At 44.3% G+C, this 65,717-nt stretch overlaps 2 protein-coding genes across 7 annotated transcripts; one reads left to right on the forward strand and one right to left on the reverse strand.

Moving 5' to 3' along the window:
- Window positions 1-1,330: 1,330 nt before the first annotated feature.
- On the reverse strand, window positions 1,331-23,004 carry synpo2lb (synaptopodin 2-like b). The gene is made up of 4 exons (XM_061232620.1): window positions 22,675-23,004; window positions 16,920-17,071; window positions 15,594-16,258; window positions 1,331-8,018 (listed from the first exon to the last, which is right to left on the reverse strand). Exons 1-4 carry the CDS (start codon window positions 22,774-22,776, stop codon window positions 4,696-4,698), a joined length of 4,242 nt encoding a protein of 1,413 aa, XP_061088604.1. The 5' UTR covers window positions 22,777-23,004; the 3' UTR covers window positions 1,331-4,695.
- A 3,308-nt stretch (window positions 23,005-26,312) lies between these two features.
- sec24c (SEC24 homolog C, COPII coat complex component) lies at window positions 26,313-57,164 on the forward strand. Of its 6 annotated transcripts, none has more exons than XM_061231649.1 (25): window positions 26,313-26,560; window positions 28,326-28,519; window positions 29,206-29,298; window positions 30,068-30,188; window positions 30,647-30,804; window positions 32,032-32,358; window positions 32,796-32,950; window positions 33,575-33,643; window positions 35,990-36,101; window positions 36,935-37,062; window positions 42,734-42,872; window positions 43,998-44,113; window positions 44,511-44,635; window positions 44,993-45,184; window positions 46,474-46,567; window positions 47,289-47,405; window positions 47,809-47,979; window positions 48,510-48,606; window positions 49,141-49,286; window positions 49,710-49,848; window positions 50,587-50,705; window positions 51,651-51,830; window positions 53,226-53,417; window positions 53,981-54,070; window positions 56,035-57,164. In XM_061231649.1, the coding sequence occupies exons 2-25, from the start codon at window positions 28,345-28,347 to the stop codon at window positions 56,173-56,175; spliced, it is 3,396 nt and encodes a 1,131-aa protein (XP_061087633.1). In that variant the 5' UTR covers window positions 26,313-26,560; window positions 28,326-28,344; the 3' UTR covers window positions 56,176-57,164. The 6 variants fall into 6 exon arrangements, with proteins under 6 accessions (XP_061087633.1, XP_061087637.1, XP_061087635.1 ...); XM_061231653.1 differs by having other exon boundaries at window positions 53,229-53,417; XM_061231651.1 differs by having other exon boundaries at window positions 28,332-28,519.
- Window positions 57,165-65,717: the final 8,553 nt, after the last annotated feature.

The following is a 65,717-nucleotide window of genomic DNA, read 5'->3' on the forward strand; positions in this document are numbered from 1 at the left end:
ATAGTAAACAATAGCTACACCTTGTGGCAAATAGAGGGAACTGGCTGAAGAACTGTCACTCCAATGAAATGCCGCTGCTACACAGAGAAATGGACAATAAGTTTAATCTTTCCTAAATCACAATAACGCATTCTTATATCAAGCATGGAGGCTTAATTTAGCTTGCTGTACATTATTATTAGCTGTCAGACCCTTTTTATCATGGGATGGAACTAGTCAATGTGTATACAGTATCACCTTTTTTTTCCTTTTTTTTTTGTCATAACGTCACCAGTGTAGATCACTGTAGTTATTTATTGTGAGCAGATGATTCCACAAGCCCCTGGCCTGACACCACCCAAATTGTTCAGCCCCACCATACTTCACATATTGTGTGCCAGCTTGCTTCATGGTCTGGTTATGCACCCAGAACAGTGCTTTCCTCCATGTTTACCATTATTTGTACTGCATCATCATATGTGTACTCCTCTGTTGCCCAGTGCATGAGGTTTTTGTGTGAATCTGCCAATAAAGGCAGTCCTCTGTGTTTGTCCAGATAAACATATCTCTTTTTTTTTGCCTTTCTATTCTGTGTATATTATTGATGTCTCTTATGCATGCAGTTGAGATCAGACCCCCAAGGGGGGGTGGAAATTCATTAATTAAAAAAATGATGTTCAATGCAAATGTTTCAATTAATGAATTACATTTCAATTAATTTGCTGAATTGAGTTGAGATTAAAATGGAATTGCCTTTGACCACAGAAAAACAAACACACACACACTCACGCACGTGCATAAACAGAAATACACTCAGACTTATTGGTGTTCTGCTGTTGTAGCCTATCCACTTAGAGGTTTGACGTGGTGTGTGTTCAGAGACGCTCTTCTGCATACCACTGTTGTAATGTGTGGTTATTTGCGTTACTGTCATCTTCCTGTCAGCTTCAACCAGTCTGACCCTTCTCCTCTGACCTTTCCCATTAACAACGCATTTTTGCCCGGATAACTATGGCTCACTGGATATTTTTTGTTTTTCCCACCATTCTGTGCAGACCCTAGAGAAAATCATAGGAGATCACCCGTTTCTGAGATACTCAAACTACCCTGTCTGGTACCAACAACCATTCCATGGTCAAAGTTACTTAGATCACATTTTTTCCCCATTCTGACATTTGGTCTGAACAACAGCTGACCACATCTGAATGCTTATAAATATTTGCACTAGCAAGCTGATGTACAGGTCTACCTCATAAATTGCTCACTGGGTGTAGATGCAAATGCACTCACACACAAACACATACACAGGAAAGGAATGAGCCATGGTGACAGAGAAGAGAACCACAGACAATGGTTTCAAGTCTATTTTTATTCCTTCATATCATTCTCCACTAAATTCTCATGTCTTTTAGCCAATCAAATACCTGCTGCCCTCTTACATCTCACATCAATTCATCAGTCAGCATTTTTTACTTGCAGCGTGTGCTGCCAATCCCATCTCAGGTCCTACCCATCATGTCCACTGATGTTTCTGTTGTGATAAGAAGCATGCTGTACCACAAGAAAGACAGACAAAACACAGAAAGAGAACTTTCCTGTTGTTTTTAAGAAAAAACAGAAGCATTGTATATAAAAACGGAAATGTTCATTATTGGATAATGAGACATTATCCAAGAAAATATTTCTGTGTTTATTTTTCCTACATACAGTACAAACTTTAAAGTTCTCAGAGTTCAGCCTTTGCCTACTGGATACAGACTCTTCGTACAACAGAAACTTCTGAAACTATTTCTTTCTTTCCCATTCTTTTTAAATCCAACTTGAGACCATTTTCCAAGACCCTTTTTTTCTAATCAGAAGCACAAATACAAATACATCCAGTGCAGAGAATGAAGGCGTTCCACCTCAAGGAGATGTGAGCCCGCTATTTTAATGATAAAATAAGAAAAAAACAAACAACCAAACGTGGTAACACTTAATGACACTTAACTGACACTTTTCATACACAGTGAGCCATTCCCGGGGTGTGAATTCTCTGCCCGTTTGTCTACATGCTGACTCTGTCCTTTCACACAAGGTCTTAAAACACTGCCTCCCCTGATCACTTACTACATGTCTCAATAGGTTGGGTGTATGTGTGGTTTGGGGGGGGGGGGGTTATATCTCACAAATGTAATGCAGTTAGAGCTACTCAAGAGGCACACAAGACACCCACGCCTCTCCTCTTTGAAAAAATGGTACGATCCACATATTTTGCTGGACACTTACAGTAGACCCAATAATCATGTAACCAAGCCACTGTCTCGGAACAAACCAGGCTATGCGACATTCTTCAATAATACAAAACATGTTTTCAGAATAAAAAAGAGCTTCTTTTTTTCTAGTCTTATGCAATGGCACAGCGATTTGCCAAATGGATGTTGAAGAAATCCATAAGATAAAAGAACAGAATGTGTGGGTGCATGTGTGTGTGTTTGTGAGAGAAAGGGAGAAAGAGGGTCTTATTAATAAAAGATACATGTAGAAGATAAGTGTAAATGAGGTGTTTACCAATGACAGTCAGTGCTTCTCATCTCGCTGAAGAGATTCTGAAGTTGGGTAATGCACAGAAATATTGGGTACCCATTGACAGCAGTGCAACACAGAGGGGGGAGCGTGTGCCCTGAGCGCAGCATTAGGGGCAGGCTTATGAACCGTACCATCTCCCCAAAAAGAAGACTCAATTTCTTCCCTTCTTTCCTCTCTCAAAGGCGGTCACACATCTCCAGGTGCACCTTGCACTACCTGTCTTGTCATGGCATCTGTCACGGCTTCACTAACCCCACAATCATGCAAACTGCCTCCCTCTTCTTACCCTTAACAATGTCTCACTGGTGACTATGCTTCTTCTTGTCCTTAAGTTGCTCAAGTTGTCCTCGCAAATTGGTTTAGTTCAGTAGACATAAAGCACAATAAACATCCAGACACTAAACTGGAGTGATTTAGCTAAAATGTAAAAGCCCTCAGTGCCAAGCCACAATGGTTCAGTCACACACCTGCTCACATTGGGCTCTCGGGAGCCTTTATTTAACTCTGCAAAAAAGTGTCTTGAGTACTTTAGTCTTGGAATGAGACCAAAAAAAAATCTTATTTTTTTCTCTCAAGTAGAAAATATTTGTTTCTTTATGTTACTTTTTGCTTGACAAATGAAATTGTCTTGCCAAATTGAGAAATCTTATTTAGCAAAAAAGTAATAGAAATAAGATTTTAAGTCTAAATATAAGATTAAAGTACTTGCTAAGATTGACTTATTTTTTGTTTTTTGCAGTGAACACACAATATATGCCAGAGCAAGACACACACACCACATTTAACACACACATCATCATTGTGCATAGTTTTTATCTATGTCATATTAATATGATTATTCTAATGCTGTTTTTGCCATTGCACATAAAACAGAAAAGCTAAAACTAATGCGAACACACATTAGACATACATTTGAGTTTTATCCTCCCTCTGCTGTGGCCCCAAAACGTGTCTGGAACAGAAATGAGCACCTGGCTTTCACAGCAGGTGAAAGGCGTGACTCCTGACTAACTTAGAAGCAGTCAGAGAGGGCAACCCAATGTGAGCAGATGATCACCCAAGGCTAAACCCCTCGCCTAGCCCCAAGTTCTTCACTCAGTCCAAACGGATTCCAACCACAGTTGCACCATGGTCTGGTTTTGCGTGTGCATTCCTCATTTGTTCCAACGTAGTTTGCTTCCTTTCGACGATGGTGGCTCACTGGTGATTCTGTGGTGATAGCCCAAACCTACAGATCCCAGCCTGCCTGAAACACCTATTTCTACAATGCTACGCAACGCATTAAATGTTGAAAGCATACACCAATTCTGCACCATTTCTGTAAGAATGAAAGTGCCCGAAAATTTTACAGAAAAGTCTTAATCGCAAAATTTCCTACAAAATACAAGTTAAAATTTCTTAGAAATGTATGTGTTATGCTAGTAAAGTAGTAAAATGTATATAACAGATCATTGATGATATCTGGCTTTAATATACATTGAAACTAAGTAGTTACCTCTGCACACCATACACTTTGTCTCCTGCAAGGTTTCAGGTGTACTGCACAAGTGTTTGCAACACTATCATTATCAACAGAGCATGTGGTGACTTAAAGATTTACTGGATAAGGCCACACTAGGATCCCTGCCATGCCCAGGAAGCAATCTGTACTCCAGCCAACAAGCACATAAGGATTTACATTATATGCCAATTTTAATATCTGCTTCAACTTGTATCTGATGCTGTCAGTTTAAAACAGAAAAAGGAACCCACAATTGTTCTGTTCTGTCATAAGGAAAAACAGTTCTGATGTTATGTACAGTTAAAATATTTTTCTTCCAGTGTACATAATGCCCTAAATATTGTTTGTTGGGATGGTGGAGAAGTGGGAATCCCCATCTGTTAATATCACTGCGACCAAGCAGACTATATAATGTAATGGTATGGACAACAGATGTTTGCAGATGTTCAGCAAAACCCTACCACAGACAGGAGTGAAATGCTGATACAGCAGGGCCGGGAAGAGAAGGCAAAGTAGGGCTGGGCATGAGTTGAGCAGGGAGGGCAGGCAGGGTGGGGCAGATGTTGGGCGAAGCCCTACGGTTAAGGGTGAAGCAGAACAGGGTGAGGCAGGGAGTGGCAGAACTGCCATTGCAAGGCGTGGCCACCTCAATAGTGCACAGAGCCAGGCCTCCACACTTTGGGCTGGATACCCATGCTGGAGGTGCTAAAGCGGGGCCTCGGCACCCTCATGGAGAGCGAGCTGCCTGACACTGCTGAGGACAGGGGGCTCAGCTCCGGGGCGCTCTTAAACCACTGCCTGGCACTGCCGGGGGCAGGGCCGGGGACTGGGTTGGGGATGGGGGCCGTGTAGATCTTGGGTAGCTCTGGCAGAGCTCCCGTAGGGGCGGGAGGAGGCGAGAGGGGGGTAGGGGGAGGCGACACCAAATCGGGGCGCCACATGGGCTCCCCGAGCGTGGTGGCGGAGCGTGGTGCGATCACGGAGGGGCTCAGGGATGCGGGTGCAGACATCGGTGTGGGCGTGGAGAAGCGCTTGATGTTGTAGACGCGGGCAGCCTTGATGGGGATCTGCTTGGGAGCGGTCAGGGAGATGCTCTGCGATTGCTGGTAGGCCGGTGCAGGTGTTGCGCTGCCTCCGTAGGCGAACATGGCGGAATTTAGCTGGTAGGGCTGACGGCTCATGACGTCCAGGGGCTTGATAGGTTGCTTCTGCACGACAGGCTTCTTGGCGACCTTGGCAGTCTGGGATGCCTTCCCGCTACGCTGAGCCCCCGGAGGGCAGGAAGGTGACAGCAGGGGGTTGTAACTGATGGGAGGGGGGGCACGAATGTTCGGGGAGTATTTCCAATGATTCGGGAGGGAGGGGGTGGGTGATGGAAGGCGGGGTTGCCCCTGTTGCGGGGCGACGGGAGCCGTTCTGTCCACCACGTACCTGTCCATGCGACTTTGCCGCCGTGCAAACAGCTCTGCCCCCTTGCCTCCCATCTGGGGGAACTGGGGTCCCTCGGGGGCCGCGTGGGGCTTGGGGGCCACCGGCGGCGGCAACCTACATTTGTGGGCCTGCATGAAGTTACAGGCCTCGGCGCCAAGGTTTAGGAAGTCCTCCTCAGGGCCGGACTCAAACCCAGGCTCTGTCCCACCTCTAGGCTTCTCATCCAGGTTCTGCACCATTGACAGCAGCGCAGGGTTAGGGGAGTTGTGCTTCTTCTCCTCGGGGGCACTGAACATCGGCTTCTTGCTTCCACGGCGACGTGCCTCCTGCAGGATGCCGGTACGAGAGGCGGGCACGGAGATCCTCTGCTCACGGGACGCCAGGCCCTCAGGGGAGTTGGCAGCGGCAGGGTACTGCATGGAGACGGGAGTGGGAGCAGGAGTAGCCGAGACGGGGGGTGAGGGAGTGGTGGTAGCCACGGTGACATACGGGTTGAAAGACACTTTTGGCGTTGTTGGGGGAGGGATTGTTACGGTGCAGGGCTGGCGGGAAGGGGGGGAGAGGGCTGGGGGAGAGAGGGGGCCAACAGGGGTTGAAGATGGAGGAAAGGGCGTGGTTGATGTGGGAGTGGGACAGGTAGTGGGTGGTGCAGGAGGTGGGGAGAAGGGCATGGCTTGTGCTGGAGCCAAGTTGAGAGAAGCGACTTGAACAGGAGGTGGAGAGAAGGGCATAGCTTGTGCAGGAGGTTGAGAAACAGGAGTAGCTTGTGCAGGAGGTGAATAGTAAGATGTGGTATGTGCAGGAGGTGGGGAGAAGGGCATAGCTTGCGCAGGAGGTTGAGAAACAGGAGTAGCTTGTGCAGGAGGTGAATAGTAAGATGTGGTATGTGCAGGAGGTGGGGAGAAGGGCATAGCTTGTGCAGGAGGTTGAGAAACAGGAGTAGCTTGTGCAGGAGGTGAATAGTAAGATGTGGTATGTGCAGGAGGTGGGGAGAAGGGCATAGCTTGCGCAGGAGGTTGAGAAACAGGAGTAGCTTGTGCAGGAGGTGAATAGTAAGATGTGGCATGTGCAGGAGGTGGGGAGAAGGGCATAGCTTGTGCAGGAGGTTGGGAAACAGGAGTAGCTTGTGCAGGAGGTGAATAGTGAGATGTGGCATGTGCAGGGGGTGGAGAAAAGGGTTTAGATTGGGCAGGAGGAAGATAGACAGATGTGGCTTGTGTAGCAGGTGGAGAAAGAGGTTTGGCTTGGGCAGGGGGTGGAGAATAGGGAGTAGCTTGGGCAGGAGGAGGACAGCCAGATGTGGCTTGTGTAGCAGGTGGAGAAATGGGTTTGGCTTGACGAGGAGGAGGATAGAAGGATGCAGCTTGGGCAGGAGGTGGAGAAAAGGGTGTTGCTTGACCTGGAGGAGGATAGAAGGATGTGGCTTGTAAGGGAGGTGGAGAAAAGGGCATGGCTTGTGCAGGAGGGTTACACAAGGGTCGGGCAGGCACAGTTGGCTGAGAGAAGGGTATTGCTGGGGTAGAAGAAGGAGAGAATGGAGAGAAGGGAGCAGCAGACACAGAGGAAGGAGGAGATAACATAGACGGTGGGGCATTCCTGGGGGCAGGTCTGGGTGGGATGTAGAGGGACGTGGTGGACACGGCTCGCTTCACCTCAGGGGAAGGGGGGAAGAAGGACATGGGCGTGGCCTGAGCGGGTGCTCCGGGCTGCGGGGGACTCTTCTTGGGCACATTGGGACGGAAGACCACAGGTGTGGTGGCGGCTCTGTGGCTGACAAACCCAGCGGCGAATGGCTGGGCGGTCCTGTTCAGCACGGAGCCGGCAGGCCCCACCCCTCCACCGTTCACCATGGGTGGTGACATTACCAAGCTGGCTCGGCTCACAACAGTACAGTCTCCATTCATCATACTGTAGTTCATGGTTGTGGTGGGTGCGGCGGCCATGTTGGGCATGGCGACCATGTTGGGTGTGGCAGCCATGGTGGGTGTGGCAGACATAGTGTGTGTGGCAGCCATAGCAGGTGTGTCGGGTGTGTCCAGTGCAATGGGAGGCGGACCCTGCACGGGTATTGCCTCTGTGTATGTCGTGACGGGCGTGGCCCCAGCGGCGTGTTCCTCCTGCCTCTTCCTCTGCTGTTCAAAAAGCTGGGCGCCCTTCCCAGAGGTGGCGTTTAGCCCCGGGCTCTGGGGCTCCTCAAAACCCGCCGTGGGGGTCTTCCCCTCCAGAATGTCCAGGTAGTCACTGTCCCAGGCGGACTCGGGGGCCGAGGTGAAGCCATCCTCGTCCAGCTCCGACTCGCTGCCGGGGAAGATGCCCTCCTCGTCGTCTTCTTCCTCAGTCGTCTCGTCCTGGCTCGCTCCCTCCACACTGCCAAAGCAGGTCAGCGTGTACTTCTTGGCGCGCTGCCTGCGCTTCTTAAACATGAGCACGCCCTTGGAGTGGGGGTTGGGTGAGTCGGTCAGCAGGGCGGCGATACTGCGACACTTAGTCCGAGCCTCTTTCACCTGCTTCTCCTGCACGCTCTCACCGCGGTGTAGTTCTACAGGAAATGGAGAGACCAAAAAAATTGGTCACCCAGGTAGCCCACAGTGACCCCTTATCCCATTTAAACCTGATTTAATCGTTCACAATAATACAAAGAGAAACATTCCAATCCTCAAGGAGTGTAAGGGATGTTATGTAAGAGAGTTAAAGGTTCAAAGGTTTGCCATAATATTAAGTGCCACTAAAACTTTACAGCTTAACAATATTACCAGCTGATTTAAAGGGCGTTTAAAAAATGTCATGGCATTTTAAGGTCATCAGCTAAAGGAAATTAGAGTAGCTTTTTAATGTCAATACAAACTGGGTGAGGTTTTAATCGTTTTGGATCCATGCATGTGTATGTAAGTGTGAGTGTGAAAATATAAAATTAACATCAGAGTGTAAGAGTATTGTACAGATTCTTTCATTAAATAAATCATAATACATTAATAGGACAGACTACACTTTACAAACCCCTTTCAAATTAAAAAACAACAACAGACTTAAGCGTTTATAAATCACGCAGTGATTAAATATTATGCATTATAAAACAACGTTTTTTTTTCATTCCAACATAATAACATCATGTCCTTAACAATGTCAGGCAAGACATGATGTTTGGCTTTAGTTTAGTTTAGTTTAGTTTAGTTTAGTTTAGTGAAAGGACAGAATGGCAGCAAAGGCTCAAAAAGCAATAAAGAAAATTTCCAACGTGAGCTGCTGTTTACATGATACTGGGACGATCACGGTAAGCTGATCATTTTTTTAATCACTTACAAACAACCATTTCTGACCTTTACACAGAGAACCCTATGAGATCAGGCAGCCAAAACAGGCTGCAGATGGACTAAAACCAAACCCACCTGCCTCTCTATATCAAACACTAAACCTCAAGCACAGCTGGAAAATGAAGGTGTTCCTCTTGCTTATGCTGTATAATGTCCCTGCATAGCTATTCTCAGATTATTTACTGGGTAGTTGGACAGGTGTCGGATATGTTGACTGGTGAACAGAGACACTGATAAATCGCAAAGCTCATCCCCTATAAATAACGTTGCACATTCTACACTTGGAGAGAATGACCCTCAGGGTCATATCGAAAGATTTATTTAGACTACGGAGCTCAATAGGGAACATTTTTGAACGCGTTCCTGCTAACTTCTAGAATAGCATCCAGTACATCCAAAGAGCAGTTCTCTAACAAACACTGGTCATCTGTGCGCCCTGTCACCCCCCACAATGAGCAAATGAGCAAAGATGGGATAAACATTCACCCTATGTCTTCGTAGGGTGATGGGGGTACTGTGCTGGAGGAGGTACTATCCTTGAGACGAGATATCAAACCAACAGCAGGTGAAAGAATCAAGGACTGTCACTTTCACAAAAGCATTTAGTGCACTACAGTTAAGAAAGCAGCGTCATAATACGCAATGTATAGACAGAAATTATATTAGAAACTACACTACACACATGTATTCTTTCTCTTTTATCGGACATATATGAGATACAATTTTTCACATACCCCATTATACTCACTCCAAATTCAGTGGTGTCAATTTTCAGTCATAACAGGGAAGTTCCTCAAAATCGGTTCACATGAAGTGATTGACCAAACAAAAACCACGGCCCACACCTGCCTGCCACTACTGTAAACACATCTACCTGAACACTGCAATGCATTTCATCAGCTCAGCAAACAGACAGCTTCTTCTGATTAGCATTCACCAGTCAGCTCTGCAAATATTTTCCATATTCTCGCAGATATCCAGCACTTCTCTTCCTCGAGTAAGGTTTGCTCCAGTGCACTCACATACAGTGCATCAATGGTGCTGAGCCATCCCAGGCATCACTCACGGTACGCAGACTGCTGACAGACCAGGAGATTCTCGTCAAGATCCTTGTCGGCTTGTTTCCTGCATGTCCCCTCTCTCTCTCTCTTTCTCTCTCTCTTTGCTGAAAGAGTCACCCAGGCTGAGCCGGCCCACAGATGGCAGGGGATGGTCGGAGAGTTACCTGTGTACACGGGGTCTCTGTCACAGTCCGCCTTCGTTGAGGGAGTGAGACCCGGCATGTCTTTAACCCCGAGAGGGGCGGGCCCCACGCGGCCCCGTGCGTCCCCCGCTTTCGGGAATGCTGTGGCAGAGGTGATGGAGCCCAGCCAGGCAGAACCGGCAGCCAGGCAAAGCCCTGTGTCCTCCACACTACACCCGCGTCGGACCTTTTAAAGCCCTTTTGTCTAACCGCAGGATTCCGCTGGCCCAAAGTAACGCCTTATGTCATTTTGGGCTATTCTTAACGGCGACGTGACCGACAGATGCTGTCCACCTGTCTGCCTCAACGCAGACCAGCCCCCCCTCCCCATTAACAAGCAGGAAAAAATGCCCCCTCTACTCAACCTCCCTTTCGCTTCTGCTTCCCATTAGGACCCAGACTGCTGTCACTCATCTCTGAACCGTGTGAGTCAGCACGCAGATATTTCACTTTGGGGGCTTTGCACCCTGCCACCTCGCACCTGACAGCAGCAGAGCCTCGCAGTTAAGCGCATCATCCAACAGGGCCCACGCAGAGTGCTGGGGATTGGCTTAGGAGGCGAAACAGGGAGAGAGTGACATGCCTCTGTGCTTCTGTCAGCTGTGACACTACGGCAGGACTGTCATCCCTTTGACTGCCTTAGTTGTGATTCCAGGTGGTTCATGTTCCATTATTGGCCTCGGTGTTAAGGTTAAAGTGTTCGATTGGCAAGTGCCACGGAAAATACCTCATGAATGGCAAAAAGTAAATGAATGAATTCAGTTTGTCCCTGCTGCACATTTGTTCCAAATTTTTTTCAGAAGAGATATGAATCACAATTAATCACAACTGTAATAACTATTTCAAATAAACTTCAACAAAATACCACTTGATGACCGCAAAACAAAGACCAGGCAAGCCCAGTTTAGCTGGACCCTGATGTAGCAGGGAGAGTATGTGCGCTAGAAACTACATGGGATGACCCGTGCCAGTGCAGAAGTAAAACAGGACCCTACACTTACTTCCTTTATTGAAGCATTTTCATCTCAGTAGGTAACTGGTATTACTACATAATGTTGTTTTGTGGCTGTAAGAGCATTGTATTGCGGTTTTGGTTGTGATAGGGCACTAGCAACCATTTTGTGTGAGTCAGGGGGAGATTAAGGCATAGAACTGGTTGCCGCTACATAACATGGTGGAGATTGCTACTTCCCAGATTGAACAATTATTTGTTGACAAATATCACCTATGTTGTTGGAAGCAGAAGTACAATTTCTCACAGGTTCTTTCTCTTCAAAGCTGGTTCTTAATTATCCTTCCCAAGCAGAGTGGATGGCACTGATAGTGAATTAATTTAATTCCACCACTATTAAACCCCTCTCTGTCTGTCTGGGCACTGCACAAACCACCCACCCTTGACCCTGTCTCTAGGTAACAGATGACAGGTGAGAGGTGACATGCCCTATCTGCTTACGAAGCTGATATCTATTCGTCCTGTCATCCCACTATTGCATCTCCTATGATAGCAAAGAAGGTGGCTCAGATGGGGATCACAGGCACATCCATTGCCTCTTTCCACCCTCCTGCCAGTTACCCACTATTCACTACTATGCTGATACCTTCCCCACCACACACATACACACATGCACACACATTGATACACATACTACATACACAAAAACACTATTATTATTATTATTATTATTATTATTATCTTATTATTATTATAACTATTATTATTATTATTATTATTATTATTATTATCTTATTATTATTATTATTATTATTATTATTATTATTATTATTATTATTATTATTCACCAAATTTAGACATAGAGTATGCTTGGAGTAACCCCAATAAATGTTAACACTTTTGTGATGTTGCAAACTGTTTGTCAATGTCAATCAATTGTTGTGGATGTGGCCATTTTTTCTAAAACAGCTGTAACTCATGAATCCTATGTCTGATCCTCACCAAACTCCTACACATGTGTAGGCTATGATTCTGTGGACACGGTCCAATTTTGGCACCTCTCGGCCAAAGGGTGGTGCTATAAGAAGCAAAGCAGTGCATCCAGCGGTTAGCAGAGTTGCCATTGGTCCTGGGTTTGAATCCAGGCAGGGCCCTTTCAGTGTGAACTTTGCATGTTTCACAGGTGCCTTCATTGCATTACATGGTCTTAAGAAGAATCATCTTGAAATTTGGTCCCTGTGTACTCCTGGTCATTGTGTACTAACTTGAAATTATATTGCATATGTATATTGCCTCCTGAGACCAAGCAACTTCAAACCATTATTCAGAAATGTGATACATACCAATATGGCTGAATAAACCTGATCCCTATGGATTGCCCAATTCATAAATTGACTGCCATTTTCAATGGCTAATTTTTCCATTTTTCTTTTGCCATAGACAAAACTCCATGCTAGCATGGTGGTCCAGTGGTTCGGACAGTTGCCTTCCTGCAACTGGGTCCTGGGTTCAAATCCCTTTCTGTGTGCCTGTTCTTTGGTGCCTCTGTCGGTTCCTTTTCATCAAAAAATTTGGTCCATGTATACTGCTGCTTCATCAAAGCCTCTGTGCTTGCCAACTGCTATGCTGCTGGGACCCCGTCAATTGCTGCTTGCAGCTATATTTATTATTATTATTATTATTATTATTATTATTATTATTACATATTGGAATCTGTCTATTATTTAAACTAATAAAATCTCAAGAACAATGTACAGTACCACCTTCTGCACATAATTCCATGTATAGTCCACCCTCCCTCCCCCCCCCCCCCCCCCCCACACACACACACAGACATACATACATGCACTCAAGAGCACGTGACCTGAAGGGGATGAACAATCTACCCACAGGACACAGAACATTCCGTTATGACATTTGTCTTCATGTACCCTGCGTTGGTTAACTGACACTGGGGCAGCTTATCTTGTAGTTTTTGAAGGAGCGGTCTAAGAATAGCAGCTTGGGAGCACACACACACTTATAGAGGAGGTGCTGGGGAGGGCGATGTGTCTTTGGTCTACACCTCTGCTCTATGGTACTTTGTCTGCAGTACCTACTGTAATTCTGTCATGTGTAACACTACAGTATATCACATTAGCTATGCTAAGCTATCACACCCTGGCCCCTTTAATCCCAGTCAGTAGCTGTATGATTGTATGTGTAATGTGTATGAGTGCCTCTATGATAGTGTTCATATTGCTATCATACTGCCCCTCTCAGGAAAGGTGTCTTAACAACTTCTTTGAGAAAATAGGGGTGATGGCATGGTGCATTGTTAACACCGTATTTGTTAACCAGGCATTTTAGTGGTGATTTTGACATTCATTGTGGGTAATGACACGGTTGCTTCAGGCACCCCCCTCCCCATCTAAATCAAGCCAATCAAATAATTCATTCAATGAACAAATTATTTCTATTCCCATTTGACACACCTTATTCATACCCTGTTCTTGCTCTTTTCTGTCTTTACAGGGTCTACAGATATATCACCTGTAAATATGCAGACGGTCAGAGACCTGTATGCTGCTCATTGCTGCTGGAGAGAGAATGACTGACATGCCAAAACACCTTACGCAGCTGTGAGAATCCCTGATCTTTCTGAGCAGTAAATCAGCTGCTAGTTCCACGTATCAGAATGACTGGCATACAACTAATGGCTGCTATCAATAGCGCGGAAACTAATACCAGCACAGCACTGTGTATGTGTGTTTGTGCGCGAGCGTGTGTGTGTGTGTGTGTGTGTGTGTGTGTGCGCATGCATGAGTGTGTGTGCATGTGTTTTTGTGTGTGTATCCATTGTGTGTGTGTGTGTGTGTATGCATGAGAGAATGAGAGAATGAGTGAGAGAGAGAGAGAAAGAGAAAGGGAGAGAGAGACTAAGCCTTTGACAGCAGACAGCAGCTGGAAGTCTCTTAGCCTTGTGGCATAGGACTCATGTTATCTGACTGAGTCACAGGGCAAATATAGCCCAGGGCTCCAACTCCAGGTCTTTCCAGTGCCCCCGTCCACCCCTTCACCCCTCCACAGCTCGCCCCCTCCAGCTCAGGAGCCCACGCGTGGGGTGGTTGTGTGCCACTCACAAGCACTCTTAACAACAGCAAGCTAGTTACCTGTTACTCAACCATACTGCCATGGTGGCATTACAGCTGCCACCATGTTTCCTACATGACTCTTACACTCTCTGGAATAAAGGTATGAAAAGTGCCTAAAAATTCGTGACACGGTACCCTATAGGTGCATAAAGCCAGCAATATTTCTTGGAAAACATACTCATTTGTACCTTTCAGGGTACATTTGGGAAATTTGATCATTGAAGAACAAAAATGTACCACAGTCACTTTATTTCTGAGAGTCTATCCATGGCTAAATATGTTACATTCATTCCATTCAGTCTCTATTTGTTATATATTTTTCCCAACCAATTAGCAGGGGACTGCATTCTGTTTAATGAATTGATACACATATCAAATGTGTTTAAGATACAGGACTGTGCTAAAGTCTTAGTCACCATCGATTTGTTTTTAATTAAAAAAATCTTAGATGCTCATTTTTGGTCATTGTCATACATCCATTTCCCAAAACCTAAATGTTACAAATGATTGTATGTTATTTTAGTATTTTGTTAAATTAAGTAGCATATTACATAATAGATAAAAACTTAACAGAGCCTGTCTGGGAGTGCTAGAAGCAAGCAAGACACCTAAAGTCTGCAGAAGACCTGTAGCAAGTTCTTCAATATGTTTGGAATAACCAACCAACCAATTTTCTCATAAAACTGCAGGACAGTGCACCTAAGATAATTGATGCTGATGGAGAAGGTTGGTCACAACCAATATTGATTTAGTTTTTAACAGTTTACTGCACTTTGTAGAAGTTTTTTGATATTTAGACACTATTTTTGGAAGCATCTTAGCTTAATTTGTGCCTTAGACTTCGGCACGGTACTGTACATTTAAACTCTTTACCAGTTAATTGGGAGGGGGATGATTAAAAGGTTTTAATCTTTCTGTTTGATTTAATTTAAACGGAAATAAAAAAAAACGTGACAAAAGCCTTATTCATTGGTGTCCACAGTTCTAAATTTGCTGCAAAGTCAAAGCAGAAAAGTCAGTCGCCACCACGTATTAATGAAAATGAGCTCCACCTGCTGGACATTGTGCCCTGAATTCAGTCATGCCCTAAAAATAGAAGTGACATAAATGTAGCTCATCATGTAATCTCGAATGCAGATGTTCAGTCTCATTGGACAAGGAAGGCAAATCATAACGTGAATACTGCTTTGCTGTTTCATAGAAACTAAGCATATTATAGTGACTATATTATGTCTTACATCGTAATTGTGCTCAAGGAGTTATTTTCTCTTAATATATCAAATATTTAATTGTGCTGTGAATTCATATAAAAAAGAAAATAGATTAACTTTCCCATTAGTCTTTACATAATAATTTTTTGCTTCTCTGTCAGCTGTATCCATCAAAAGACTAGGCCCCAATTACAAAGCACACTCCCCTGACCTCCACAGCGATTTGCACTGCAGAAATGGGCGGGGGGGGATGAGATACTCACTGGCTTGTTTGGCTTTGTCCATGTAGGTGACGGTCAGCTCCTCGGCCACAGGGTTGTCCACAGGCCCCACCATGGGTACCAGCTGCCCGCGGGACGCCAAGAGAAGGGCTTCCTTGGCCCGGTCCGGCGAGACCAGCGGGGGCAGGCTGGGGGGCTCCTGGAACCCGCTGTCCACCTCGTTGGGTCCCGGACCCTCCACGGGGCTCTGGTCGTCCATGCTGGAGGAAGAGTTCTCAGGCGAGTTTTCGGGGTTGGGGGGCTGGTAGATGACCTCCCTGCGGGCGACGCCAGGAGGGCTGCCCTGTTGGGGCGGCGAGGAGTTACGGTAGACCTGGGTGTCGGGGGCGCTCTCGTAGCCGCTCATCTCCGAGGTCTCCTCCGGTGATGATGTCTTCCCAATTTTAGCGGGCGAGCTGTTGGGGCTCCGGCGCTTCTGCCGACGCTGTCGCTCGTGCACCGTGTCGGCGTCGCTGTCCGTCTCGCCGTAGTAGGCCTCGCTGTCCGGCGGCGAGGTCACGGACTCGCGCCTGGGGGTCTCGTCCCTGCCTGTCGGGGACATGAGCGTCCCCCGGCGGACCTCTCTCACCGCCGAGCGGTACTCTTTGTCGATTCGGGGCGAGGGGGATCGGGTCAGCAGCACCACAGACTGGAAGCCTGATGGAGCCCTACAGAAACCCAAACAGCATTTATCGCCATGGTGAGACAGAAACCACTTCTCCTAGACACAACAATAAAAAAAGTTTACAAAATAAAGGCATGCCAGCAATAATATTTTGGTGCAATGTAGATTCATGGGAGGTGCATGTACAGAATATAAGTTCATCGGGTCATCTCGGCCTTTCTTTTTTTGAACACCCTCACTCACATCTCAGGAATGTGTTTCATATTTCAGTGTCTCAGGTTCTCATAAATACTGTTAACACTTGAAACACCACAGACATTTGTGACAGGTACAGGTTATAGTGTTAAAGACCCCATGCAATGACATTTTCTTACATTTAAATGTTCAGTAAACCACAGAACAAGTATATATATACCTTTTTCCAATAGACTATTATAGTCAGGAAAATAATATCGGCATCAAAATGTCTGTTAGATGTATTAAATCGGCAGACGATTGCATAAGTGCTTGCAAAAGTAAAATTGACAGTGTCAGAAAAAGGTTGTACACAACTTGCATGGTGTTTCAGACAAAATACCATCCAAATGACCAATAGCAAATCTTCCTGTAGTGGACACTATATTTCTGAATAAAGTAGTTAATTTCACAGTATTTGTTTTCTTTATTTTCTTTCTTTCATTGCGTAGGACGTGGGTTGTCCTGACCTCTTCACGCGTATATGCAGTGTTCCTGGACCTCCGTCAATCAGGTTCATGGCCTGGGCATGGGACAGGCCTCCACACACTTTATCGTTGATGGACAGCAGCTCGTCCGACTCACGGAGCCCCGCCCGGCATGCCTTGCTCCGCCGCCGCACCTGTACCACAAGGGGGAGACATAAACACCACAACTGCAGTAAGGAGAACTCCTCTCCGGCCTTCATAATGAAAAAAAAGGTTTCTTTAACCGCTTATACACTCAGCGAAAACTTAATGAGGTATTTATTAGATTTTTTTGGGGGGTAGCCTATCCACTTAACAGGTTTGACGCATTGTGTGTTCAGAGATGCATACCACTCCATACCACTATTGTAATGTGTGCGTTACTGTCACCTTCCTGTCAGCTTTCAGCAGTCTGGCCCTTCTCTACTGACCTCTCTCAACACTCATTCCATGATTACATTTCTTCCCATTTCTGACATTTGGTTTGAAAAACTGAACCTCTTGACCTTGTCTGCATGCTTTTATGCATTGAATTGCTGCCACATGATTGGTTGATAAAATTTTTGCATTAACAACTTGGTGTACAGGTCTACCTAATAAAGTGCTCGGTGAGTATATATCATGTGCTATGAATAAGTTGGCAGGACTGTACCAGCATATCAGCTGTTTCAGACCTATTTTAAGGCAGAATTATGTCTACTATGTAAGGAAGCCATTTGATGTTATACGTAATGAGGGTGTCATTTCACGACCATCACTGAATGAATGCTTATATGCTGACCTGCCAACCCCCATTGAACAGCTATACATGGATGATCTCATCGATACAGCCGTCATCGATCTCCTAAAGCACTGAAACAAGTACTGCTAATGGCTAATACAAGTGAAAGAGTTCAGATGGTGCTCAGAGTTTATCCTCTCACTGCTCTCCTCATCAAAATAAGAACCCCAAGTCAGGGCAGACCATGGAAGGAATTCATAATTCTTCAGCTTGAAAGGGGGAACAATGGATGATTCTCCCTCCTACACACTTCCTTGAATAGATGTAATTGTTACTACGACCTTTGGTATGCACTTATTGTATGTCACTTTGGATAAAAGAATCTGCTAAATAAATGTAATGTGGTCATATATTCCCCCCATAACTCTTAGACTTGTCAGCTAAGCGGTGCAGGCCTGAATACCATTGTAGCAAGGTGCTTAACCTGAACTACTAGGAAATATAAAGGTGAATGCCGAACACATAAGCTATATACTTTAAACAATAATTGTGCCTGTCTGGCAGGGTGACATCAACCAAGAAGAGCAAAGTAGCTTGACGCTCAAGTAAATTTTGGCTCCCTGAACCCAAGCCCTGCTCTCCACAACATTGATAACTTCACCCATGTCCCTCAGTCGTAGCCCAGATAAGCCCTAAACATTGATATTTTTTCATTAAGCTATTTTTCAGAGGTGTGCTCTCACAGAAGAAAGAAGTATTCTCATATACGGTAGGCTCCAGAATTATTGGCACCCTTGATAAATATGCGGAAACAATGCTGTAAACTAATGAATAATAGTTATTTACATTAGCTTTTTTTCCAAGCAGTGTGCTTTACACATGTTAATGATTCAATGGTATCAACCAAAGTCTTACATTTTTCAAATAAGAAAATATTTCACCAAAATAGTTATTGGTTCCACAGTTATTGGCACCCCTGGTTTAATACTTTGTGCAAACACCCCTGGCAAAGATTAATTTGAGAACATTTAGAGGGATCTTTGATCATTCCTCCATGCAGAACATTTCAGAATCATTGATATCCTTGGGATGCCCCCTCTTCAGTTCAGACCACAGGTTTTTCATAGGATTTAGGTCTGGACATTAAATCCTTGGTTTTGTTTATTGTGCTCGGCCATTCTTTCAAAGAGTTTGTCTCTATGGAAGTGCCATTTTATGTTTGTTTTTTGGTAACCCCAAGACACAACCAATCTCTGCTATTGTTAAACTGCGATCCTTGGGTTACTTATGGCCTTCCTCACCATCTTCCTTACCGTCTGTGGGGATAATATGCTCTTGCATCCTCTTCCTGGCAAATTTGCAACCATTCCATATGTTTTACACCTTTTCATTATTGTGCTAAGTGGTATGTTTAACCATTTATGTATTTTTTCGTACCCATTCTTGTGATGTTCAATTACCATCTGTGTCTTCTGAATTGACAGGTCTTTGGCTTTTCCCATACTGATAGTTGACAAGGGGATCTTGCATGTTTGTTACCTAATTTTTATTCTCTAGTGAAACAGGAATGATGGAATGACACAATATATTCTTTAGACTTAGATTAACTATAATAAAGTAATATTTTGCTCTGTTTGATTTTATTTAAAATAATTGTCAAGGATACCAATAATTATGGAGCCCACTGTACTGTAAGTAAAGGTATTTAAAAACAAATCTTAACTACATTGAGCCACTGACCACAGCCAACCAGAAACAATGGATTCACTCAGATGTCAAACAGTCTCATAGCTTGAGCTCTACTGAGTGGGAACAAGCACATCCATTTGGAAAGGCTTTCAAGACAAATTAACACCCCCTGGACAGTTGTAACGACTGGCAGGAATCCGTTATGAGAAGCAAAGGTTAAACAGTTTGGGAACACCCATTTGTCTGTCAAGTTGTGACACACAGCTCCTGGCTGTTGCTGGGGCAACAATGCAAACATTGTGTAAATTCATTTGAGGAAAGACTGCTGGGCGAAGAGTATTTTTAAATCGACTGGCAATCCAAATGTCTTTCCTCCAGATATTAGTTTATTCACCAAATGAAAATAATAAAGACTGATAAGGATTGACTTTTTGGGAGGGGAAGGTGTCAGTGTTGCATATCTTAACATTTCACTATAATTGGCCGACACTATGCACCAATCACATGCCAGCTTATGGTAGATGCGTTGCATATCTTAACATTTCACTGTAATTGGCCGACGATATGCACCAATCACATGCCAGCTTATGGTAGACACAAGCTAAACTGAACCAAAATGTTTACATATGCCTGTACACCTGCGATATGTAAAAGAACCAGCAGGTGGCAGTCTGGCATCATTCTCCTGTCCTCAGGGCTACTCGGTGAATGGTGCATGTGGTTACATAGGGTCCCTCTGAGTCAGGCCTGCCCAACCCTGTCCCAGGAGATATACCGACCTGTAGGTTTTCACTCCAACCATAACAAGGCAAACCTCATTTCACAGATAGAAATTTGCTTGCACTAGTGATTACTAGAATCAGGTGAGCCAAATTTAAAATGGAAACCTGCAGGACAGTAGATCTCCAGGAACAGGATTCGGCAGGCCTGCTGAAAGCATATTGTGATTTCAAGGGATTTCACCCTTTTCCGGGAAATATCAACGTTACGGGGTAACAGGCAACCAAATGAAAAAGCAGGCGGCCTGGCCTTAATTGTCATACACAGTGTATTACTCTGTAAGGTGAAATCATTGTCATCCTCAAGGTGGGTCAGACCTTATATCATGAAGGTGTTACTTACATTTCCAGTATTCATTTATGGTTGCATAATATTTTTTTGAAATTGTGGCTGTGGAAACACAAAACGGTGTTCTAGTCTTGCCACCATAAAACTGTTACATTGACATGACCTTTTCAACAAGTCTCCCCCCTTCATTCTACAGCCCCCTACTTTACCCCTCATATTCATATCAGTAGGTACTGGAGTAGGGTGGTGATGGTGTGCACGCTATTAGGCAGATCCCAAATACCTTCCGCTGGTCAGGGGTCACCTCGTTTTAAAATAGCCACAACAGACTATTATGCGCAGCGGGAGAACTTGGATTACAACTCTGAAGAGTCTGGAGGTCTTCATTCACAGAAGACCACACAGGAGAACTGCAATGTAATGTTGTGGAGTTAAAGACGTCATAACTGATATTTTGTTTTGTGTGTGTTTGTATGCAGACACTGAAGCAGCCGGACATGATAGCGCAGGCCAGTGTTGGGTGGAGGTCCTGACTCGTCACATTTACCAGGCTATCGGAGCGGCTTGAGGATGGGAATAGCACATCTAAGAGCTGCCACTTGACGGGAAAGGCCACACTCCAAAAGGAGATCCTGGGAAAGTGACCTTGCGGGAACGACAGGACAAAAACACGCTTGGCGGTTTTGGACACGGACCAGTGGCTGTGGGGATCCTACGACAGGTCTAAAACATTCCGTTAAACTTTTTAACACAGGGTGGGAAGAAAAAATTAGAACCTTTCTTGACCTTAAGCCCGATCCCATCAGCCGTTGCATCTGTGAGAACCAGCCACCCAGAATAGTCCTTTGATCAGAGGAAGCGCATTTTGCACAGTCAAACAGACACCAACTGCGGCGCATGTATATATACCCGCGTAACTCTATTCTGTGCCTGAGCTGGGCTATGGGCAGATGGTGCTTAGGGAGGAATCTTCAGGAATATTTTGGTAATGAGGGAAGCTAAATGACTGGCAAAGTGCAAATGCCACAAACAGGGTGCTCTCTCTTTCTCCCCAGTCCTAGAAATTGCTCTCCCCTGGATGTTATGGAAACCACAGCACCCAGTCTCACCACAAATCACCAAACCACTCCCCTCAACAAAAAGAAAAGTTTTACTTGATAACTGAATGATAACCATTGTACATTCCACAACTTTCCCAGTACAGTGTATTTCCTATGTATTGATCATAAAAGAGATTGAGAAAATAGTTGTTTCTGGAATGGTTTGCACAGACTTGCAGGTATAAGCTCATTTGGGGAAAAAATGAACATTCCCAGATCCAATATAACCATAAATTGGACATACCACCATTGAACTTACACAAAACCTATTTCCATTAGAACAACATTCTCCCTATATAGAGAACTAAATAATTTCAAATGATTGATGCTTCATATCATTCCTGGGTTTCACAGCTTTCCTCTTTCAACATTTTGATTGAAGCATTCATAGAATTCCCCGTTTACAGTAGGGCTCAGGGTGGACTCTGTGGACTGTATATTTAAGTCATTGGGGTGGATGAACCTCATTCGAGACAGTGACCTCAACAGTATAATGTTGTGTTCCCTGGAGTTAACACATCTTTACAGCATTCTGTGCTGACACTGTGCAAACTAACAAATCTTGCAAATACAAATCTGTCCCTCAGAAGAAGACAGCCTGGCTTTGCACTCCAGCTCTCACAGTAAATCATTTTGAGACCTGGCTGTAGCCTACTATAATAGGCTACTCATAAACTTCTATTCCAGGAATGTTATATAATTGGTGGATATATTCCATGACTAGGTATAGAAAAACTTTTAATTAACTTTTAATTTAAAACTTCAATTTTCTGTTACCATGTGTTGTGAAGTACAACACACAACTTATTGATATAATACAGAATATTTTTGAACAAAAGAATGATGTGCTCAATCATTTCTGCTCAAAGTTCAAAGTTTACAGGTCAAAAGAACTTCGGAGACCAAAGCTAGCTGAGTACATGACTCATGAGTCCTGCATCTCCGGTCTTTCAAGTGACATTAAATTATTCATTTTTGGAGCTAAGAGAAAATGCTGTGGTCTGTGATATCAATCACCAAGAAGGCCATTAGGTTTCCAGAATTAATGAAAAAATGAGAAAATTGAAATATATAACCATTATGTGAATAATCAGAGTTGTAAAGTCCTAAGCCATTCAGGGCCTGCCACAAGCATATCGCCTTCTCATACTCTCCCCTGTCGCACTCCCCAGAACCTTACCTTAGCTACTTGTAGGGGTTTCTTATGTTCAGCGCCACCCTGTAGTCGAAAACCCCAAGGTGCACCCCCAGACAGGGTAACCTCAATCTCTTCAGCCACCATTGTTCCTTATCACTGCTCCCTCTCCACAGGTATATGCGTCTCTCTTCCTCCGTGTGTCTGTCTGTCTGTGGGGACCCCTGTCAGTGCTGGGCCATGTCTGACGGTGTGCTGCCAATGCCCCGGCTTCCTCTCGTGACACTGTAATGTCTAGCACTGGCCTCCTTCCCCTCAATCCTCGGCACCTGGGTCGAGACAGGGACGCACGCATGCACCCACCCGGATGGTAAGGCTGGGGGGAATGGAAAGAGAGAGACAGAGACAGAGAGAGAGAGGAGGGGGGGTGAGGGGGTGACTTCAACCCTCCCCATCTGCCACACTTGTCCTGTCACTCCAGCCCCCTGCTCAGAGATGGATGCTGACAGCCCCTCTGTAAATAGCACAGTCTTTCCAGAGCTTTTGTCTCCAAATGCCGACTAATGTGCTGCTAGGGGACATGGGGACTATTTTAGGAACATGATTCTAGTGAACTCTGCTACATGCACAAAAGTAGGGTGCATGAAGGAATTAGGTGGGGGGGCTTGGTGTGGAATTTACAAAAAAAAAAGGGCTAGACACATGGCCATGATAAAGTAAGTGTAACCAGAACATGCTAAAAAAAAAAATAGGCAGGCTACAGGCAGTAAAATTATCTTAATATTATTATTATTATTATTATTATTATTATTAATATTATTATATTTTTCCATTACTTTATGAATAATGATACAGTATGAGACCAGTCCAACCACGTTTTTCTCAGTACTGATATAGGGCTACTTCTAGTTATAGGGTACATCAGTTTTGTCACATTTTTGCCAAAAACTGTTGGCTATTGACTATTATATAAGTGAATATATAAACAAAGCAAGTATAAAGCTCTTTGAAAAAAGGGATTATAAACTGAATGAATGAAGGGGTTCATTTCTTTTCCAAACTTGTTCTTCAACTTTGGGTAACCCTGTCTGGACTTGCCTGTTTTCTCTTTTGTAATTGACTGTGCCTTTACTTAATTTTAAAACCTTTTTAATTTACGTGTTTGCTTCAGTTTTGTGTTTTTGTTTCCTTTGAGGGTTGGAGAAAGCTCTGGTGGCAGTGCAGACACTGCAGATACAGAACCAGCAGGTGACTTTGCAGCTGAATGTTCTAGAATTTGGAGGAGGGAGAATTATGTTTGGATTTTCCAACTGAAGCAGTTTTTAATGTTTCTAGAATGGAAAGGGTTGGCAACATTTTTTCTTTACTGTCTTTTATCTTTTAATGTTTTAGTAAAAGTTATTCCTAATTTAACTAACTGTTTGTTATATTGTATGTGAACGGGGTCTCGTCAATTGTTTTTATACCTCTATTTATCAGGCTATCACCATATCATCATTTAGCTAGCTAATATCACCATCTACATTGCTGGTCCAGGTCCTTAGATTTGAGTTATATAGGAAGTAGTTTGGATGTTGCTGTCTCAGCTCACTATCCAGGCCAGAATGAAATGTAATACTAAAATGTATTATTTCCTCTGGTGGCTCAGAGTCCCATTGAGAAGTAATGCTTTAGCTTTCATTCAAAAGGCTGTCCATTTGTGCTGATAATACAATTATTGTGGCAAAGTGAATAAAAAAATATTTAAATTCAGGTCCTCCATCAGTGATTTGTATTTGAAAATGAATTCCGAAGCAACATAATTCTGAGCAGAATGAACTATGTCCATAGTCATCAGAAGAATTACACAACCAATAGAAAGCCCCTCAGTTTTACTGGAAAGGGGAAACCTAGACCAAACGATTCAAAGTACAGTACAAGCTAGCCATAATTAATTAATTAATGGGGAGACACTATCTACTAAAGTGAGCCAATACGGAACTTGTGATAGTTTAGTTTAAATACAAAACAAAAAACTGCAGTAGTTAAGTGATAATTATGAAGGCTTTTTTATATATTTATGAAGTTTATGTTCATAAGTTTATAAGAATTGAATATTCCTTTTTTAAATTTTATTTAGTAATAGGTATAGGAGGGACAGACTTTCTGTAACCGGATATTAATCACACTTGCCAATTATTCCTAGGAATGGTCTGTGACAGAAATGGAAAGCCTAAACTTTCTATTCACTTTAATGTAGTGTAACCCTATCTGTGTTAATGGGTGTGCAGGGCAGCGCCACTTCTGCAATTTCATAAACATAATGCCATTTCAACCTGGTTGCCAGTCACTGACTGGAAAGCTGGCGTTCATCCGCCAGTTAGAGAGGTCAATTTATTTCAGACTTGTAATTGCGAAATATATATAACACCCATAAATACTATGGTGACTGTTTTTCCATTTCATATACGCCTAGGCTATAACTTCCCACAACAATCCATATGCGACCTAATAAAAAGCAATAGTGAAAAACATAATCAATATTGACAGTGTGAAGAGAATCTGTAACGTAGAAAAAATAATTTATGGACTAGGTGGCACAATGCTGTAGCAACGCTGTAAATGATTATCACACTTGTTACTGTAAAGGCAAAGCTTGCCTAGCATGTCGATCGTAACCTGAAGTTATGCCAGGCACACACTGTGCGGCTCGTTCTGTGAAGTCACTGTTCCAGTGTGTAGATGGGCTCCACAGTATGGTATTGAATCCGGACTTAGTGCTTACTATGGAAGCAGCCCGGCAAAGCGATAGATAATTGCCGTTCTCTGCATCCGGGGAGGGAGAGATCATTCAGACGGGATAACCGTGGACGGGTGGTCGGGATATGCGAGGTTGTTGTATGGACTTTCAACTCGGAGGTTATAAGTTCAGTTCCTAGATGGGCCCTGCCTTTGTTCATTTGAGCAAGAGACTTAACCTGAATTCCTTCAGAAAATATCTATAACAAACATAATCTATGCAAGTTCCTCCAGATAAGAGTGCCTGATAAATTAAAACAATTTAGTAAATAGCCTTCTTACTTTCTTATAAATGACATCAGTACATTGCTAACGACATTGCAATTTCAGTGTTATAAATCACTTCATACTGGTTATTTTACATGTGATTATACAGTTAGTCAATATAACTAGACTAGCTATATAAATAAATACATGACAGCTAGAGCTACAGCCACGTGTATGTTCTTTGAACAACAGGAATGGAAGTTAGCAAACTAGGTCACGTTGACGCTTATTTACTTGCTAACGTTACTCCTATTCGTGGTAAGCACATTATAAATAACACTCTTGCCTGCTGGGAAAAAAACAGCTCAAGCTAGGTTTTGAAACAATTGGTAGCTGGTCATTTCAAGCTGGTCATAGCTGGATTTTCCACCAGGGTTATTAGCCAAGCAAATCCTAAGTACCTACGACACCGTGATGGGAAAGTTAGCCAACTTTAGAAAATATGGCCTATTTTTCTAATTAAAGTTAACTTTCTTTTTTTAAACGTATAAGTAATGAAGCATCCTTGCTCCTCGTGAGAGCAGTTACTGTTCTCTGAATAACATACAATGCAATATAGTGTATTATATTATATTACGCGTACAAATAGACCAAGCTATATAAACAACTAAACGCTTAGCAAAAAATGTGCGAAACTAACCACCGACACCGGGGTATTCACGCCGGTTAACAACCGGATGCGGACGTGGCCATACAGCCACTATGCTTCCGGTATGCGTATCCGCGAACGGTGAGAGCAAGGAAGGGATTAACGGAGGCATCTCTCCGGGGCAAGAGACCTGAGACATAACAGAGGAAAGTACTCGGACTCGCTGCGGGCAACCTAAACTGAACCAGAACCCGGTAAAAACGGGCGTACTCATCACGATACTGAACCCAATTTCAGGTGGGTTGCTCGGGAGCTACGGAATAAGCGGCTGTAGCTACACGAAATTTCTTAAATCACTAACGTTAGCTGGCTAAATTATGAGAGTAGGTATCAAGCTAAGTCTTTAGCAGGCTAGTGCCTGTTCCACTTCCCGGTGTGTATTTGGAAGTTAGCTACAACTGAAGCCGGTGTTATTAGGCCCAGAGCATGAACTAGAAGATAAAGATGAGTTTTCACTCCCGCGATTAATGTTCTAGGTAATCCTACTGGACCGTTATGAACCTCACCATGCAGAATTTTGAAAACTGCGACGTTAACGGTACCTTGCAATGTAAACGTGACTATTATTGTGATGTTTGGTTTGATGGATAGAACTGGGAAGGTGTTTGAAAGCCAGTTCTTTGTAAAAAGCCAGTCTCAACTAGTCTGTTGCTCGTTAGAGTATTTTACTGTGTTCATGGGCTTGTAACGTTAGCTCCGTTACATTCATCCATCTATGCTCTTGAGAAACACCAAAGTTATCAACAGTCGTAGGCATGACCGCCGTTATAGCTAGCTAGAGAGACATTAAAAATCAGTAAAAGTAAGCCATATGCTTCATTAACTGTAGTTTCTTTCACAGTTGGAAAATCGTTTTCTAATATTTCACAAGAAAACCTGTAGCTGTCACCCGCATAGTGAAGTGGCTGACCAGTGTATGCATCAAACTTGACTAGCTAGCGTTACTGCAGCCCAGTTTCGTAGTGCAGTGATGCGCCTTTTTACTACTACTGCTGCTGCTGCTGCTGCTGTTAATAATAATAATCATAATCGTCATAATAATAATAATCATAATAAATTATTATTGTTACTATTGATAATGACACTACTAACGTCAATACTACTATAAATTGTTGTTAATGTATTATTTATGCTGGTGCTGACTATATAAATGTTATATGAACCATTATTTTTACTTAACGTTTTCATATTTAATACATGTATTATATTTTGCCATAGTAATTTATCTATGATCTAACGATCATTAAATTAGTGTGTTCACAGGCTAAAATGTTTTTTTTTTTTTTTCAAACTAGGTAAATAATCACACCCACTGCTACCTCAGACATTTTACGTCTATGGAGTGGACAGGCATTATTTGAATTTTAACCCAAACTCTGTCACACCTCATAGTCACCTCATCACACACATGGTGTAAATGCTTGACTCGGAAATAATGGCAGTAACTGACATAGAACCATCAAGAGGTGGAGTGCCATTCAGTAGGCTTTAAAACATCCTCACTGTAAATGCCATAGGACTGAAGAAGATTGATTGTCAAGGCTAGGTGCTTTGCACTCAGCTGCCTGCGCTGCTAGCATGGTTACTTGTATAGGTATTGTTGTTTTTATTGGCTGTTGTATTGTTGTATTCTAGCTGCCAACTGTGGTATGCTAGTCTGAAAGTTGATTGTACTCTTCAAGGGTTCTGAATTCTGTATGTTTACACTAGGACTCTACTGTACTGTCCTCTCAGGTCTACTTTTGCACTTGTTCTTGTGTTTGATTCGCACTTTGTTGTACGTTGCTCTGGATAAGAGCGTCTGCTAAATGCCATGTAATGTAATGTAATGGTGATTATGTTGTTTATTCTGTGAGCCAGCCTTGCATTATAGTAGCCCTCTGGTAACTGGTGCTAATGGACCTAGGATCTCTTCACCACGGGGGCAATGCCATTATAGCATTCTGCCTTAATTGATATTGACCTTATTTTTTATCTGATTTTTTGTGTCATTACCTGCCAGATTTAGGGATGAACTCAGAATGAATGTCAACCAGCAACCGCACATGGCCTCCCCGTATGGACAGCTTCCACCTGGGTACCAGGGATATCCCCAGCCAGGCTATGGGGGACAGCATGTGGCAGGTGGCTACCCCACCCAGTATGCGCCTTATAACGGTCCCACCTCCACGTACCAGCCTGGAGCTCCGCCCTCAGGTAACACCAGTGAAGGCTGGCCATGTTGGATTCCTGGAGCTCTTTCTGTCAGAAGTACAAAATGTGGTCGGCTGTAGATGTTGTTGCAGAAACGCATGTCCTAGGTTTTTGTTTTCTATTTACCTCTCATTTGGATGGAGGTGTCTTCTTCAAGTCCTTGAATGATAGAATTGTTCTATTTTGTAAGTGTCATCTGTTATGCATGTGCTTATGCATAAGGATGTGTGTATATGGATACACAGTGCAGTCAGTAAGTGTTTGGATTGTGACATATCAGCTTATTGGATTTTTAATGAATGTGAAATTAACATGCAGTCAGTCAGCTTACATTTGTGGATATTTACATCCATATCAGGTGAACAATGTAAGAATTGCAGCCCTTTTTAGACACAGCCCCTCCATTTTGGGGGACCAACGGTAATTATATAAAATTGATGATAACCCACAGAAACTTTCCTCCCGCATTGTGTACAGTTGATGTTCCAGCTTGCGCATTTCAGTTGCAGCTAGCACTTGACTTAAAATAAAATCCAAAATTATTCATCCAGAGAGGTCTGGAGACTCATACCTGCCACTGGTCTTGTTTGCGAGAGTGCAATTTCATTTTCCTTTCTTGAAAATCTGACAATAAGCTTTTTCTGCCTTCTGTTTCACTGCGCTCTGTCATTGTTTTCTTCTGTTTTCAGGATACTCTCCTTTTTCAAGCTTTCCCTCTAAGTCTCTCCCTGCAAATGTAGCTACTGACCTGTCCTCTTCTCATCCTCCTCTTCTCACCTTAGGTAACGTTTTCCCATCTGTGCTTTGCAAACCTTACCCCTTCCAGCCCACTAAATCTGCAGTGATCTGTCTGCCATTTTTTGAGATTGTGTGAAGGGCAAAATAATAGTAAGTGTAGATTCTTAGACATCATAGAACTGTTACTCTGTTAATTAAATTATTTTACTAATTAGTAAATTAGGAAGGGGAGTTCTGAATAAGGTGGTGGAGATATAAATATGTTTCAGTAGGGGGCTTTTTAATGTTGTCTCATTTTTAAGGCTGTTGTTGAACTTCCAGGCAAGTTGATTCAATGAGTCGAGAGTGCTTAAGTGCTAGCTTCTTCATCACAAAGTGATTGATAAGGGCTCTTGGGTTACACTTCTGAAGCACTTTCCATCAAGGCAGTGACGTGACTCACAAGCCTGAAGAGTTTAGATTTGCCACTAGTTTCGATGAAAGAATGAGGCTCCGTATTACGGACTTACTATGTTATTGCTAATTGCTGGTTTTTGCTGATTGTGAATTGAGCCAATCATTTTGTTCTGCAGTGGAAAACAAAATCATTTGATTTGTTCTAACAAGGCAGTGATTGACTGCTCACTGTAGCTCCACCCATTCTGGGATTGATGAAACCTCACTCTCCCATCACTGGCAATGAGGCCGTTCAGATTGGGAAATAAAGCAACTGGTACAAAGTTATCCAGAATTATTTTCAAAGTGTGATATCTAGCCTGCCATACTGGTAAAAACAAAATCAAATAAAAAGCATTCCTTATCTCTATGCACCAGGTACAGTTCAAGCACCCCTTGCTTCTGGGGCTCCCCCTGTGTCTGCCTCCCACACCTACAGTCAGTATGGGCAGGGAGATGTACAGAACGGCCCCCCCTCCGCTGCCAACCAGCCACAGAGGTGAGTCAAACACACGTACCTGACCCCACCTCAGACTGCAGACTGATCCAAGTCCTTTAATTCTGAAGCCAGTGGAGTCAGGTGATTGTTTGAAATGTGAGGGGGGGGTCACAGATTGTCTCTTCAATACCTTGGGCTGTTCCAGGTCTCTTCATGTGTACTTAACTGATGACGTCCAAGGTGGCCAGGGCGGATAACAAAAGGGCTACATAGCTCCCCTATCAGGGGCCTGACAAGGTCTTTTTCCTATGACCTGTGGGTTTAACTCTCACATGAAATGGGCTTAACGTATTTTTGGACCCCTCCTTTAGTGTTCATTTCCAGTGTTGATGCAGTATGTTCTTAAAAATGCTTTAAGTTTAGATTGAGAATGCTAGCTATGCTCATTGTTACAGTTTTGATTAATTAGGATCTTTGTGTAAAGTGTCCCAATCCTGAAGCCTTTTCTTTGGTGACAGGCCGCCAGTGTCTCAGCCTTATGCCCCACCTTCGGTTACCCAGACGACGTACTCTCAGCAGTATGGGGCTTCGGCCACGAGCACGCAACAGCTGACCAATCAGATGTCAGGCATGCAGATCGGATCCACCCCACCTTCCGCAGTTGGCCCCGGATACGGTAAGCGCATTATACGCCATCCAGAACGCTGCGAACATATTAACAAGCCTCTCCATTGGCTAATTAAAATGCTATGCATGCTACTATTTTTAGATTTATTGGACTTTGCCTGCTGTAGCCCATCCACTTCAAGGTTTGAGGTTGTGTGTTCAGAAATGCTCTTCTGCATTCCACTGTTGTAATGCGTGGCTATATGAGTTGCTGTCGCCTTCCTGTCAGCTGGAACCAGTCTGGCTATTCACCTCTGACCTTGCACATTAACAAGGTTTTTTTTCCCCCCTGAACTGCCTCTCATTGGATGTTTTTGCCGCCTTCTCTGTAAACTCAAACTACCCTCCCTGGTAACAACAGTCATTCCACAGTAAATGTGTATGAACAAAGAAAGGATGAGTGACTCCATTAAAAAAGTGGCAGTGTATGAAAGTTAGTGCTCTTCATTGAAGAAAAAATTCAATTAAAGCTTTGATATAGTAGCCTGGTAAGTGCCCACAACTAGCCAAATCATCCTAAAGCCTAAGTACTATTCTGAGGGGTAGAATTGGCATGTGTAGATTGTTAGGGAGTTTTCTCTGTCAAGACAGGAGTCACTTTGCTTAGGCTATAGCCAAAACATCAAAACATTACATCACACAATCAGTTAGCAGACATGGCAGCCTCATTTTCATTGTTCAGCTAAATAACTAATGTAATGTAATGTCCTACCTGGGAATTGAACCTGCATTACAAGCCAACCTCCTTAACAGTTCGACTACACTGCCGCTGCCTATAGTTGGATTACTGCAATGTCCTCTGTGTATTTGGAGAGCGCAGCCAAGTGTGCGCACGCTCATGCACAAGGCAGGTGCCTCCGTTTCTTATGCTGCTGTCCCCCAGCTGAGCTGAGTAGTCTCAGGGTCTGAGTGGTGCACTGAACTGCAGGTGCTCCAACAACCACAGGGGTCACTGTTGCGTAGTGTAGCAGGGAATGAGCACCGAATATGTGAACCATTGCCACTGGCGTTGTTAGAGAAATGTCTTCTTCACGGCATTTGCTATGTCAACCAATATATTTGGCAGTAAAAGGTGCTAGTCAGTAAATAATGAATTTACAACCTCAGTATAAATTATTGTTGTGTTTATTATTCCCCCAACACAGCATTCACCATTTTTCATCCAACTTTTTGGAGGCCTAATGTCGCTCCTGTGGCTGCTTCAGTGATGAATTCATCCCTCGCTTTTCTCTTTCAGCTCCGCCTCCCACCTCTGCCGCCTTCTCCTCGTCTAGCCCGCCTTCTTTCGTTCCTCACTCCGCCCCACCCCCCTCCTCACAGCCCCCGCCCAGTGTCACCATGGCTCCGCCCTTCTATGGCGGCCCGGCCCCCCCTCCAGTCTCACAGGCCCCGTTCTCCAAAGCCCCGCCTCCCCCCCAGGGTCTCCCTCCCCCACTCCAGTCCATTTTGGGACCCCCTGTGTCCCAGCACAATCACGTCATGCAAGGGCCGCCCCCTGGACCTGGTATGCAGGGACCGGCCCCAAGACAACCGGGGCTCCACAGCTACCAGCCACAGCAGAACGGTGAGCGCTTGAACAGTAAAGTGAAAACACAGTTTACTTCCCAGCGCATTCAAGGTTTAAATCTGAGATTTCGGTATTAGCCCTTTGAAAAGCAGGTCTTCTGAGCATTCAAGAATTCAAGAATTGCTCTCAGTGACCAGAACTGATTATTACATCAGCATTAAACATTAAAGTATTCAGTTAAGAACATTTCTGTGCTGTAACTCGAATTTCACAGTTGTGGACTAGTTATTGAGTAAAGGAAGTGTGGAAGTTAATGGTCATGTGATCAAATGCATCGCAAACTTAAAACTGGCAAGTGTACATCGAATTCCCTGGAAGTTCTCTTGTACTTAGGAGAACTGAAAATTGAAGTGTGCTTCAGAGCACAGTTGTTTTACTGCACGGGCACAGACTGGATCCACTGTGTCATTGAAATATGGTGTATTTTATCCAAGGTGCTTTTGGGCAGATGGGGGGGCCCCAGCCTGCCTATGCAGGATCCTATCCCGGCCAGCAGTATCCTGGTGGTCAGCCCATGCCCCCTGCCCCTGCCCCTGCCCCTGCCCCGCCGGCTCCAACACGGCTGGATCCTGACTCCATCCCTAGCCCGGTATGTAGGGTATTTACACACACACACACACACACACACACACACACACACGCACAAACACACACCCACACATACACATACAAACACACACATGCACATAGACGTGCACACACACACACACACACACACGCACACACACACACACACACACACATTCTCGCTCCCACACGCATACTCTGTACAGGTAGTAAGAAGTCCCCAATGCTGAACTACAATAGAGGTGCATAATTATCTTTAATAATATTAAACTAAATGTAGGGAAAGTGTAGATGTCTATTAAACTCCATTAAATGCTCCTGGTAGAAATAAATAAATAAATAAATAAATAAATAAAAACGAATTCCTGGGCTATGTGGTCTGGCTGCATTAAGCTCTTTGATGTAATTAAGATAATTCTCATTGTGTTGTTATTGCTATGATTTATCAGAAACGGCTTCTATAATCTTCTACCTGCCGCCCGCATGTGCAAAAGCAATGCATGCTTTTCAGCAGCTGTGGATCTGGCTAATATATATAATTTATAGTAGTGATGGAAAACAGGTAAAAGTTCTTACTTTTGTGTTTTTCTCTTTCTTTTTTTATTCTATTTATTTATTTTAATTTTATAACTCATTTAAATGAAAGCAGGCATCCGAAATGCCACCTGTGCCAAGAACACGGCATAGAATAGACCCAGACGCTATTCCTAGCCCAGTAAGTGCTGTGTGTCTGTCCTCTGTGCCGTCTGTCGCACTAACACCCTGACCCCAACCCCAACCTTAACCAGAGCCCCCCACACCCCCCCCAGTGCCTGAATCCATGCATGTTCACCAGACCCCCACCCAACCCCCCTCCACCCTCACGTTCAGAAACCGGCCCGATTTCCCATCCTCTGTTCACTCGGAAGCAGACTAAAAATGCTTCCTAGTCCACAAGCAAATATGCAAATTATGAACTCTAAGCCTATTACATAATTTGGGTTATTCTGGAGGAAGGTGACCGAGACATACCATTTAATAATATGAATTATTCAAAATGGCCTCGTTCTCTGACTGGCATGACAATGCAGTGCAAGTGGACGGAGGCGGTAAAAATAGAACGGTGTTCTGCTTTTCACCGCTGCCCAGGCCGATACGACAGTCAATCCCACTGCATTGGGGCCGAGCAGCGCGTTAACGGTCATTTTTCAAACATTCCCATGGTAACCAACGGCGAGTTTTGCTTTCCTAAGCACAACACGTGTATTTTCTGCTAACGTGTGAACACAGGCCAGCAAGCACTGTCTCTGTGGGTTGGGTTAACCACAACCTTCTCAGGGAAAATGGGAAAGAAAAGATAAATTCACCCACGGTTTTTCCTTCATATTTCATGTTCTGGGCGGAAACAAGCATCACTGTTTACCCCTTCTGAGGTTGTCCTTTGAAAGCAGTGTAAAGTGCCCTTTAATCACTCTTTCACACGGACAGGGAACTGGCTGCATCATTGCCTAATGATGGTCATGTTATTGGTTTTGCGTGTGCTAAAAGGTTCTGTGTGTGCTTAAAGGTCTTAGTAACTCAAGGCTCTTAGTGTATTAATTCCATCACAGTGCTGAAGGTAAAAGGTTTGCCCATTTTTCTATTGTTTTGAGAGGAAGGAAGGTTTGCAGCAGGAATTTATTCCAGTTTGGGGACAAACTCAATCAAATTACATAAATTCAACAATGAAAAGATGTGTAGATTAATACAGATTCTGTTCCTTCCTTCTGTTCCTTGTGAATATCTTCAACATTCACAATAAACAACAACCATTCCGGCAGTCATGGACAGAATTGCAGTCAGTAATTAGCATGAAATTCAGCTATTCATTTGTAATCCAATCGTTTATATTGAATCTGGCACGACTGGAACGTTGCATTTAATTCAATTGCGTTTAATATGTGAAACTGCGCATTATGATATTTCGAAATGCAAGAAGCAACACTGTGGTGAAAATCTGAACATCTGCCGGCTCCTGGCTGAGTCAAGCAACGTGTCAGCAGCTACCTGCCGCGACTGCTGCAAAGCCCTCAGGAAAGCTTATCGCGCAACGCTTTGGTCTCGCTGTGTCAAAGGCACATCCAAGCCGATTCATTTTGCCGATTCGGTTATTATTCATCGGATCAAATTGTTTTTGAAAGCTCAGCGGTGCTCTAATTCCCGTGAACTACAACCTGCTATCATGTATTGAAAAGATTATAAGCCCTCCAAAAGATAGGTATGTGCTGCCTCCAAATGTAAGCCACCCCCCCCCCCCCCCCTTCTATTATATTGGTTACATGGCCTTCCCGTTTCAGTTTCATCTGGACTAGCTCAGAGATGTTGCTTGCCAGCCAGCAAAGTTGTGGGCCGCACAGATCATCTGACGGTCATTCAGAATTTATATTCTAAGATGGTTTCACTTTATAGACCTCGATTCATTTAAAATATATAAAATAAATAAAAGTTGTGAAAGGGGAGGAGCTCAGAATGAATTCCAATACAACTGAATTAATGGCCTATGCCACAAAGATTAAATATATATATGTCGTTCATAATAGTTTTTCCTAATTTAATATTTGAAACTAATTAAGACAAGACCCGATTAAGATATAGAATTCCAAAAAAAGGAAAATATTTCTTGAACTATTAGTGTTTTATATGGCTTGAATGCTACCCTGTGTGTTGTGGATGTTGATGTTGGTGTCATTTTTATGTGCCAGTTCCATCCCATACTCATACCTCACTGTGCTAATATCTGAACAAGTCATTAAGGTAATATCAGTATCAGTTTGAACAATCTCAACAACACCACATGGCACATGTAATCAGAGGAGTCGGTTTGGAGGTCCTGTCAAATGATAGCCCCCACTATAATTTCATATCTCATTCGATATCTGAGTCTCAACCAAAGTTGAGACTGCAATATCAATGGCTTTTTGAACTGGCTTGCCTGCGAAGAGATTAGTTTGGTAAATGATCTGAGGTTGTCCAAACTGTGAGTGTGAGTGTGAGTGTGAGAAACCTGTACATCTCTCCACTCAATGGCACCCTCTTGGTTCAGATCCAGGTGATTGAGGATGACAAAGCCAGCAAGGGCGGTGAACCTTTCATCACAGGGGTCAGGGGTCAGGCCCCACCTCTTGTCACCACCACTTGTCAGGTCAGGGACCAAGGTGAGCATCCCGACGTCAATTTCTCAGTCACTCCTCCATCTCTCTCCCTTCCACTCCTCCTTCCATTTACCTCTCTCCTTCTTCATCCCTGAAATTCCTATGCATGAATCTCAGTGACAAATGAAATGAAACCAAAGTTTTTCTCCTGAAAAATCTCAGAAGACCTGCTGTTACTAAAAATAATTTCAGTCAGGCAAGCTGCGGTCAAGAACCTAATTTCACAAAGCAATGTTAAAACTTTATAAAAGTATGAAAAATGAAACTTCGAGGTCGTCAATGCAGCAGGATGTGGGGGTTTTTCCTCAAACAAAATGGAGCTCAGCCCCATGGCCATCCATGAGAGTGGCGACTCACAATACAACACATTGATTTTTTTCTCTTTCCTTTCTTACATTTGATTTTGATTTCATTTCATTTATTGCACAAAAACAAAAAAGCATGTAAGAACACAAATGGATAACATCCGTAAGATGCAAGTCAGTTTGTGTGGGAGAGGAAAGAAAAGCAATGTTATAAAAGTACATGTATAAATACTTTATATGAGGAAGGAAACCCTAAGGGGCTTATAAGAGTCCTCTCCTACATTATAAACACATGCATTTTACACAATTGAACCATTTGTAAAACAATTTGGTGGAATTTGCCCATTAACCACTGAAACGTTTCATAAGTGTCATCTCCCCCTAATTCTACAACAGAAGCCTAATAAGAAATAAAGGCCTGCCTCGAATACAAGCCTGCCCCGAATAAAGGCCTGTGTTTGTGCAGCCTAAGTAAATAAAAGACCCCGGCCACAATTCGAGGATTTACGGTAAGTGTCATCTCCCCCACAGGGAACACCAGCCCCCGCTTCATCCGCTGCACCGCCTACAACATGCCCTGCACCTCAGACATGGCCAAGCAGTCCCAGGTGCCCCTGGCCGCCGTCATCAAACCGCTGGCCACTCTTCCCCCGGACGAGGTGAGCGCCGCCATCGGAAAGGGGGGTTTCTGGGAGCGTTGATTTCAGGGTCTGACTTTGGTTTCACAGACTGCAATTGATTTTGTGGGGTGGCCCAAACGTCATCTACATTGCAAGATGCAAACTACTAGTCAGCAACAAAAACAGAATTACAGTTACAGTTTGCCAAGTAGTACCTAAACAAGCCTGCAGAGTTCTGGAAAAAGGTCTTGTGGACAGATGAGACCAAGACTGACTTGTATCAGAGTGATGGCAAGAGCAAAGTGTGGAGGCTAAAAGGAACTACCCAGGAACTAAAGCGCCCCCTTATCTGTGAAACATGGTGGTAGGGGCATTATAGCTTGGGCATATGTGGTAAGTGAACATTCTAATGCTGATGGGTCAATCAATATTGGTAATTGAGTTCTCAAACACAGACTTAGAATAAAAATTCCAAAAAGCCCATTTGTTAAAGTGTTAAACAAAAAACACAAAAAAAGACAGTACACCATTTATTCTAATGACATACACCATCCATTCTAGACTAAAACACACGGGGCTACAGAGGGCAGTGTCCTGGTATTCCCCTGGTCTCACTTGCGGCTCTGTGTCCTTTTATCTTTATTGCTTCTTAATTAAGCCTAGAACTTCTCCGAAACTGCTTTACATTTGAAAAGGGAGGTGGGGTATTAAATCACCTCTGCATCATTGTGAAAGGGCTAGTCCAGCACCTGCTGTTGGATCCCGTTTAGGCAGCCCGACTGCTAGATTTAGTCCTGCTCAGGCAGCGGATGTAGCGATGGGGGCGTTCAATGTCATCTTCCTCCTGCGTTTCCGCATCGCTCCATCTTTCCCGTCCTCTGGTCCTTCACCCTCCCCTCTTCTTCCCTCCCCTTTCCTTCCATTGGCTTGCACCTCTGTTCCGGAGGGTTCCGTTGGGCATTTCAGCTGACGCCCCCCCCCCCCCCCCCCGTGCTAGGCTTGATTGATTGGCCCTGTCATTTTGAGCGGCAGATTGAGGTTCTTAAGTCCTCGCAGACGTCCTCTGCCTTCCTCAGTCCGGCTGTTTTTTCACGCGCCTTAACAGCCTTCCACATCTGTACATGCCAGTGCAAATTCAGCGTTTCTTTAACCTGTCTGCGCAAGCCCATGCAACCTCTAACTGTCCTCCATTTTCCTTTCCTTCTTTCAGTCTCCTATTTGGGAATTTTACCAACATTAGGGTGTGTGAACATGAATGTATGGTGCAGAGAAATCTAGGCTCTACTTTACTGGGAATCTGCAATTCTATCTGTCAGATTTGCCTGGAACGTTTTCATTGGGAAACAAGTCATACATGTATTATTATTATTATTATTATTATTATTATTATTATCATGAATACATTTACTGCAAATTATTTGTAACCCAGAGTGCTTCACAGAAACCATAGAAGATAGAAAGATAGTATATTAAGAAACTCTTCCAAGAAAACAAAGATGCGTAGCTAAACTAAAAAGGGAAACTGCTCGGAATACTAAAAGCATCAGGAATGGATAGATGTCAGGGCCTCTGATCAGCAGAGGTGGGCTTTTCTGTAATCTAGGGCCATAAAAGGTAAAGGAAGCTTCTCTTGCTCTTTTGTAGTGAACTTTTGATACTCGGAGAAGTCTTGCATCTGCACATTGGAGGGGGCACATGGGCATTGGGCTGGTATTTTTCCAAAATGTTCACATATATTCTGGAGCCAGGCCTTTTAGGACTTTTAAAACAAGTAAAATGACTTTGAAATCAATTTTGAAATGGACAGGCAGTCAGCGGAAAGATGCTAGTGCTGGGGTAATGTGAGCTCTCTTGTTTAGGTCAATAGTCTTGCAGCAGCATTTAGAGCCAGTTGTAACCTTTCTGTTCTGTGCTGCGTTTCCATTGTGTCTAGTCTACTTGACACAGATGTGAATTTGTTTTTCAGTGTCAGTAGCTAGGTGTGACTAAATAATTACAATAATTCTTCCCTATATGGAGCTGTTTGAATCAAAGAGTGCCCCTAGGGTGTCTTACCTCTGGTTTAACATGTAATTAATAGGAGCCTTAGACACAATTGGACTTTGTCATATAGGATTGTAACCGCTTGAGTATTCTTCCTGAGCGGCCAACCCATTTTACAGAACTTCATTGCAGGAAAAGGAATCGACAATCGAAAACGGCACTCGGATCAGTAAAACAAGTCTACATTCACCCAAAGGCCTTTTGCAGCCTCAACCAGAGCTGTTTCTGCACTGTGATTCGCATTAACATGTATTAATCTTTCAGTAAGGTTTATTCACTAAGGTGCACATTACTTAAGTTTGTTCAAAACCACCTTTTAGAATATTTAGCCTAAAAATTGTGGGTTTGACGCATCAAAAGATCATCTTCCCTCTTCCTTCCATTCTATCCTTTCTTCCCTATCTCCATTCTCCTGTCCTCCTCTGACCCTGGTCCATGAGTACCGCAAGGACTGTGGCCTCTGTTTGCGGTCGTTGAGGCAATCGCAATGCTCCGTGAGGTCGATTACACAAGGGCTCCCTGCCCCCTTCAGACGGATCAGAATCCAGCTCTATGGATCGGGACAATCACGGACCGTCACCTCAGCTCTGGGAGCCCCAGTTGTTGTTGAGGCAGCCCCACCCTGTTGTCCTCTGTGCCCCCTGCTTCGTGCTTGCGCGACTGACGGTTGGAGCTTTTTTAGGCACCCATCCCTGCAGCTGTCTGCATACATCAGCGGAAGACAGCCAGTCGGGCTGGGCTGGAAGGGGACACCAGCGCCCTCTAGAGGCTGCAGTGTACGAGTGTCTCCGTCCTTCCACTGTTCATGTTCCTTGTGGGTGATTGGATTTTGATTGGCTTAGCGATGAAAGTCATTGAGAAATGGAACCTGAAACTGGGTTCCTCAGCATCAATAATAATACCAAAGACAAACAGCCTTTAGGGCCTTTTTTCCAAGATCTGCAGTGCCTTAACTCAGCAGACAGCCAGCCTGTAGTGTCTTGGGAAAGGCAGGGCCAACTGTGAATGCTGGGTGTGAACTGTGAAGGATTCATTAATTAAACCACCGCGTGCGGTTGAGCCACTATATAAACAGGAGCTGCCTTGTTTAAACCAATTCTTGTTTTTCTGCTATGTAGAGCAAGATCTTTTGATTTGTTCAGATATGAAAAATGTCAATCAAACTTATTGAAAGCTGACCCCACTGCACCCATTTTGGGCCCGGTGTACAGTAACCCTTCCATCGCACATGTTCCAGTGGCTGGGTTTCCACCAACTGAAGAAGCTCAGTGTTCAGTTTCTCCCAGGTTACTGAGTTCCCAAAGATTTGAACACCCTATCCTCATCCAGTCTCTTTGCGTTGACTCTGCCTGTCTGCTTCTCTGTATGTGCGAGTGGTATTTAACTAGATCACGTTTGTCAAACAAATGTTCTGGAGTGCCACGGTGTCTGCGGGTTTTTATGTTGTCTTTCAGTTAACGGCCAATTAAGGCCTTATGAACAAGGTGTGTGGATTATTTAGCTGATCAGCAATTTCATATGAATCTGTGGTGCCGAAACCAAAGCTAAAAATCTAAAACCAGCAGATACTGTGGCCCTCTAGGAGTGAAGTCTGACACCTGGGATATAGAATTACAGCATTGCCGTTGGTGGCTTAAGCATGCTCGTAATTGTGATTTAGAACTTGTCTACTATTCTCTGCACCTGTTTGTAGTGGTGCACAGTGTACTGTGTACAGGGTCCAGGGTACTGTTGCAGTGTTGACTAAGCAGTTTACTGTGTACATTTCACAGACCCAATGCAAAATAACACATATTATAGCGAAGCTGGTAAGTGTTAGGAAAGAGGAATGATTAAGTGAGAATGAAACCACTAAAATTATATTTTTGAAAGCAATTAGACTTGCTGTTTTTGACCTATGCTGATCTATACCCAGATTCAATACATTACTGTCACAAGATTCATAATTACATATTTTCTTTACTTACTGTTCAAATTAAGTTTGTATGGTATCTAAGCCCTAAAGCGAGTTTTTGCCTACAGTTTGCTGATGGTCTCATATGGGAAAGATACTGGCTTCTTCTGTTGTAGATGCATATTACAGTCTGGTATGCAATCATTTAAAATGCTAAATTACTGTTCTCTGCTACTGTGTGAGGGCCAGCAACAATAACTAGCAATGCAGTTGGCTATATAGCTAAACAGAGCTTTCCCAGTGTGGAAGTCAGACAGTGAATTGTGTGAAAATGTTCTCATGATTTGAAACCCTCTGCACCTATTGGAGCTGAGTTATATAGTGTCCTCCAAAATCATTAACATATATCATATCATAATTCCAGACAACCACGTTAAAACACTGTTCAAAAATCCACATTTGATTTTTAACTTGAAGAGCAGCAGATCAGAGGCATGATTTAGAGGGTGAATGTGGAGACTCCAAGTTCAGAAGATGTATTGCAGCAGGGGCAAAGGATTTCTTATATCAGGAGTCTGAAACTCCAGTCCTGGCAGGCCATAGTCTGCTGGTTTTGTGATTTTGTTTCAATCAGCAGCCAATTTAGGCCTTGGAAAGAATGTGTTCAGACTCGTTAGCCAATCAATGACTTAAGTTAAGCACTTGAGTACAGGAACACATCAAAAAACAGCAGCCCTACAGGATTTGAGTTTGAGTTCCCGCTTTTGTATGTTCTTGCTGGCCCTGGACATTCGAGCATAGAGTATCTTTATTGTTTATTTCATAAAGATGGGCAAAAAGATTTTATGAAGTGTGAGATTCATTTTGGAGAATGAATATGCATTCCCACACTGTAATATGCATTCCCACACTGAGAAATGATCTAAAGGCAGGTTTCCAGCAATTTTTCTTAAGAGAGGTGCAACCACAACAGACCCCATTTGACAAAATGTCATAGAACTTTACTTCAGGCTGTACCGTTCTAAGTGATCATAACATGGTCATATAGTAACAACATACTATTATGAAAGAGTCCATAAAGTTTTTTTATTTGCTCTGAACACTGATATAGTGCTGGGCTGCCACCTCTTGAAAATAACCTAATGATGTGGTACTGTGTTAATTAGGAATGGAATATTATTTTAATGGCCTAAAGTATGGACTAAAGTTGGCTGTTTTAGTTTCTGTCTCACATTTAGCGGTTTCCTTGGGAATCAGGTTTGCAAGAAAAGCTATTATCATGCAATCTTATCATGAAATTATGAATTCTTGCTTAAAGATCAGTGTTGTATTATATCTTGATGAGGTATGATATAACCTCCCAGATTTATTTAGCATAGTTGCAGTGATGTTATTGATCCAGGGATATGCAATGAATGTTTTGGCTGATGTTAAAGGTCCAATAGGTAATTTTGGACTTCTAACGGCCAATAGAGGAATTGCAGCAACAAACACCCTCAAACCACAATGCTGTTTATCCCTCCCCCTTTTCTGTGAACTCACTGACGTTGAACCCATCCCTGTTATTGTACAGCTATACAATCTTTTCGTACAGTCTCGACCTGTCAACTATATTTTCTGAAACCTGAATTTCAGGACTATGAACGCAGGCAGAGGGTGAGTCAGTGAGCCTTTTTCAATGATAGGAAGGGATTTACGATGGTCTTGTTACAATGTCTTAACATAAAGATTGTTACTTATTGTACCTAATTGTGATGACTTCTTTCCCCTCAGGGCCTGCCTGACCCGGTAGAGCACGGGGAGGGCGGTCCAGTGCGCTGTAACCGCTGCAAGGCCTACATGTGCCCCTACATGCAGTTCATCGAGGGAGGGCGGCGGTTCCAGTGCGGATTCTGCTCCTGCGTGACAGAAGGTGCGCCTCATCACCATGGATACGCACATACACGGCTTTTGTGTGTCGCTTAGGATTAGCATTAGCAGGTTTTTTTGTTTTTTTATCCACTTATTGCTTGGGTTTTGTCGTTTCGTTTTTGGTTGTTCCATTTCTGTTATTGTTGTTTGTTTATTTTTTTTGGTTGTCGTTGTTTGGCCTTTGTTATATTTATAAAGTAATTTAGCGAATGAATGCGCCCCTCAAGTTACCGCTATGGCACCCGACCCGCTTCTCAGCTGGAATGCATATATACATTATTACCCCAGTGCCAGTGACTATTTTAACTGGCACAGATTGGAAGGGAAATGCATCTCTCCTTTTTTCAGTCAATGATAGCCCAAGAGTGGAATCATCATTTGCCAGGCATATATTTGCCAGGTATTTGGTACAAATTATATCCTTGGAAGTTCAACTGTAACAGTATTCACATATGACCAGAACCTTGTGTCTTTTCTGATTTTATTGATATGTTCTGTATGTGGTGTTAGTTGAAGGTTCAACAACATTCATGAAGGATTCAACTGAGGATCTACCATTGAGCCAGGCACTTGAATCTAAATCGACATTGCTGTATAAATAAATGGCCCAGCTATGTAACAGACCCCTATTAAAAGGGTGTGAGATTCGCATATAAATAGGAACACTATTTGTGTTTGCTCTTGGAGTGCACTCATGCTTGTAATTGGATGTACATCTGCCCGGTGCTTTCAGATCAAGTTTTTTTGGTGGACTGCTACTATTATGGTCTGTAATGCGTGGCTCATCGGTCGTTTGACCAAAGAAGTCTTTGAAATTGAGGATCTAAATTTTATGCAATCCTCAAGACCCATTTTGTTTAGTCTTAGCCCATGTTCATTGTCAGTATTTGCTTGTAAGTATGTAATTACTTACTTTTTCATCCATGTTGGTTTATCCTTCCTGTGTGTGTGTGAGACTCATACTCTCTATAGCCAGTCACCTCAGGGTCCCTGATGAAGCGATGCCCTGCTGCTGTAGCTTACAGAATTAAACGTGCTTAGATGCGCAAAAATGAGCGGGCTGCCATTATTCCCAATGGACAGGACGAATCTATTCATACCATATCTATGGTTACCCCTTCCCCAGTGCCTCCCCACTACTTCCAGCACCTGGATCACACCGGAAAGCGTGTGGACTGCTATGACCGGCCTGAGCTCTCCAGGGGCAGCTATGAGTTCCTGGCCACTGTGGACTACTGCAAGGTACGCAGCCATTGTCCATGGAAACAGCTGATTGAAAGCTATCTATCCTAACGCCTCTGTGCCTATGCATTATATCTCCTCTGTGGCTGTAATGTTGTAGTAATGTGTTTGTATATACTGTCTCTGGGTCCCGACTATAGTAGTACTGTGTTGTATATCCTCTGTTGGACTGTAGTAGTAATGTGTTCTGTATCCACTGTTGGGCCCTACTGTAGAAGTAATGTATTGTATCTCCTTTTGTGGGTCCCTACTCTGGTAGTAATGTTGTATCTCCTTTGTGGGTCCTTACTGTAGTAGTAGTGTAATGTGTATCCTCTGTAGGTCCCTATTGTGGTTTAAATCTGCTTTGTTGGGCCGTACTGTAATAGTAATTTGTTAAACCTGCTCTGCATTACAGAACAACAAACTGCCTAAGCCTCCAGCCTTCATATTCCTGATTGACGTGTCATACAACGCCGTCAAGGCCGGCATGGTCAGCCTGGTCTGTCAGGAGCTGAAGACGCTGCTTGACTGCTTGCCCAGGTACATTCTGCACTACCAACCCAAGTACTAACCGACTGCCCAGGTATGGTCAGTTTGCTTTGGTACATACTCCCCTACAAAGCCGGGTACTGACTGACTAACTGTCCAGGTACAGATCATCTTCCTTGTGCCTGTTTGCCTGCCAGCCCACAAAAAGACAGACTGGTGAGATACATTATGACTGTAGCCTGGGACAGGATCTGGCAGCTGAACACCAGAGCAAATGTGTTTTATCAGACATTCATTTCCCACAAACAATCAGCGCTTAACTAATCAAATTATATTCAAATACTGTATCACAGAAAATGAGCCACTCCCTGTTTCTTATTGGCACCCTCCCCCTCACTGCTTCCACAGGGAGAAGGAAGACGGTGAGTCTTCTGTCAGGGTGGGCTTTGTGACCTACAACAAGGAGCTGCACTTCTACAACGTGAAGGGCTCCCTGGCGCAGCCGCAGATGCTGGTGGTCTCAGACGTGTCCGACGCCTTCGTGCCCCTGCTGGACGGCTTCCTGGTCGGCGTGGCAGAGTCCCGGCCCGTCATCGAGAGGTGGGGCCGACTTGGGCGAGGCACGCTGTCGACCGTTGTGTGAAGCCCAGCATTTTTCTGCTTTCTGTTGCACATACAGTGGTTTCGTGTTTCATTTGGTGCCCCCCTCAAGAGATCTGCCATCCAGTGGCAAATTTGCATATATTTTTGGGTTTTTCCACTGTAACTACTTGTTGTTCGTTCAACCACAAATATGAGCACTCTTAATTCATAGCCCTCTGAAATACTTGCAGGTTCTGACAGTGGGGGGGCAGTAGTTTCATTATTCATCATGAGGAGCTTGCGTTATCATTACAGAGCTGAAATGGCTGTTTCAGGAGGTAAATACAGTACCAAAATACCCGCCATCGGGAATTTGATGAGGATCACAGTCTTTAATTTTATCAGTTAAATTGTCAGTAACGGTACCTCGCAAGTACACTGCCCGTCCAAAAAAAAAAGTCACACACTCTAATATAGTTCTAATCTTTTTTTCCGATTAGCCTCACTGATGAGTGATTTTCTTAAGGCTACACAGCTGTTTAGTCCCAATCCCTTGAGTTCCATTCGCATTGTGTGTGTGGAAATGCTCTTACTATCACTATTAAACATAGCCGTGAGTTCTACGGTTGATTTTTTTTTTACTATATGACTTCACCGAACGTTTAAGTGATCGCTGATCACGATCATTCTAGATTTCTTTTTCGACCACATTTCTTCCTCGAAGATGATGGTTCACCACTATCCTTCCAGGTTTTAATAATGCGTTGGACAGTTCTTAACCGAATTTTAGTAGTTTCAGCAATCTCCTTAGTTGTTTTCTTTGCTTGATGCAGGCCAATAATTTGGCCCTTCTGAAACAGATTAACATCTTTTTCACGACCACAGGGTATGTCTTCCAACATAGCTGTTTAAGAAATGAGAAGCCACTGCATCAAATAGGTTTAAATAACTTGTTGCCAGCTAAAACATATTAATCACTGCAGTAATTATCCGATGGAAGGCTCTTACCTATTTGCTTTGTTATATCCAGGGGGTGACTGGCAGTGTATTTCTTTCCCAGCCAGCTGCATTCTGTGTGCAGTTGTGTTGACCAGTTGAATTCATAAACAGCAGTTTGTGTGCGGTTGTTTTGATCAGTTGAATTCATAAACAGCGGTCTGTGTGTGGTTGTGTTGATCAGTTGAATTCATAAACAGCGGTCTGTGTGTGGTTGTGTTGATCAGTTGAATTCATAAACAGCGGTTTGTGTGTGGTTGTGTTGATCAGTTGAATTCATAAACAGCGGTCTGTGTGTGATTGTGTTGCAGCTTGCTGGACCAGATCCCAGAGATGTTTGGAGAGACGCGGGAGACGGAGACCGTGTTCGGGCCGGTCATTCAGGCCGGGTTGGAGGCTCTGAAGGTTAGAACTCAACATCCCTGCTGCTGATGACACTCCTTTTGTGTTTCAGTATAGGGATCAGTAAAGCATAATAATAATAATGAATTGGGGTCTCCCTTGATTGAGTATATGACAGTTGCAGGAGGGCCATATCTATTTATGGATTTCATGCTAATTTCTGGCCTTAATTACTTAAATAGCCCTAACATTAACAGCATTTGACAGTTTGGCTACATTTCCTATAGGGCATGAATGACAGCCAAAGACTGTTCTTTTGTTCACATGTTTTACTGTGACCTAGTCTATGAGTGAAACAGTTTTGGTGTATACAGCCATTTAGCTTATTTAGCCTAGGTAATTTGTGGAAACAAAAACCTCTAGGACCGGAATTGCCCACCCTTGATGTAGGATTAGTAAAACACAATTGGTACCTGAGGTTTAAACCCCGAGACTACAGAACTGCATTAAAACTGTAACAGCTAATCCGTATCTCAGTGATTTGGATAGCTGTTCCAGTTGTAATGTGGTTCTGTGGTCCAGGGGTTTAAACATTTTAATTCCAGCTAAGCACACTGTAATTGACCCAGTAAAACTCAGTTATGGCTTCCTTTGAAATCAAGGATTTCAGCACACTGGCGTTGTAGACCGCATAGGTGTGTGATTTGGCGTTGAAGTAGTAGGCTCTCAGGTGGCCCTGTTTGTGGCTGGCAGTGACTGTGAGGCCTCTCTCCTGTATGGCCAGGCTGCTGACTGCGCAGGTAAGCTCTTCATCTTCCACTCCTCCCTGCCCATCGCTGAGGCTCCTGGGAAACTGAAGAACCGCGACGACAAGAAGCTGGTCGGCACGGACAAGGAGAAGGTAGAGCACGCGCACTGATTTGATTACGTGTGTCTCTGACTGTGTCTCTCTGTCTGTCTGTCTGTCTGTCTTGTTTTGTGTGTGTGTGTGTGTGTGTGTGTGTGTGTGTGTGTGTGTGTGTGTGTCTGTCTGAGTGTGTCTGTGTCTCTGTCTGTGTCTCTCTGTTTGCCTCTGTGTCTCCCTGTCTCCCTGTCTGTCTCTCGTGTGTTGTGTGTGTGTGTCTTCAGTTTGTCTCTGTACATGTGTGTGTGTGTCTCTGTCTGTGTGTGTGTGCCTGTGCCTGTGCCTCCATGCATGTGTTGCCTGCTCACAATTGTTTGAAGGCTCATTTTTCAGTCGCATATGCCCAAGCTGAGTCCTGTTACTCGTCTGACTTCTTTTCGGGGTGTTCTCATTTCCTCAGTCCCTGTTCCAGCCCCAGGTGGGTTTCTACGGCAACCTGGCGAAAGAGTGCGTGGCGCAGGGCTGCTGTGTGGACCTCTTCCTCTTCCCTAACCAGTACATCGACGTGGCCACACTCGCCGTGGTCCCCACCTCCACCGGCGGCTCCGTGTACAAATACACGCACTTCCAGGTGAGGGAGGTCAAAGGGCATCGTCCTTAACGGGGACCTTCACCTCTATGAATGTTATTCGGCTTTATTGATGCGTCCACTGTTGAGAGTCCCTCCGTGTCCAATTGGAATTGGCTGTTGCTTCCAATTTTGGAATGGAGAACAATAATAAATATATTTGTTTGTATAAATATAAAACAGAATGCTGTGGTCAGCCATGAAAGTTATATGACAAAAACAAGAATTCTTTGCCTGGTCTGTGCTCGAAGGAAATGTGAAAAGAGCCATATTTTCCGAAATACCCGCTTGTGCCCTCTAAACATTTATTTTATCGTGGCAATTCCCCTTGAACTGTAGGGTGGGGCTTTTGGGTTATTTTTGGACCCAGAATCAAAGAGAGTGCGCTATCCAGAGTAAGATATTTATATAAAAACGATTTTTTCATTTGTATAGCACTTCTTGCAGAGGACTGTTGCAAAGAATCATGCAAAAACCAGGCCTGAACACCCAAAAAGCAGCTAAAATGTTTGTGCATCTGTGTACTCCGCCAGCCACAAACGGACAGCGAGCGGTTCCTGAATGACCTTCGGCGAGATGTGAAGAAGACTGTGGTCTTTGACGCGGTGTTGAGGGTGCGGACCAGCACCGGTGAGTCACAGTCGCGACCGGTCCGACCACACGCACACACAGCTTCCCAACCGACCTTCTTAATTACACGCAGCACTGACCGTGTTGTGATCGCATCCTCCCTGTTTCAATGCAATTTTTCAACCTCAGGCAACACTTAGCTCAGGGCTGCCAAACCCTGTTCCTGGAGATCTACCATCCTGTAGGTTTTCATTTGAACCCTGCTTTGGCACACCAGATTCTGCTAATTAACAGCTCTGTGAGATCTCTAGCTGTTGAATGTGGTGAGCTTTGTTAGGGTTAGAGTGAATGCCTGCAGGATGGTAGATCTTCAGGAGCAGGGTTGGGTGGCCATGACCGTTCTTCAAGCTTGTTCTACAAGCCAGTTTCACCACATGTCCGCCCTGTTCCATGAACCTGTGATTGGCTACACATCTTATTTTCCCCCCTCTGCTTCTCCTTCCTTCCACATCATACTCGTCTCCCCACTTTCCTCTCCTTCTACTTCTCTTCTCTTCCTTTCCTCCCTCTATCCCTCCCCTCCTCCTCCTCCAGGTGTCAGGGCCACAGACTTCCTTGGCTCCTTCTACATGAGTAACACCACGGATGTGGAGCTGGCCGGTCTGGACAGTGACAAGACGGTGACGGTCGAGTTCAAACACGACGACAAGCTGAGTGAGGAGACGGGTGCACTCATGCAGGTGAGTTTCCCCTGGTCTGTCGCTGTGGGATTTTATACATACAAGCTGGGAGAAAACTGCCTGTAACTGGCCCTTACTGGCTGTAACTAGCCCTTGCTGCCTGTAACGGGTCCACACTGGCTGTAACTGGCCCACATTAACTGTAACTGGCCTACATTGACAATAACTGGCCCATACTGGTTGTAACTGGCATACATTGATTGGAATTGGCCAACACAAGCTGTAATTGGTCCAGACAGGTAGTAACTGGCCCACACCGGCCATAATTGGCCCAGACCGGCTGTAACCGGCCCACAACTTTAGTCTATACTAATTAGTTCCTTCAAGTTTACATATGGATCATCATTCAGAGGTTGTTAACCCCCAGCGTGTGATTAAAAGAGTGGCATGTCTGTGGACCTGACCTCCGACCTCTCCCCGCAGTGCGCCGTGCTCTACACCAGCTGCGGCGGGCAGAGGCGTCTGCGCATCCACAACCTGTCCATCAGCTGCTGCTCCCAGCTGGCCGACCTGTACCGCCACTGCGAGACCGACACCATCATCAACTTCCTCGCCAAGTCCGGTAAGAGCAGCCCAGGGCACGCTTACTGTTTGTTGTATTTTTTCCCGACACTGGCTATTGTGGGCAGTATGCTGACACGGCACATTTAAGTCTGTATGTGAGTAACTCCAGGGACATTAAACATTAATGTGAATGTTAGCATTACAGTCACGGTTTACACTGAGAGGGGTCGCTGAAGAGATCTGTCACCGAACATTAATTTGCCATTCTGGGGGAGTGCTAGGTGTATATAGAAGTGCATTACAAATGCCCAATGGGGCACAAGAGGTGTATATTGCATCGATAAATCAAATATTCAACCAGACCATAATATGAAATGCAGGTAAGATTGATAGTTTTATTTGTAGTTGTCTAGAAAACTGCATGGGGCTGTCCCCCATTTTAAACATGGAACATTTTTAATATGTTGATGGTCCTTTTTTAACAAACGCTCAGCACCAGAAGCACCACTGAAAGTGATTATTATTTCTGAATGTACAGAAACAGACTGGTGTCCCCCACAATAAACCCAAGTGATTCCCAAACCGCAGGTCGAGACCCAGTGGTGGGTTGTGGGTAGGGTTGAGGTGCATCACATAATGACACCTGAAAAAAGAACTGCCCATACATAACCGTTCCCCTTGATATTCACATTCATTACCTGTACTGTAGTAGTGTTGACATATTGTGCTGCCATGCATATTAATTCCGTATATGAGCGTGTGGCTGTCCTCTTGCCCCTCCCCCTTGTCTCTGCAGCCTATCGCAGCATACTGAGCAGCCCCACGTCAGCGGTGAGGGACAGCCTGGTCAACCAATGCGCTCAGATCCTGGCCTGCTACCGCAAGAACTGTGCCAGCCCCTCCTCCGCCGGACAGGTACAGAGCTCCCAGGACTGTACCATTTCACAAGTCTCTACTGCTGGTCAGGATTTCTGACAAACCGTACCTAACGTAATGTACCATTCTGTAGACACCCCCGCCACCAGGCATTTTGTGTGGCTTGTGCACTCGGGCAGCTGTAATTTTCACTCATTTTAGCTGTAATGGCAAGGAGGAAGTAAAATATCATGGGAGGTATCAGTTTTTTTGGGATCAGTTTATGGATGCAAATTACAGCTGCTTTATATTGCCCTGCTCTGGATAGTCCTAGTGCAGGCTTTGGTGACTAGCTGTGGAACCTTCCAATATTACAATATCCCTAAGACTTGCCGACTAGAATTTTTATAAGATGGATCAAACCAAGATTTTTGGATGGAATTCTTAGCAGCTGTTAGACCAACAAAGCCCCTCTCTGGCGGAGAGACAATGTCAGAGAGGTTGAGTTGGATTTTTTCTAAATCTTTTGAAATTGAAAATACATTGGACCATTGCATCCCATTTTTTTCCAAAACTTTTGAAAATATCGTTACACAGGAGTGACAACGTAGAAATCGTAAGGTGGCACAGTGGCGCAGTGGGTAGCACTGTTGCCTCACAACAAGAAGGTCCTGGGTTCAAGCCCTGCCTGGGCCTTTCTGTGAGGAGTTTGCATGGGTACTCCAGTCCAAAGACATGGAGGTTAGGGACTACAAATGAAAATGAGCTAACTCTGGCACATTTACTTTGATGTGGAAACTGAAATTGTTGATTAATGTGCACTGTCCCCAATAAAAAAAATATTGTTTAGACTTGCTTTCAGTGGGTAAGTTCCACAAAGCATAGTGTAGACTTGCTTTCAGTGGATAAGTTCCACAAACTGTAGTGTAGACTTGCTTTCAGTGGGTAAGTTCCACATCCGTAGCAGGACATCATTAGACGCTCTTTGCCCTGCCGCCCCTGCAGCTGATCCTGCCCGAGTGCATGAAGCTCCTCCCCGTGTACCTGAACTGCGTGCTGAAGACGGACGTGCTGCGGCCCAGGGCCGAGGCCTCCCTGGATGACCGCGCCTTCCTGCGCGAGCTGGTGGGCTGCATGGACGTGTCTGAGAGCCACGCCTTCTTCTACCCCCGCCTGCTGCCCCTGGTGAGGCCCCGCCCCCTGCCGCCGCGTGCGAGCGTGACCCGCGATGGCGGCTGACCTCTGCCCGGGGGTCGCCCGCCGTAGATGCGAGTTCCGTTTTAGGCTGTGCTGGCCTCGGCACTGCAGTCAGAATGAAGAGATTTTTCGTAGTTTTGCAGGTCCTAGTGCACAACACACAACACACGCCTTTTCCTCCCACCAAAGTCTACCCTACTGCTTAGTTTTCCTGAAAGCTGAATAGTATTTAGCACCGTATCAAGCCTGGTCTTGAAAATCCCCAGTGTTTCTGTTTCCTCTACATGTCCTGGCAAGCTATTCCACACTCTGTGTGGGGGAAAAAAAATCTTCCTTATGTCTGTGCGGAATTTATCCTTTATGCCCCTTTGTTCTGCTAACCGACCTCGCCCTGAAGAATCGCCACTGCTCCAGTGGGGTAGAGTACATACAGACCTGGGTCAGTTACGTAATTCTTTTGGATTCAAATACTTTTCTGCTTGCGGTTGATCTTGTCTGGTGCGACTGAGCCAACCACGAGGACCAGAAGGCGGAGCTTGCACTGCTTGAGAGTATGTCATTGGTTCCAGACAAGCCCGGTAAAACAGAGTATTTGAGTCCAAAACAATGACGCATTTGGGGGGGGGGGGTAAATGTTTTATGTGGTGTAATGTGGTTTGACATGCTATGGTGAAACTAACTCCATCGCCCCTGTAGATTGTGGTACATGCGATTCCTGTGGCTGTGTCCCTGTGCTCTTTTAGCAGGGTTCCCACTCATTGCCATTCATTGTTTGCCGCTAAATGTCCCAGGACAGACCAGTTGACTGCAGCATTGGTTGATTCATTAGGTTATGGATTTATTGTTTAATGCTACACGTGGGGCTGTGTCGTGCTGACACTCCATTTACCTCTGCACATTTGTCTTCCTTTCTTTTGATCTCTCTTCTCTCCCTTTTCATTATTCCTGGCTGTCCTATGTCTCTTCATTCCCCTGTTCCTGTCTTCTCTCTCCGCTTTCCCCCCATCTTTTCCCCATTGTTCCTTTCCTTCCCTCCCTCTCTGCCCTTCCCCCTTTTCTGTCCCCACCTCTTCCCTGTTTCTCTCCACCTCCTCTTTTTCTCTTTCCTCTTTCTCTCCCTACCTCTTTCTCTCCCTAACTCTTCTCTTTCTCTCTACCCTCTCTTTCTCTCCTCACGTCTCCTCTCTACCTCTCCCCTTTCTGTCCCTACCTCTCCTCTCTGTCTACCTGTCCCCTTTCTCTCCCCACCTCTCCTCTCTGTCTACCTCTCCCCTTTCTCTCCCCCACCTCTCCTCACTTCTCTCTCCCTCACTACCTCTCCTCTTTCTCTCTACCTATCCCCCCCCCTCTCTCTCTCTCTCTCTCCCCCTCCCTCCCTCACAGCAGAAGCTGGACGTTGATAGCGAGGCGTTGCCGGTGGCTATCAGGGTGTCTGAGGAGCGGCTCTTAAGGGGCGGGCTGTACCTGCTGGAGAACGGCCAGCACCTCTTCCTGTGGGTGGGGGCGACCGCGCCCCAGGAGCTGCTCCAGAACGTGTTCGGCACCCCTGCCTTCAGCCAGGTCCACCCCGGCATGGTGAGGGCCCTCGCTCCGTCCGGACGGGGCCCGTTCAGTACGGTCTCATCCCTCCATCACGGACACGCTCACAGCTGCACGACATATCATATGTTCATTGCCACCTCGATATGAACATGCATTTTTGTCTCGTGTCTGCCCAGTGGTAGCCTTAATTTCGCTTACCCTTATGAATTTGCTACCTTGCATATTTTTGTGCTGGTTTTTTATATACTATACATACGCTTGCCATTATTTATTGGCTTGTCCTTTTGCATTGCATCGTGTTTGCCTCCTGCTTTCCCCTTGCTACCTTGCCTGTTTTGTTTTTTGCCATTTGGTGTAGGTCACTGTTGTCTAATTTTTTATATCCTCTCCCTTTCCCCTCAAGAGGCTAATTACCTCTTGCCGTCCTTGTAAATAAAAAATTGTTCTTAACTCACCTGCCTGCTTTAATGAAGGTTATAATGATAATAATAATAATTATAATCCACATTTATAATGCAGCATAAGGAGATGCATACTGGATTGTATGTGTAATATAAGAATACTATGTTTGATTTTCGTCTCTCTTCTCCCCACAGACATCATTGCCAATATTAGATAATCCTTTCTCGAAGAAATTACGAGACATCATCGACTCTTTCCGAGCTCAACGATCACGATACATGAAGGTAAGTCTCTGTCCAGCCCTTACTGTAAAAAAACCCCACAAAAAACCCTGTATCTTGCTAATATCCAGAAGAAAAGCAAGGAAAGAAAACGTGTTTAGAGTCACTTTTTCCAATGCAAAGAAAATGCCAGGATTAGACTAGAACTTTTTGCTACACCGTCCTCAAATTCTACACCTGGTTGCCAGATGACATGGGCCTCTGTAGAATCCCTTCTCTTATAATGGATTTTTTGGATCTTATCGCAGTGTGTCAGCAATGAAAGAGGTGATATTGTTGGGGCTACATTGCACACTGTGACATGTAACACTCGTAAAAAGCTGTGGTTGAAATACGATTTATATGCATTTTGTAATATCTGATCATGCAAGCCTCCGTAAAGTAATAGGTTTGGACGAGAACAAATCGAATATCCTGCGCATTGGGTTTGGGTCTCACAAACCACTTGGCTAGGTGGTCTAGCACGCATTGTGATAGGAATTGCTTGTCGTCATAATCTCAAAATGGACAGGAATAACGGCATGAAATAACGCCCATGTTGCTTGATAGTTTAAATATATAAAATGGGGAGAGGGACTCGGCAGGGGCTGTTGGGTCGGCGTAAAGAATAGTGCCCTCATTGCACTCACCTCAGAGTCACAGTCACGGGGTTTGGAGGCGATACGGCTTGTAGAAGACGTGTCGCTCTCTAGAACGCTTGATCTCTCCTGGGCCGCCGGGAACGAGGCCATAGCGATGTATCCTCCGCTAACAGGGGCAATTGGAATAGATATGGGTACCAAATTAGGGAGAAATGGGGGAAACGGTTACGTATTGTACAGTTAACTGTACAATACTTAATTTTGGACTTTTAACAAAATTTTGCCCGTCCGCTGTGTATTTTGAAACCCAAATTTTAGGACTATAAACACTGGCAGAGGGTGAGTCAACATGTGAGTCAGCCTTTTTCAATGATAGGAAGGGATTTACAATGGTCTTGTAACACAAAAATCTTACCTGTTGTACCTTTAAGAACATAACATTCTAATCACATATTGGTGACCTTCCACCTTGAAAGGTGGAAGGCACTCCATCTTCCTCCTCCCCTGGATGGAGAGAGAGGAGGTTTGGAACGGAAGCCTCTCACTCCTCCGGCTTGGCTCCGGTGTCCAGATGCAGAGTCAAATCTGCCACGGTGATTCATCAGACGTGGCGCTGACGCGAGCCGGTGGCCCGACAACACGTTGTCTAATCCGCCACTGACGCGTCCCGTGACCACCTCTCCCCATCTGTGACGGGCGCTCTCTCCGTCTGCCGCAGCCGCTCCCCGACAACCTCGCTCCCCCACGACCGCTCCGACCACTGTTCCCCAGAAAATATTCCTCTGCCGATACGATTTCTTGGCATGAGAATCGGCGTCGTGTAAATATAAGCGTCATGTAAAGTAGATGAAAACAAGACATTCGGTGAAAGCAATGACCGTATTTAAATACATTATTCATGGTCATTCTTATGCTGTGATGATTATTGTAACGTAATTGTCGTAATAGACGTTGGTAAACAAAATCTGAATCATTGTTTTTTTTAAGTCTGTTTTCCTAAATTATAGTTCTTCGGGCCTATGACATACTGAGATGAACTGAGCCGTTAGTAGTGCTTTTCTGTATGTCTAAGATGGCAGGTTTGTTACTGTTTACGGTTGTCTTATAGTACAAAGTAGCTTTTCTGTGTCTACATGCAAGCCCATCTGGCTAGAGGACTGCAGAGGATGTCAATGGGAATATTGGCAATGTGTAAGAACCCCTCTGGCTTGAGAGAGTGCGAGAGAGGGAGTGTGTAAGGTGGGGAAAGAGGGTGAGAGGGGGAGAGGGAGGGTGAGAGGGAGAGGAGCAGGGTGGGTGAAAGAGGGAGAGAGAGAGGGTTCGATGGAGGGAGAGAAGGTGAGGGGTAGGGAGAGAGTGTGTGTAACCCTGTGCTTCTCTCTGCAGCTGATGGTGGTGAAACAGGAGGACAGGATGGAGCTGGTCTTCAGGCAGTTCCTGGTGGAGGACAAGAGCAGTAACGGCGGGCCGTCCTACGTGGACTTCCTGTGTCACATGCACAAGGAGATCCGTCAGCTGCTGAGCTAGGACCCGCCCACGCCCGTCACCTTCCAACCCCCTCCACCCTGCCTCAGCCCAGAACCAACCACAGACTGGCTTCTCCTTTGGGCTGCTGAGCTAGGACCCACCCACGCTCATCACCCTCCAACTCCCTCTACCCTGCCTCAGTCCAGAACCAACCACAGACTGGCTTCTCCTTTGGGCTGCTGAGCTTTGACACTCCTACACCCGTCACCCCACAAAAACCACGGACTGGCTAAATGACTAAATGTGAATGAACATTCCCCCTCCCTTCCCCGCTTCTCCAATCTGTCTGAAGGACCGGAAGATGGAGGATTCCTGAATGGATAGATAGAACTGTCAGGTTCCTCTTCCTGTTTCTTATGGGTTTATTTCCTCTGCTCTGGTCAGCCAGACGTCAGTCTCGAACAATCCAAACATCCTGCTATATGTAGCTATGTACATATGTATGTAGTCTGTCTGTGTGTGTGTGTGTGTGTGTGTGTGTGTGTGTGTGTGTGTGTGTGTGTGTGTGTGTGTGTGTGTGTGTGTGTGTGTGTGTGTGTGTGTGTGTGTGCATGAATGTCACACTTTTGTGGTGGTGCCCCTGTCCACTGGTCACAAACCCAGGTTGAGGGTGTCCCGTTTTGTTCCTGTCTCTGAAAAGGGCTGAGTGGGGGTCCTTGGCGGAGAATGCAGACAGGGTAAGAGGGGTGCGTTTGTGCAAACGTATAAGCAGCACGCGTTCGACGAGACTGTGAATTCCGACGCTTATTGTAACCGATGTTTTTTCAGAAACACTAGCACTGAACGAATGAATGAGCGATAGTGTGAATGAATGAGCGAGAGTGTGAATGAATGAGCGATTTAACATACTTTCCCCAGCCCCCCATGTCTAAAACACTGGTTCCTTGATTGGGAGCTCAAATCTTTTTGTATAAATTGAAAAAGCAAGTGAAATTTCACTTGAAAATGACTTTAGACCTAACAAATATTAAAAATTATAAACCTGAAAAGATTCTTTTCGTTTTTATTTTATATCCAGCAATTACATTTCACCTGTCCCCGCCCCCAATCCATCCTCTTTCTCATCTTGTCTATTCAGCTTCATATACCCCTTCTTTCAATCCTAGAACGCACTTTTTTTATTTTCCTTGTGACAGTGCAACCTACTTGTAAGCATAAAATATATAGGAATATCCGTGATGTAGTGATGAAAACCATGGGATGGGAGTGTTGCTATTCAAATGCTGTGTAAATGCTCTGCATGTAAGAATTAATCACTGCACATGCTTCAAAGAAGGATCTTCAGCACGGTCATATCATAAAGGGATAGTTTTCATGCTATTGAGGTTGCGTTTCACACCCTTTTTGTGTGCGATTTAGGATGTTTTAGCTTTATAATGGTTGGCATAGGAGTTTTCGCCCCCATTTAAAGCAAAAAATAAATGTAAAATTCTAGGACATTTCACCCGAAAATAAGATCAAACATAGTACTTCTGAAAATTAACCAGGTCATTCAAAAATAAGGTTTGGATGCGTGTTGCTTTACAAGCTATTTTGGAGTTACTTGAAGTGTATTTCCCTTCCTTAAACCTCAAGCACATGAAAGCCCCAATACCTGTTTATCACAAAATTCAATATCTAAAATAGCCTTTACACACACAAACCGCCTAGGCCCATCGAAAACGTACACTAAAACTGAAATAATCAACTGCAGAACATGCACCATCAGAATAGGCACAGATTACAGTCTATTTCAGCATGTTTTATTGGCAGATAATATTTTCAGTTCATGAGTAAACGAGATGATAAAAGGTATTTTAGCTTAGATTAGCGTAACCTCGCTATGCGATCGCTGTCAAGTCACAAAAAGTGAAAAGTTTCGTTTGTGTTTATAAAATCCAATCGGCAGCAATCGCATATGTGACTGGGCATTTAAAGTTGCTTGAACATTATGCTTCCATATTGCCGTTCTACAGCTCCTCCGTTAATCTAAAGTTCAGCTTCTGTATCTCCGTATCACTTGGCCAGAGACCACCCTACTGCCTAGGAGTTGAGAAGCTAGGAGGATGACCAGTGTACTGTAGATCTTTCAACAGGTTTGCTTTGGCTTTATGGTGCTGGGGTAGGGTGGAGTGCATACCTGGGTTCAAGTAGGATTTGTTTTGGATTCAAATAATTTTCTGTGCTCTATTGATCTTGCCTGGTATAGTTGAGCCTGCAAGGAGAAGCGAATGGGTGGGGTTTGTACTTTTGGGGTCATTCTGATACACCAAGCAAGCTCAGTCAAATGCAGAAAAGTATTTGAATCCAAAACAGGTCTGGGGCAGAGGGAAGGAGGGTGGGGTAGGTCTCAGTGTTACAGGCAGGTGCTGAAAGCAGACTGTTATTGGTCCATCCTCTGGTTACCCAGCCAAAGTAGGGAAGGCCAAGAGCCAATAGGCACAATTCATTTAGATTTTTAGTATTTTTTATTTTATTTTCATTAACTTAATTGTAAATTATTATTTAGACATTTTGTCAATTTCCATCCCTGTTGTTTTGTTTACCCCTTGCTTTTTATTATTTTATTTTGCTGTTTATTTAAGTACTGTGTGTCCCGTGTGGTTTAATACGTCAGTGTCCTGGCTGGTTAGAGATTTAGAGTTGGAACAATTTAATCCTGCAATCAAAGTGAATAAAACTGCCATATAAACAACCTCATGTTTATTAGTGTTTGTGTACTTGGCCTCGTGTGTTAGCTAACGACACTTTCTAATCAAAGAGGGAAATGTTTCTGCTAGATGTCACTTTAAACATGTTGCCTGTTTTCTGTTGCAGATGCCACTTTTCCCTTAGCTTCCTGTAGTAATTTGAATGACAGTATTACTTTATTTCAATACCATTAGCACACGTGTGACACTTAGCATTTGTGTGCTCGTAACGGCTGCTCTTTTGTTCAATTACATGACAACCTTTCCCCCTTCCTCCACCATTTCCCTGTCCGTCTCCTTTTAAAATAAATTGTAGTGGTTCCTAATGGATTATAGAGATAGCAGCAGGGGTGTTTTTTGTGTTTCTGCTGTGGTGTAGTCATTATGTGAGAACGAAGTCATGGAGCAGGTGAAAAATGTGTCCTGAACAGTGATTGGCTGCGTTGCACCCCTCCCCACAGTTTTTTACCAGTTGTGATAGTCAGATTCAAATCCCAGCAAATTTCTGTACGGCAACAGAGGGATTTGGCCTTACCCCCCCCCCCCCCCCCCCAATTCCTGTGTGTCATCATTATACTCGACACAAGCTGCTAAACCACACATTACAAATGCCCATAGCCCTGCGTCGAATGGAATCATTGTTTTCATTTCATGGGGTTTTTCCTGCCTTTTTAAATGCCGATTCGGTGTAGGGATTGTAATGGATTGGTTATGTTATTATGTTATTAATGGTTGCTTATTCCCATCCTCATTCCATCTCCTGTGGTGATGACAAGAGTATTCACTCTTCATGATTGGTTGGTTTTTGGCTTCCATTGTTTTGTGTGCAAATGACTAGCCCACTTACTATAATGAACCAGAATCCCTACTTTTGTATAGAAAGCTGTACTCTTGTCTCGGTTATTGTAAATTTCACTGCTGTGCGTCGAAAAGTCTTTTTCTCTGCCTCAGTAAATGTTATTACCCTTGTTGGTAATCTCACAGATTATATTACAGCATGTCGAATCAATTTTAAAATGTCTATTTTAAAAACTCCTCTTTCATACAGCCCGGCCAGACCCGAGACCAACTATGCTCGCGCCATTAGGTCACAAATTGGTCTCATGAATCCAGCCCTGGTGTGGTTGTGTTTGGGTCTGAAGAGGGAGAATTCCCACTGTCCTTCAGCTGAACATGTTCAAGAGGATTCCCCTCATAGAAGCCTCTGTTTACACTTCGCTTTGTCACGTTATTCCAGTCATGTACTACTCTTTCCGTGTCATCTGGCAGTCGGTGGGTTGCTGGTTCAGTCCCAACCTGGGTGTGTCGAAGTGTCCCTGAGTGAGGCACCTAACCCCTAAATGCTCCTGATGAGCTGGTTGGTGCCTTGCATGGCAGCCAGTTGCTGTTGCTGTTGGTGTGTGAGTGTGTGTATGAATGGGTGAATGAGAAACATCAATTGTACAGTGCCTTGGATAAAGGCGCTATGTAAATGCCAACCATTTACTTACATATTTTCCCTACAGTCAAATTTTTTATATTTTCCTGAATGTTTTCAAGACCAGGCTGGATGTGGTATTCCATGCAATCTAGTTTGTAGTAAATGGTGAGCATTAGCGTACTGTTTAGTGGTAGGAAAGTGGGCAGTATTGGCTGAATGGCTTGTTCTCATCATTATGTTAAGTTATGTTGTTATAATCTAGCTTTCCTGCTTCACTTCATTGTCAGTCTTTTTCTCGTGGCGTCCTTTCATTTGAATTTATGAATCGTTTCTGAGAAATATCTGGTTTGTTTATGATGCCATCGTAACTGTTAAGCATTTCACAATTTGCACTTAATTCTGCTAAAACATAAACAATTGCATAACACTTGGATTAAATTAGCAGTTGTCCTTTCATGGTGAAAATAAAATAGTTTTTTCATATTTTTAGCTCGCGCTCACTCACACTCGCACACCAACAGTGATTGAGGAGCAATTTGGGGTTAGGGACACTCATGCTCAGGGACACTTTGACACCCCTGACTGCAGGATGACTGCTCTTACCTCCTGAGCTAGGGTGGTCTGTCTGTGCGTTACGTCTCCCTTAGCTGTTAGGGGGTTAATGGCATTGGGGTGCTCCTACTGTAAGTGATGTGTCCCATCTCTTATGATTAGAATCTGGCAAGTTGGCCATAGGGTCATCCAGGGAGGAAGGGTATCCCTAACCTTCATTAGCAATCAGAAACTGGGAGGTCCCTGGGAAACCCTGAAAACACTCCCCCCCCCCCCTCACCCCCGCTTTGCCCCCTGAAAATAATAATTTAGATTTTCAATTTTTCCCCTGGACTCTTGACATCTGAAATTGCATTGGGGGGGGGGGGGGGACATATTTTTGGTTCCGGCATTCTGGCTGCTGATTTTACAGCTCTGATACGATATGAGCTAATAAACTGCCCTGACAGCCATAGAACAAAAGGTGGGAGTAATATTTTATACCTTTCATTACTGGAGACTTCTGCATTTGTCTTCCTCCTCTATTAGTGTGCTGAATTACCTCAGGCTGTTGTTTGTGTCTTCTCTGGTACCGGCAGCAGAGAATGAGCATTAGAGCTGAACTCCGTTTCTACGTTTTGCTGGCTGTCTGTTTTCATTCATATTTCTGTCCCCCTCTTACTTATGCCGATGTTCGCTCTGCTGGCAACACGAGGCGGCTTGTTTGTTTTTTTTGTACATTTGCTCATTCTTTGTTCGTTTTCACACCTCCATGACCTCACATTTCTGTCATATTTAGAGTGAAACCTGCTAGACGGCAGCTAGTGTGGTTTGCTCAGCGTTGGACGTAGTCTCCTGTTTTTAAGGTATTGATTTCTGTTAGTTCATGCAAACAAAATCCTGCTGTGGGCCTCTTGGAGGGGAAAAATCGATGACCCTCTCCTCAGCACATCCTGTAACAGGATCTGGAGTCCACCTTCAGCCTGTGGCTGGGCAGACGAAAGCCTTCATGTTAATCATTTTTAGTTCACGCGGCAGTGCAGGAAACCTGCATCTTATCCAGAAGGTCCTGGGTTTGATTCCTTATCCGGTCACCGCTCTTGTTCCCCTAGAGCCTGGTTATGGACTGTCTTTGGGTCATCATGTATGAATATCAAGAGAAATGGAAGCTTACAAACTACACAATGGTAACATTAGAATGCAAATTGGAGTAATGTGCATAATATTCTCAAATTGGAATGATGCGCATTTACCACAGAATATGCACATATTTTCATTTTACACTTTACGACAATGACAGGGAGTGTGTGCTTTTTAAAAATGTACAGAATATTTTTATGTTTAGAGAGCAACAGAAGTCAGAAAATAACAATGAAATGAGAATTAATACTTCAGTTAGACTTTTATATTACCTAGTTAAACAAATTCTTGATAAATAACTGTACACAGCCTCTGAAATGTCCCCTTTATTCAAAATAAAAGTGTTTTTGGTACTTGGTATGGACATTAGTCAGCTGACCCTGAAGAAATGAGTATTTATGGTTTTAAACTGTTTTGCGTTTGCTAGTAACAATACAAAATAGAAGACTGGGTTAAAATTATTTCAGAACAACAGAAAACCTCTGAATTCTTAGGATAGCTCACTACTCTCACAATTTAACAATGTAACATTGGATTGTATTTGAGTGTGACATGGCCCCATGCATTGATATTGTGCCTTTATTTCAATTCAGTGCTGACAACAGACTGTTTGCTGTTACCTCATGAAAAATGAACCTCAGATTTCATGTGTTACGCCCATGGTATTAGAAACACCTGACCTGACACAGTGGCTGAAAGGTTTATTGAGAACTTGTCACCGCTTGCCTTCCATGCTGCAGTTCCTCTTTGTCCCAGCAGGTGGCCACAACGTCGCTTTGGTGTTTCTCAAGGGTGTCGCACAGTCAGGGTTCTTAATGTCTTTCCCCCTCTTCCAATTTCCGCATTCCGGCCTGAAGTCATTATTAATTTATGGAGCTTTGCTTATTTTTTACAGCTCTGTTCTGAGCCACCGATGGCTGGACATGGGGCTTAAACCCTGCCAAACCACCCCCCCCAGCAAGGCAGTATCTTAGTTGGATCTTGAAAGTTGAGCTGGAAAGGGATCCTAACGAATGCTCGATGATCTCGGGCAAAGATCGTTTCTCTCTGTTTCTCTCTCCCTCTCCCTCGCTCTCCCTCGCTCTCTCACTCTCTCTCCCTCTCTCTTTCTCTTACTCTCTCCCTCTCTCTCTCGCTCTCTTTCTCTTGCTCCCTCTCTCCCCCCCCTCCCCCTTCCCTCTCATAGCTTCCCTCTTTTCCCACGCCATCTGTGTGCATCGGGCACCGCTCCGCCCACCAATCTGACCACCTGCCCCTCCTGAACCGCCACCCGTCACCGCCGGAAAGTGGGTCACGCCGGGCCCGCCATCCGAAGAGCTCCAGAACCAATTTTGGGGCCTTGGAAACCGTTTCTTAATTTCTTTTTGATACAGATGACTGATTGGGATGATAGGGTGATTCACTTACTTTTGGATTTCTCACACTCTCTGCCTGTGTTTGTGCGTAATTTGACTCAAAACAGCATTTGAATAGGGTGCAGAAACTAAAAAACGTGTGCATTTTAAAGCTTATGTTGACCCAAGTTTGAGAGAGTGCGGTATGCACCTCTGTTTCTGAACACTTTTCTACAGTTACAGTGTTAATTTTAATTGAAAAGGCATCCAAAGCTAAATCAATGCTGAAGATCGTTGTATGGCACTAAATCAGTGAGATAATCAATCAATCTGTTGACGAATGCTTTTGTCTAAGAACAAATCTGGTTGATTCTCAAGTCCTTAAATAAATATCAGATATCAATTTCAAATCAATATCAGGAGATTGATGATTCACTACAGAATTGAATTGCAATTTTGATTGAAACAAACAAATTGGAACAGTTTGCCGGGCCCCTGCCCTGTGTATGTGGGTGTCTCTTTTTCCCCAGCGTCACGGTCATTTTCGCCTTGACCGTGCACGCCGGTCAGGCCCGGCGGGGCTCTGCGGTCAGCTGGACCCAGTGAAGATCGATGCCGATCGGCAATCTGTCGTCGCCGGGAGACGGGCGACGGGCGGTAACGGCGTTTTGCGCTCGATGGGGCGGGAGCGAAGGTGTCCCGCGATTTCGCCAGGGGTCACTTTGAGCCGCCTGCGCTTCCGACGCGAGGAGAGCGCTGTGGCGCGCTGCCATGGAAACGGCCCGGGTGATTGAGAGCTGCAGCGGCGCTCTGCAGTCTGAGCTTCCTGTTCGGGGAGAGTCAGGTGACCCGGGCTTTGTCTCGCTCCATGGAACTCCTTTGGAAAAAAAAAAAAGGGGTCAGGGTCGAGTTTGTGCGGTTGGAGTTTGTGTTTGTTGGCTCTATGTTGGGTCTCGTCTTCATGGTATACACTGAAGGCATACAGAATATTTTATGTTTAGAGAGCAGCAGAAATGTTGGAAATGACAGAATAAAATGGGAACTAATGCTTCAGTCAGAATTGTATATTCGCAAGTCTGTTGGCTATTGGGTCTCATCTTCATGGAATCTAGGAAGACAGAATATTTCATTTTTAGAGAGCATGAGAAATGTCAGAATAAAATGAGCAGACTAATACTTCAGTGAGACTTGTATGATCCTATGTATTGACTATATTGGGTCTCATCTTATAAATGAAGACATACAGAATATTTTATGTGTAGAGAGCAGAAGAAATGTCAAAAATACTGAATAAAATGATAAAATGATGAACTAATACTTTGCTCAGACTTCAGTCTGGCTCTATATTGGATCTCGTTTTTATGGTTTACATGAAGAAATACAGAATATTTTATGTTTAGAGAGCAGCAGAAATGGCAGAGTAAAACTAATACTTCAGTCAGACTTGTATGTTTGCATGTCTATCGACTATATTGGGGCTCAGCTTCATGGTATACACAAATTCCCCCCTTCCCCACCTTTGGTCATCAACCACAAAAACAGAAGCATTGTGTCCTCAGGACCAGAACCTTGTTATGACCTAGAATGGTCAAAAGAAGGTCTAAATCAAAGGTGGTCAAAAAAACCAGCTGCATGATAGTTGCGATTGGGGCTGAGATGTATTTGGAAAAGGAAATTGTCCAGGGATGGAATGTTCAGAGGGAGTTACTATGCCCCCTCCTCCACTAATCCCTCTATCTACATAGATTGTCACTGATCTGTCAGCCCCACAAAAAATTAATCCTTTTTGGTCTCCAAACCTTTCACCTTTGAAATTTGGAGGACGAAGTGTGTGTGTGTGTGTGTGTGTGTGTGCCCATGTGTGTGCCCGTGTGTGCACAGAGTGAGGGAAATCATTTTGGAGAAAGAGGTAGGTTTTTAAGCGGGATCTGAATGTAGCGATGCTGTTGCAGTCATGGAGATGTTGAGGAAATGTTTCCCAGCGTGTGGAGGCCATGGCACTTGACAGCCTGCCACCCATAGAAGATTTGGGGACCACCAGAAGTTTAGGACTAGGTAAAAATATGTGAGAGAGGGCCCCTGATTTTTAACAAGGTTAGGTGCCGTTTCTGTCGATTTAACCCGCCATTGCTTTTAATGTTAGCAGTCCAAAAAGAAAAAGAAAATACATTTGTAGCCTTTCGCTCACAAAGCAGAATTCATATATATTTTTCTTCAGCAGTATATATACTTTTTCCCCTTTTAGATTTTACATTTCAGAAGTCTATAGTCTATTTTATTTTTATTATCGTTAGCAGTTCACTCTCCTCATTGTCGTTGTCTATAAGTAGAATTTTGCATCAGTCTCTCTCCATCATGGCAGGCAGCTTGCCAAGCGAGAGTCGTCCTGCGCGTTTTCAGATGGCCCCGCCCCGCCCGTGAAGTTGAGTCACCCGGTGGAGCGACGGA

The sequence above is a fragment of the Conger conger genome, chromosome 2 (genome assembly GCF_963514075.1).
Source record: "Conger conger chromosome 2, fConCon1.1, whole genome shotgun sequence".
Taxonomy (NCBI): Eukaryota; Metazoa; Chordata; class Actinopteri; order Anguilliformes; family Congridae; genus Conger; species Conger conger.

What these genes read in the sequence shown, in the direction of transcription:
- synpo2lb (XM_061232620.1), bottom strand. Translation starts at nt 22,776, where the DNA reads ATGGTGGCTGAAGAGATTGAGGTTACCCTGTCTGGGGGTGCACCTTGG. An exon ending in CTGCATATACGCGTGAAGAG is followed by an intron (nt 16,259 to 16,919) that starts GTCAGGACAACC and finishes GGGTTTCTGTAG; the next exon opens with GGCTCCATCAGGCTTCCAGT. An exon ending in GGACAAAGCCAAACAAGCCA is followed by an intron (nt 8,019 to 15,593) that starts GTGAGTATCTCA and finishes CATTTCCTGTAG; the next exon opens with AACTACACCGCGGTGAGAGC.
- sec24c (XM_061231649.1), top strand. Translation starts at nt 28,345, where the DNA reads ATGAATGTCAACCAGCAACCGCACATGGCCTCCCCGTATGGACAGCTT. An exon ending in GCCTGGAGCTCCGCCCTCAG is followed by an intron (nt 28,520 to 29,205) that starts GTAACACCAGTG and finishes TTCTGTTTTCAG; the next exon opens with GATACTCTCCTTTTTCAAGC. An exon ending in CTGCTTGACTGCTTGCCCAG is followed by an intron (nt 44,636 to 44,992) that starts GTACATTCTGCA and finishes CTGCTTCCACAG; the next exon opens with GGAGAAGGAAGACGGTGAGT.